Source organism: Vigna unguiculata, chromosome 2, assembly GCF_037176805.1.
Source record: "Vigna unguiculata cultivar grain cowpea cultivar isolate G323 ecotype 2 chromosome 2, ASM3717680v1, whole genome shotgun sequence".
NCBI classification, from domain to species: domain Eukaryota; kingdom Viridiplantae; phylum Streptophyta; class Magnoliopsida; order Fabales; family Fabaceae; genus Vigna; species Vigna unguiculata.
The window spans coordinates 37,136,587-37,202,946 of record NC_140793.1 but is presented as its reverse complement, the minus strand read 5'-3'; the positions used below and the strand labels follow the sequence as shown (position 1 = coordinate 37,202,946).

The window sequence follows — 66,360 nt, the reverse complement described above, 5'->3', positions numbered from 1 at the left end:
AGGAGTGTTGAAATGTAATGTTCTTTTATTATCATGTATGGGATCCCTTCTTTAGGGTTAGGGTTAGGACTGATGACTCTTTGTATTCTGCCTATTTTTTCTTATATAAACAATGGTAAAACAGTAACAGTGATAGTTTTTTTCACTGTTTCATTTTCTCTAAACCTCTCCAAGTCCCTCCATGTTAGCTTCAAACGGGAACAAAACATATTTGTCTAAACAAGACTGCCAAACGAAGCTCCTACCACGTGACAGTTCTAAAAGTGAATGGGTAAAATATAATTTTTTACATCCATTATTTTCGTTGTCTACAGTAAATAAAAGTCTAGCTGAGTAGCTCATACACTGCAGGCTACTGTTAAACTCTCCTTCTCCAACATCTGCTCCAAACGTGTATTCAAAGACGTTGCCTTGGATCTCCCATTCCTCACTAATCTTACAGAGTACTGAATACTTAGTACACAATGCTAAGCTAGAAATAAGCTTCCCAACACTGCTTCGACAGTCAAACCAAATATCGAGATGATTAAGGTACAAACTCAAGCTCTGAACGATGTGGTAATAAATAATTGAGACATTGGAAACAAGTTCTGGTAAAACTGAATCCTAATTAAATCCCTCAGTATAACTAAGTATTTTCAAAGGATGAAAATAGCTATATTTCTGTGTATAGTTGATGGCAATCCTAAATGTTAAATAAGATACAACACAAAGATTTCGTTATGCCAAGTTCAGCTATCCCCGATTTCTACCTCTGCTCTTTAACGTTCGTTTTTCACAGCTTATTGGAATTAATAAGCCCTGGCATAACAGAAAACCACGCTCCTGTTCTTGCTACCTCGGCAATGTCAAAGGCTGCGAGACACGTCATATGCTTAAGTTGCTGCCAAAAATCATGTGAAGAGAAGATCCTGCCATGTTGGTTTAGACTTTAGAATCACTTTGCACTAAACGCAACTCTTCTTCACCACTAGCAAATGGTGAGGCCACAAGAAGCTCAACACCCTTATTTTCTTGGTCGAGGTCAGTCAGTTCAGAAACAACTGAGTGACATTGCTGCCAGCCAGATGAATGCAAGCAAGGTGAGTCTTCTTCAAACAGAATCCAGTTCTTATTTTTGGCTTGAACTAAGATAGGGTACAGGATGAACCCCAGGAGAATTACAGCTCCACTCACTATGAAAGTTCTTGAAGAAGCCAAACACATTACAAGAATAAGCAATAAAGCAGGAGGCAAACATAGCATGGCCGCCCAAAATGTCGGTAACGGAACTCTGTAAGGTCTGTAAAGATTTGGCTTGTTCAACCTCAAAGTAATAAAAGCTGCAAACTCAAGAAGCATTCCAACGGCATATAAGAAATTGAGGAACTCTATTATTTCCTGAAAGCTCATCCACGACAGGAAGATAACTCCAGTGGCAGAGAACAAAATGCTAACCGTGGGCGTTCCATACTTAGACCTAGAAGGTAGATAGTACAACATCAATGTTATTTTTCCCAATTAATGTGAATGTTGAATGTTTTTGTCTTGCTTTCAATTGAGTGCACAATGGGGGTGAGGAAATTGGTGGGGAAGGTGTGAGAAGAAAAAAAAAATCTGACCTTGAAGCAAATACAGCTGGAAGCATTCCCATTTTGCTCATCCCTTGAAGTTGAAAAGCATCACTGCTCATTTCTGCTTCAAACAAGCCGAGGTTAGACATAGCAGCAGCCACTTGAATCCAGAGTTTGAGCCAAGAACCGCCAATGAACATCCCCACCTGTGCAAAATAACCATCTGCCCAGTCACTTGGCGAGGACTCCAAAGCACCTGTTCCCGCAAGGAGAGGGATCAAATATGAGGAGACCACCAAGACTAGTCCTCCAATAAGTGCTTTTGGGAACGTTTTACTTGGATTTTCAACCTCCCCCGCAAGGGTACTTGCCTTGTCCCAATAGTTTAAATTCCAGAACATACTATTGAAGTATCTTCGCCACTCCACCTTGCCAAAATCTACAGCAAGCCACCGCCTTGGTCTTATTAACGGAATGGAAAGAAGGGCCATTATAAGAAATGGGGAAAGTGAGAACAGGGCAAGCATAACAGCAGAAAAGCCAACAATGTGAAGGCCACGGTAATTCAAGTAAGTTAGTAAAAATGTGATCACTAAGAGAGCAGGGATTCGAGCAGTGAATTGGTCAAACAGAGGCAAGGACTGTTTGATGTAATCGAGGAACAAAACAGGGTAAAGAGCATTGTCCATGACACCGCTGAACCATTTCCAGAAGCCTTCCTGAAAGCCCCAGAAGGGTCCAAAGGCTGAGGAAATCCAGATAACATATCCACCGTTTTGAGGGAAGGTGGTGGCAAGTTCCGCCGTAACAAGAGCTTCTGGTATACTCCATATTAAAGGGAAAATGAAGAATCCGAGTAACGAGAAAAGAGGACCACCCCCTCCTCTCACCGAATCCTCTACTCCAAAAGGACCCCCTGATACTTCATAGAATATCAGAGCTATGAGAGGCAACAGGGTTAGCTTGGGATTGGATTTGGTGGCCTCTTCATCCATCACCAACATCAGAGATCCATGCCTGTTCACCTCTTCGCTCCCAAGCTTCATCCTCATCCCACGTTGACCCAATTTCTTTCCTTTTTTCTGTATTCTTTTCTTTTTTGTTCCAACTTACAACCACAATCTGTTACGTCACCTTCACTCACCACAATTAAGGAACCTATTTCATATCTTTCCAACTTGGACAACTACATTTAGTTATTATTTCTTACTCATGATATTTTTTTTATTTTAATTTTCTTTTTATGTAATTTCTTTTATTTGAAATTAATCAATCTAATTAACATTTTAGTCCGCAAAATATATTATAAATATTCAGTTTTATACGATTATACTTGTAGTAAATAAATATTTGTAAATATACAAATCATATTCTAATTAAAGTTTACACCTTAATACATAAATTTAATTTATCAATCATATTCGGTTTGTAATAAATAATTTAAATTATAATATTATTTTTAAGGTCGTGATTAAAAGTGATGTCAAATTTTTATATATAAATTGAGTTTATATTTACCTATCTTGATTATTGTTTTTTTAAATACTCATTAGTGATATTAAAGTTAAAAGTTCATCTTGTTGACCGATTAAGATGAGTTTTTGTATCAAAAGTTTTAGTGATAGAAGATCAATCAAGTTTTTTCTATTATAATGAATGACAATACAAATAAGGATCTATTATTAATGATAATACAAGTAAGGTCTATTTGATGGGTATTTATTATCCATGAGTAGTGCATAACAAGTACTTTAATATCTATTTATAAATAAATGAAGGACGAATATTATATTATTTGTATTTGTAGATATTAGCTACTAACAAAAAAAATAAAAATAAAAATAAAATATAATTTATATATCTTTCAATTTTATTTAATTTTAATTTAAAATATTTATAAAAAATATATATATTTTTAAATCCATATGTATTTTTTAAATGGATATTCAATGTAAACGAACAGATTTATTTGTTACAAATTGGGTTAGGAGAATCTGTTATCCTAAATTTTAACAATAATTAACTACTCTTAATTTGCAAAGATAAACATGTGATTATGAAGCCTCCAATGCCATCTTCGTTATTTTTTCATCAAAGCCATAAATCCCAATTAACTCATTAAAAATGGAAGACCTTTTTACTTTCTAGCTCAAAAGAAAACTCTAACCATAATTTAATTTGCACTACACTCCATTTATTTAACACCTAGTTTATGTATGTTTTATAAAAAAATTAATTAACTTAAAACGTCCTTTATGATGATTTGTTTCTTTATTTAATACATATATATATATATATATATATATATATAATTTTTTAAAACAAAAATTTTTATTTTCATCTCAAACTTCTAATTAGTAATACCTTCATGTTAGTTCTTTCTATTTTTTTTTTCAGAATCATTGTTTTTCTTCAAAATTTAATGAAACTTAAAAATAATTTTAATTTATATTTTCAAATATAAACTAAATTAAAAAAAATAAAATAAGTGGATGACAAACTCAATTATGTTTAGTTTGCATATTTAGCAAAAGTGTTTTTTCCTGTAATTGAATTTATTCGCATTGATTAAAATAAACTAATTCTTTAATAACTAATGTACTCATTTGAAAGTTTCAAACTTTAGTTCTTATGCAACAATTTCAAACTTTACATGTGGAATTTACATTTTTTTTGCCTAAGTTGTGTACCAAGTATTTTCATATTCAATTTGGTTGATGGTCTATATTATGCAGATCAAACTTCCAGTTCATCTACGAGTGGGCTTATGTTCAAGACCTCCACAACGTGTCTGTGTCCAAGAGGTTTTGGAGAGGGAAGTTCGCTTGTCATACTGGAACAAAGTTAAGCAGGTAATTTATCAAAGCTAGAACCACACTAAATTTTACTTCTGTTGCAAATTGTCCTATGATGAGACAATTAGATTGCATTGCCACTCATGATCTTTTCATGGTTATGATTGGATTAGATATTTTTGTTCCTCTGTTTTTGTTATGTAGAGGAATAGATGCTTTTTTAAATAGAATGCTTTTTTATTTTCCAGTTTCCTTGTGAGGTAACTCACTCCAGGATCATATTTCAGGTGAATTGTTGTAGAATCTTCTTAGAGAATTTGAACATAGAAAAGAGAGTGAAAATTGAATAAGAACAGAATGTTTTTATTTACTGCTTTCACACATTGAATCTTGTGTACAAGAGGGATTAATAGACACAAATGTCTAAGAAGCTGTACAGAGACAAAATATACAATGAAAGAAACATAGCTTTTAATTTTAAGACCATACTCTTCCATAGATTTAGATTTCAGTCTAACAACACACATTGTAATGCACAATTCTTGCTAGAGACTTAGTTTGAAGTCCAAAGTATGCATGAATCTTGTCCCAAACTTCATAGAAATGACTGGCTCCAAGCACATGAGAAAGAACAGACTTCGAAAGTGTAGATTGAAGTCAAACTGGTAACATCTGATCTTGGACCTTCCGAGTTTCATATTCAGGATTAATAATGACTAGTGGTGCGGCAAATGAACAATCAAACAAGAGAAATACCAGAGATTCAATTTTTGGAAAACTTGCACTGACAACATGCACATATCCATATTGTCATTTTTTGTTTACCATAAAAAAATGAATAATGCATTACATGTTTATTACCTTAGATGTTAAAAAAGAAACGAAGACTTATTTTTAAGCAGAATGATCAAATTGTTTGCAATGACTAAATTGGGCATAATTTAATCACCGGTAACAATTTGGTCATATTGCTTAAAAAATCATTGTTTTTTTAAACATCCGATGTAATGAATAAATTATATATAATTCTTGTTTATTTCTTATGGTCAACAAAAAAATGAGAATAGCTTTTGAAAACAAGAGTATAGTTAAACACTACAGAACTTTTTTTTCAAGTTCCTCGAACTGAATTTTTTTTATAGTATGAGCAAATGTTTACTTGATTTTTTGGTGATTTACCTTCGTTCAATTTTACAATTCCGAACTCGTGAACAAAAATAATGACATTGTTGAAGAACCTTTTGAGATTTGTCATCTTCTTGAAGTCTAAGATTTGAAAACTCAAATGATCTATCTTTTAAGAATGATATGTACAATCACATCATTTAGTTAATTGTATCTTTGGTTTTTAAAGCAAGCAATGGTGCTAGTCGACAATTTTTTTCCAAACTGGTTTTGGATAAAAGTATCTTGTTTCATTTATTTATTTTCATTTGAAAAAAAAAAACATATTTCTAAGATTTCTTTGACTAAGCTTTTGAGTGTAGTGGTAGTACACTAGTGCTGACTTTGATCGCTGATTATTTTTTCCATTTTAACCCAAAACCCATGTTTCATGACATGTATGATATTAAATGAAGTGGAGGTCTTGGAGGAACAAATCAGATATGGTTCTTCTCAAAGATATTGTGCCTGCAGCTCATAACAACATAGAGAGTAAGTTTATAGTTTTGGAGAAAGGCAGCACTGCACTAGAAGGGAAGAATAGGATATGCTTGACTCTTGTAGCTGATGAGACAGCTGCAGTTCATCTTCAGCTTTGGGGAGATGAATGCAATGCTTTTGATTCAGGCGATATAATTCATTTGAGGAAAGGAATATTTTCCTACCAGCATGGTAATCTTATACTGAGGGCAGGCAAGAGAGGAAAGCTGGAGAAGAGTGGAGAGTTTGTGATGTCCTATGTTGAGATACCAAACATGAGTGAGATTCATTGGATCCCTCACGCAACTAATTCTAAATATTATATCCAGGACTATGTAATATCTCCCCACTCACGCATCTTCCCTCCAATTCCATAGAGGGATGTGCTCTTTTATACTTCCACAATTTTTTTCAGATTAAGATTTTCAACATATTTTAGATAAAAAGAAATTTAGCTTTTATTTAAGTACTTCTGTTTATTATGGTTGGAGGATTATATACAGTAGTCTTGAATGATATAGTAATTTTTGAAGACACTAATCGTCGTTTATGACCACTTGAGATCTTGATATATGTTATTCCTCTCGCCACAAGAATTATGTATTTCAAGTATGTACCTACCAAGCACAGTCGACTAGATAGTAATTAATAGTAATTAATTTGATGTTATCTGTGAAAGTATATAGTTATCAGAATAATTTTTCAAATAAAGAAAAATTATAGTACTCGAAAAATAATCCATCAAAAATTAGTCCACAGTTCAAAAAAAAAATCCTAAAAGTTGTATTAATATTTGAGCTAAAATGATAGTTTTTAAATTTAGAGACTGGATGAAACAAATGAAATTTTAACTTTTTCTTTTTTACTTCTGGTTTTAAAAATCAAAATTTTCAACAACTAGTATTCAAAATTTGGTGCAAATTTACCCACATTGTTTTGCTTCACTAATTTTTGTTAACTAGGTAAATTTTCCCACCATGATGTTCCTTACTTACATGTAAAATTCTTAAGTCTTTACAATAAACTATAGAATGAAATAATGAATTCAGAATATATTTGAAACTGGTGAGTTTAAATGGTGCCCCGATTAATAATTGTTACAGTAGATCAATACACTATAATAAACTCTCCGGTGAAACTGTTATACAAAGGAAATAAACCAAATTATAATAATAATAAATAAAAAATACATTGGTGAGCTATATCCGACTATTAAGTGACCTTGCATTTAAGTGTGCCTCTTTGTACACAGATTAATATAACTACTCTAAATTCAAGCTGCTTGTTCTGAAAGCATTAAAGTAAAAGCTAAACTAAGATTACATCACTACATTCCTGGTTATCGTAAATTTTGGTTGATGATATTTACTGGAAGAAAATTGAAATACTTTTAGAGAGAAATTCAAAGTTGTAATACTCGGTTTGTAATAAATAATTTCAATTGTAATGTTGGTTGGTGTCAATTTTTTATATATGAATTGAGTTTAATAATTTTCTTTTGAAAAACTCATTGATGATATCAAATTTAAAATTTTTTCTTAGTGATCGATTAAGATGAATTCTTGTATCAAATGTTTTTTTAATGAGAAGTAAGTCAAGCATGTCTTATTACAGTAAGTGACAATACAAATAAGGATTTACTTATGATAAAGTTGAAGGAGACTTTTATTTTGAAGAGTGATGTAATAAAATATCATAGACAAAAACTCATAAATTTTTTATATTTCGGAGTTGAGAGTGATGTAAGTCGGATTAATAAGTTCTTGGTGTCATACACCCATCAAACCCTCTTTTGACAAATCAATTAAAAAGGATTACAAGAAAACAAACTTGGTCAAACGCTACTCTTGTTTATCATCGTGTACTGAATCAGGATGCATTCATCGATTCAGTTTTTACCAATAACTAACTACTCTTTGATTTGTGAGAGATAAACATGTGAGGAGATTGTAAAGCCTCTAATGCAATCTTTGTTCAATTTTCATCAAATTCAAAAAATCCCAATTAACTCATTAAAAATGGGAGATTTTATTTACTTTCAATCTCAAAAGACAAAACTTTAACCATAATTTAATTTGGACTACAACCCATTTATCATTACTTAACACCTAATTTATGTTTTATAAAATTATTAATTAACTTAAAACTTCCTTTATGATTATTTGTTTCTTCATTTAATATATATATATATATATATATATATATATATATATATATATATATATATATATATATATATATATATATATATATATATATATTTAAATTTTTACAACAAAAATTATCATTTTTATCTCAAACTTCTAATTCCTAATACCTTCATGTTAGTTCTTTCCATTTTTTTAAAGAATCATTGTTTCCTTCAAAATTTAAGTAGTTTAAAGTTGTCCAATTTATTTGGATTGATCATACATCTTCCTTGAAACTTAAATAATTTTAATTTATATGGTCAAATATAAATTAAATTAACATAAGTGGATGACAAATTCAATCATGTTGGTTTGCATATTCACCAAAAGTGTTTTTCCTGTAATTGAATTTATCAGCATTGATTAAAATAAACTAATTCTGTAATAACTAATGTACTCATTTGAAAGTTTCAAACTTTAGTTCTTATGCAACAATTTCAAGCTTATTTATCTCCAAGATTTTCATCGTCGCATGTTTTAATCCTCAACATAACATCAAGTATAATCCTAGTGTCGTTGGAGTCTAATCCAGTCCTGTAATCAGATGATGTACCTCAACTTATTATTAGTTACTTGCTTACTCCTTTCCAATCATATGATAAATAGTGTCATGCAGGTAAAACAAATTTATCTTTTGCATTTCACACAATGAAATGCATAGCCCTGTAATTACAAACAGCGATACCTCTGTATGTGTTTCGTTCGGGGAAAGCAAAAATTAAGAACAACATACTTACTTCACTAGAGTTAGGTAAATTCAATTTAGAGGGGAAAGAAGGGAAAACATTCCATCACATGTATACCAATACGAAAATTTTACCCTGGCTTGACACAAAGGATGCAGAACTGAATTAACTATGAGGCTAAATCGAGTAGAAGATGTGAAGTAAAACTCAAGAGGAAGCATGGGATTGATGAAGTAAAATCTTACAATTGTTTAGCCGGAATTTCAAATCCCTTAATTACCACATACTGTATTGGCAAAACGAAACTAGATAGAGAGTGCAGATGAAAATTGAGGGCAAAGAAAATATACATACTATCCAACAGCAACAGCAGTGATATAAGTTAACGGGCAGAGGAAGGTTGATGTTGTTGAATAAGTGGGAGTGGTGGAGACTCACCGAATTTCATTACATAAGCTAGTTGATGAATAGGGCGCAGTTGGGGGATGAGTTGGGCATCCAAGTAAGCGTCGCAGGAGAAACACCAGAAGGAGAGATCACTGATCGAGAAAGGGGAGGAATGGATGAGGGAATGAATGCATGAAGGAAAAAGAGGAATAGCATAATAATAGTTACCTGAAACTGAGGGCGAGAGAGTGATTGGTGTGGTGGAAGTGGTGGAGCATGTGCTTGTTCACGAAACGGCCACAGAGGACTTCCTTGCAGGAGAGGCAGAGCCAGTTTTCGGAGGGGTGTTGACAGGTGTGGCAGGGTGTGTCCGGAGGCGGAATGTGGCTGAGATCGGCGGATAAGGAGGAGAGATGATCGCAAGAAGATCGAGCCTCCACCCATCCGGATTCAGAGCCATAGATAAGGTCGTATTCTTCTTCCGATAACCCTAAACCTCTACCTCTACCTTCACCTTCACCTTCCTGATCGCAATCATCAAACTGAATTCAGATGAATGAATAAATACAAAGAGTCTATGAAATTCCGAAGTTCTAGGAAATTACCGGCGCAGAAGAAGAGGAAGCCATGATCCCTCAAATTTGAACCTTTCTCTCTGCTTCTGCTACTTACTTCACACAGGGAGAGTTTCCAAAATTAGGTGTTTATATATCCCAGCCCAGCCCAATCTGGCCCAGTAGGCAGAGTCTTCTTCCTTTCCGGGTGGAGGTTAAATATTTTCATATCTCATAGTAATTACGATTTTTAAAAATGACGATCAAAATTTTAAGTGTATTTAGAAGCTAATGAGATGTATTTATGTATTTATGTATTTTAAATTTTATTTTTATATGTAACTAGTTCGGATTATATTTTGTTTATTTTGTATATTAAAATAATAAAGGTGAAAATATTATATAATAAAATATTATGAAAATTATATTATATTATTGTAAATGTTATTATTAAAGTAATTAAGTAGAAAATCTAAATGATATAATAATAGTTTTAGTTTTAAATATAATAAATAAAATTGATATTATAATATCATACAATTAATTAATTTTACGAAATAATAATAATAGTTTTTAATATGAGAATGTATGCACAATTCTTTTTTTCAAAATTTTTAGAATAATAATATAATTTTTATTATATTAATTTAATCTTTAAAAATACTAATAATAATATTAATATGAATTAAAAAATTTTAAAACATCAAAAATCTTTTTAGCAAAAAGTATTTAATATAATAACGTAAAACTTATAATAATAATACACTATGAATCTTAATAATATTAATAAATTTATAATACCAATAATAACACACTAATGATAATAATAATATTTATGACAAAAATATTAATATTAAAGCTAATGTTAATCATAATAATCTATAATTATCAACAACAAAACAAATTAAAAGGACAAATAATTAAAATATGATTTTATAATAAATAAAATTAAGAAATGTCTGACTATTATAATAATAATAATAATATTTAATAAAATAATAATAATAATACAACAATTACATATATAAATATAAATAGATATACATCATTTGTGTTTTTCTTTATTTTTATAATTTTATCTTCTTAATTATTATTTGTTAATTTCATAATTTTTTTTTTTATTTTTCACAAAACACAAAGACTCACAAATGGGATATATATATATATATATATATATATATATATATATATATATATATATAAATTTTTCTGATGATATTTATGCATAAGTTTTTGAAGTTATAGTAAACATATGTATTAAATAAATTATACTCATGATAATCAAAATACTTTGAGAATGTTGTATAATAAATCATATTAAAATATAATAAAACATGATAATAAATTATAATATCATAAAATATTAATTGTAAATATTTTTAAAATATTTTTTAATATATTAAGAATATAAATATTATTATATGTTATTATATTGTGAGATATTAACCGTAAATAGTTTGAAAATATTTTATAATATATTGGAAATATGTACAAGTTTCATTTGAGAATAAAGAAGAAAGAGTGTTTTTTTTTTTTTAATTATATATGTTTTAAAAATTTATACAGGATTATTTTGACAGTTTTGGGTATTTGGAAGATATTAAGACAATCCAATTTTAACCAAATCACTCCCAGAATTTTAATACAAAATATTCAATTTAGCGCTTACAAGGAAATATTTATAAAAATGAAAAATAAACAGCTTTTCAATTAAATCAATTACTAAATCATATTAATTCATTTGATATATTTTAAAGCGATTTTGATTTATTTTTCATTTTTGGCTTTCCTTTTTAAACTATTATTTAATAACATTTCTTAAAAATTAAAATAAAGCAAACAGTAATTGATTAAGAGAGTGACCAAACACGTCCTAGGGTTTTCACTCTACTATATATTTCAGAATTTCGCTCTTGATTTTCATATTTCTGTGCGACTTGGAGGCTAGGGTTTTGGGATTCTTGCGTTTTCGTCTTTGCAAATCAGCAACATGGGGCACTCCAACGTGTGGAACTCCCATCCAAAAAACTATGGGCCTGGCTCTCGCACCTGGTACTAATTCATCTTCCCTTAGTGGTGGTCTTGGATGGCAAAGTTGATACTTTTCCCTGCGTGTTCTTAGTCCATTTGATTACTATTAATATTATGAATTTTCTCTTAGTTTGAAGGATTTATTTTGATCCCCATTTGAAAGCCGTGAGTGAGTCGTATCACCGTTTTTGTGATAACCAATGTTTTCCACATCGTTTGGGTTTGAATTGAGTTTTTAGTACCATTTCTATTTTATTTTGTTGAAGTTTTGGCGTGTCTGTAATATTGATTTTAAATATAATTAATTTGGATGAATTGATTTTCTTTAAAAATGAATTTTGAAAATATTTATTTAAAAACGCTTAGCAGGAAAACTCTGTTAACGTTAAAAGTTACCAATTTTACATATGATTGTTTATCTGAACTTATATTGTGCATCAGTGTGTAGATCGGGTTTTGTGATTGGATGTATATTCTTTGAGGATGTCCTTAGATTAGTGATTGAGCATCCTTTTTGGATATTTAACGATTGTGTGAAGATACTGCACTATAATGCCAGACATTTGCAAATTGGTATTTTGGTATTTAGTTGTCGATGGACCAATACATTTGTAAGCTGTCTCGAGTGTTGATCCTGACCATATGATTGGAGATCATCATAGTGATTTTGTATAATTGCTTGTGAAATAGGTTATTTCTTGCCTTGTAAAAATGTATGTCTTACTTTAAAACTTTGTTGGGCATACATATGCTGCCTCTAGTTTCACTATGTTTCATTGTTTTCCTCTGTTTTTAATTTTGGATTTTAGAACTTTAGGGGTCTTCTTGTTTGTCTAGTTTTTTGTCTGTCCAAGTTCAGATTATTATACTGTTTGTGAATTGGTGGTGCTTAATGTGGTTTCTCTTTATTCTGATGAGATTTGTTGATTGATTGGGATGCGTTCTTCTGTTCTGCAGCCGCGTGTGTGGGAACCCTCATGGATTGATTAGGAAGTATGGGCTTATGTGTTGCAGGCAGTGTTTCCGTAGTAATGCCAAGGAAATTGGCTTCATTAAGGTAAACATTTTTTATTTATCTGCATGGATTTCAAATTTTCCATATTATTCCTGCACAGGTTTTCATAACCACTTTTTTTTTGTTTGCGTTGCAGTATCGCTGAATGAGTGATCAGTGTCCATCTTCCCCTACCGTTTTTGGATTCTGGCATTAGTGATGATGTGGTGGGGATGATTTCATTGTTTGAAGAATTTAAGAATTTCTATGGCATTTATTCAAGTTATTTATCACGCTCAAGTTGTTGAACTGAGAATCTTTTTGTTTTATATAATTGTTTTGAGCTATATGTTTTTGTGGCCATTTATCATTATGCAATTTTCTATACCTACTTCTTTAGTAGTTCCATGTGTTTGGTTTTATATTGACCAGGATGGTACAAATGTCATCACCCTTCCAACGCCAATACTTGTACTTTTATATTGGGTCTTATCCTAACCCCGTTTGGAAAAAGCGGAAAAGTTCTACAGCTGTTGAAATTATTTTTAAGAATATTTTCGCATAATTGTAATTTGTTATAACGTTTTCATTGAAAAAGAATTCTTAAATTCTAGAAAATAATTGAAATTTAAAATTTATAATGTAGAAAATTGTTTCATGATTAATATTAAAATTCGTGGTCAGTATTTTAGTGGCATGGATTGACTTGATAGAGAGTGCCTCCTCAAAGAACTCAAGGGCCAGTGATAAAAGATGTATCTGGACCTGTGTGTGTTACGCCCTGAATCTGTATTCAGATAGTATTTTTATTTGCCGATGCTTTTCTATCAGTGTTTTGTATAGTATAGTGTAAATAACAATTCTTGTGGCCACGAGTTCAATGCATAACGATTATTTCAGGTTTAAAAACAACACAAATATTGCAGTTTTCACACGGCAGTCATCGTAACTGCAAACAGCCTGGATTCTAACTTGAATTCTTCTCACTCTAAAGCTATTAGCATTATTTTGCAGGACTTGCCTGGCTTGCCTTACCCCAAATAAAAGTGGAGTGAAAAAACCCAAATTCAAACTAATTTATACTATTCTTTGATGTACTTTGAGATTATTGATTCCATATGTTAAATTACACAGAACTGTTCCTAACATTTTGAATAGAACTTTTAAGTCCATTTTTACCATACAATCCTTACATGGATAGTTTTACACTATATATCTGTTGAAAGCTTATTTTCTCATGACTGTTAAGAGGAAACATGCTTGGGAGGAACTGTCTTTTGACAACTTAACATGCACAGCATAGCATTCACACTCTCCTTAGGTCACAGCTTACAAAAATAATTAGCCAAAAAATCTTACATGAACTGCACTCATTCACAGACTGATCTCCTGAGATGAATGTACCACCAGAGCAAATACTATACATGCATGTAAACTGTTATCAGCAACCATATGTGATTCAGACCCCCTCATATACTTTGTAGAAAATATAACACTAACTTTGTTCAGTTTTTATTTCTTTATTAAGGGATAAAAATGAACTATGTAATGAAGAGAAATGCGTACAAAAATTTGTTGTAGGAATAATACATTTCCTTCTGGACAGAAGGAAGAGTCTGGTATTTCATCTTTCCACGTAATGTGATATAGTGTCAACTCAAATCTACTCTGGAAACTTGAGTTGAAGTCCGTGGAAAATGTGATGGGTTTTTAACAACTGTGGAGGGGACAAAAATCCAGTTACAGATAATGCTGTCTGGTTAAATAACAGTTTAGAACTCAGACTCATCACCACGATCTCAAACTGCCAGCCGTTTTATGTTCCTTTTCAACGCATACATAACCCACGTCTCCCAATTACAGGTGTAATTCTCTTTCTTTATCTCCTTCAATCTCCCAATCTTTAATTTAATATAAGATAGAGTGGAATATTTTCATACCCATGTCTCAAAAGACGTACTTTGAGACTTAGTCAGATGCTATGCTATATAATTATTGCCAATTATATGTGATGATTCAGTTCAGATGTTTTCTTATGGATAGTGATACAGCCATTCCCTCTATTAGCATTACTATAAATAGAGTGTTTCTCCAACTTTTCCGTTCAAGCATTTAAACAAATAGTGGAGCTTCTTATTCTGCATTACACATACACACACTCTCTCTCTCTTTATAGTTACTGGCATCCAAAGAAAAAGCAAATGGAGCATATTGAGGAGATGTCTCAAGAATGGATGAGTTGTCTCAGTGAAGTGTACACAGAGGAGGAAGCTGACTTCATGAACCAGCTGCTTGGTAACTGCTCAATCCCAGAACAGTTTTATGAAAGTTTGAACATGGAAACAAAAGCTCCAAATGCAGATTCACAATCCCAGAACAGTGCTCATAGTACCATTGGTTTTTCCTTACAAGAGTTGGGTCTTGAGTCAGGGAGAGAGAATCTTGCTGACATGGATTTGCAGGATCACAATGTACGCCAAATACTAGTTTCTGAACCAGAAAAGGATAATAGCAGAAGCATGGAGAAATCAGAAAAAAGGTTTAGGAGCTCATTTGAGGTAGAATACCACCAAGTTTAATTCTACTAGTTATATTACTCTCTTTTCTCGCATTTCCTTCTCATGCAGAATTTATGATACGTGTTTGTCTTCATGAACCGTGATTTTCATATAGGGCCCAGAGAACAAGAGGAATGTGAAATCTAAGAAGAATCCAAAACCAGCTTCTTTAAGGAACACTGAAGAGGAAGCAAGTCCTGACCCTCAGAATCAGACCTTAAACAGTTGCTGTTCAGATGATGACTCCAAAGATTCTAGAGCGCCAAAGTTAAGTGGAAAATCAATATCTAATAGAGACCCTGCAACTGATACACAGAGCGCGTATGCAAGAGTAAGTCATTTTTCTGATTGCTGACACTTCATGATACTGTTTAATTCGAGGAATTGGGTCTTATATTTTGCATTTGTGCAGAAGAGAAGAGAAAGAATAAATGAAAGACTGAGAATTCTACAGAGTCTGGTCCCGAATGGAACTAAGGTGGATATCAGCACAATGCTTGATGAAGCTGTGCAATATGTGAAGTTTTTACAGCTTCAAATTAAGGTAACAACTTGGTTATCCTTCTTACTTTAGCTGCATCTAAAATTTGAAAAGAAACAACAACTGATACTATTTCCCACATTTGAATTTGAACAGCTTCTGAGTTCTGATGATCTGTGGATGTACGCTCCCATTGCTTTCAATGGAATGAACATTGGCCTCGAACTTAACATCAACATCACAAAACAACAAAAAAAATGCATATCATAGAAGTGAAAGAATATTGAGAGCAGGCAGAATCATTCTGTGATGTTTATATAAGCTCTGTTCACAACTAGTGTATATCAACGACAATGGAGACGCATGAAATTACTCAAAATTACTCAACCATGTGTCTTTCTGAACAACGATACATAAACTTCGGTTCATTTTTTATTCTTTGATTGAGCATTTGCGAACATTCTTCAATGGATAATTTTGCTTCACTTTGGGTCGTTAGCATTTCATGCAATAATTGTACTGGAAAAATAAAATATAAACAATCATATCTTTAACAATTACGTGATGTTTTTAAAGCTTGTTACCAGAATATATCATATGTAACTTTATCTGTTTTCTGAATTTTACCAACCGTTTATTAAATGCGTGCTGAGATTAATTTATTTTGTATTTGAAACAGTTTATAACTGAAATCTCATTGCTAAAGCCTTTTTTTTTTCTTCAGAAATGTTTTTCTAAAATTTAAATTAATCAGGGCGCGACACAATATAATATCATGAGTTAACGAAAAAAATTAAGTGACAAAAATTATTGAAAATTGTAATTTTATCAAGGATTTAAAATTTAATTAACCTATTTTGTTAATTTACTAATAAAAGAATGGCTTAAATACTTTTTTGGTTCTCATTTTCGTAGTGTTTGTTGCGAATGATCTTCATCTTCACAGAATATTTTAAATGGTCCTCATTTTTACCAAATGTTTAGAATGATCCTCATTTTCGCAATTCGTTTTATTTGGTCCTTTTCTATAATGCCGTTTAAATCATTAACGGAGCATTGTACATGTGACACGATTTGTATTAGGGTGTATTACGTGTACATAAATTAGGTATTTGTACAGATACTTTTGAGGTATAACAATAAGGTATCTGTAAGCATCAATATTTAACTCTTTAATTGTTAACATCACTCTTTTCCAAACTGGGTGTGTGCTCCAATTGGAATGGAGGAACAAGATTGTCAAAACTCACCAACTGTCCAAACATTCCCTACCAAAACCCTACCTCACTTATTTATCCTCTCGAATATCTAATTAAGTCACCTGTACAGTACACGTAATACACCATAATACAAATCGTGCCATATATACAATGCTCCGTTAATGATTTAACCGGCGTTACAGAAAAGGACCAAATAAAACACGAATTGCGAAAATGAGAACCATTCTAAACATTCGGTAAAAATGAGGACCATTTTAAACATTCTGTGAAAATGAGGACCATTCGCAACAACCACTACGAAAATGAAGACCAAAAAGGTATTTAGACAATTAGAAAAAAAAATATTGAGACAATTATGAATTCCATTGAGTTTTCCTTACTTGATCAAACAACCCAAAATTCAGTTATTTCAACGACATTAAATGATTTTTTAAATTGGTCAAGATTATCCAGTTTATGGCCGCTTCTTTATGGTACCAGTTGTTGTTTTATTGAATTTGCTTCATTAACAGGATCACGATTCGATTTTGATCGTTATAGACTAGTACCACGATCGAGTCCTAGGCAGGCGGACCTAATTTTAACAGCGGGCACTGTAACTAATTTTAAAAGAATTCATGCATTTCCATTAACTACAAGTAACTTATAATTATACATCAATGACATTTTATTGTGTCACAAATATTCACTTTCTCCTTTTATAACTTTTGGCATCAGATACATTTTTCATATCCGAAAATGGTAAATCTAGTAAATTATGATTCGTATATTAGAAATGATTACGTTTCATTTAGTTGGTAAAAAATACTGTTAGAAACATTTATATAGATTCTCTAGAAACCAAATATATTAATTTTTCTTTTATCCATAAACAGTAGTTTGATTAGTGAAGAAATCATCAATGAACTGTCGGTATTCAGAAACTGGTAATAGTATTGAAATCATTAATTCATAGAAACTCACGTGTTGAAGGCAATTTTGAGGCAGTCTCCGCAAGGGTGATAAAACTAAAAAAGAACATCATTAGTCGTAACTCAACGACATTTGGTGAGTGACAGGATTCAAGATAGATCATCCTACACACTACGGAACAAAGGAACAAGATAACCAAGTTAACTTGCATGTATTACAGCACGATAAGTTACAACCTTGTGCGTGGAAGAACGTGTCTGGTAAAGCAGAAATCCTAGAATCCAGAGAAATAGCACCTCACTCACCCTCTAAGTATACAGAATGCTACATTTCCATATCATACATACAGTCTGCTAAATTCAATGTGAAAATTCAAAATGGCTCAAACATGGTACAGGAAAAACCCACACCCATGCTACATTTTCCTTTCATTCATGCTCTTTCATCATTCACATGATTTGGAACTTCTCCTTGGCTGTCCAGGGGCATATATTGTGCCATGATTGCTCTGATTTCAGAATCCATGTATTGCTGCAAAACCACCAAAGAAAAAAAAAACACCATTAAATGTGTATCCTATAAAACTGAGTTCCACCATTATGCAAACACCAAAATGAAATAAAGCAGCAGAGCTCACCCTTATTCTATACTTGTACACTAGGAATGCCCCACCAGAAATCATAACTACGCCAAGTATAATCAGCCAGAAAGCAGCCCAAGTAGATCTTCCCTGACTTCCAATTTTACCTGTAGGTAATCCAGTAGAGGACATGAAACATGACTTATAACAAGCTCATGAAAATGAAGGATCGAGTAAAATGTCTTGTGTATTTTACTCACTTATGCAGGTATCGTGGTCCCTCATATATAAAAGATCTCCACTACAACTGCACTCATAGCTGCCCCAAGTATTCTTGCAGCTACATTCAGGGCACTGACAAGCCTTCTTCTCTCTGCATTCGTCAATATCTGTAAAGATGAAACATATATTCAATTTCAGGTATTCATTTTTCTCCAGTTATCTGGAAAACATTCACTAGGTGTACGCAGTGTCCCGTATTAAACAAACTCGGAGGACAGTACATCTCATCAAGAAAAGATGGAGGAAGATAATTTTGACCAAGGTGGTAAACCATTGAATGCACATAACATTTCTCCACGTATTTATAGAAAAACATAAGAGTATTAGAGACATGTTTGGATGAGCTTCTCCATAAGCTCCTTCTAAGAAATAAAAATAAGAAAAATTGAAATTAGCTAATATGTAGATGTTCTCCCGTATAACTTTTTCCTAAATTTTTATTTATACTTGTGCATAGGTTAATATTAGCTAATAGAGAAGATAATTTTAATTTCTCATTTATTTTTCTCTCTTAAAATGAGCTTATGGAGAGACGTCTGCAAACAGGCCCTAACAACCGAACTCAGGAATCTGTTTTCGATGTGTTATATATATAGTATTTACATGCTGATCCATATGACTCAAAAAGGTTTTGGGAAAAATGTTAATAGAAAAAATAATACAAGCAGCCCTCACCTTCACAATTTTTGACACCATCACCTTTAAATCCTGTGGGACACTGGCATTTGACCCCTCCGTTATCCTGCTCCAACAACAATTCATGAAATAATTCAGTTTCCAACACGAGGTATTAAATCCAGTAGAACTTCAAGCATTACAACAGAATTTAATGGAGATTAAATAAGTTCAGTGGAGTTGGGTCCAAAAACTTAATATTTACTAACCGAACAGGCAGAAAATGCATGTCCATTTCGGGCATCATGCCAACATCCTCCATTGTTTATCTTGCAACGTCCAAGTCCTCTTGCTGCAAATGCGGAAGACCATAGTTATAATTAAAATGCTCGACAGGAATAAAAGAATAGCAGATTCACAACAAAAGAATCAGCGCATCCTGCTCCACATAGCATAGAACTGAAGGAATAAACATGGAACGCTAACAGAGCACCCTTGAAGTAAATTATATTGACAGAAATCTGAAGTTTAAAGCCTTTTAACCTTCACAAGATGTGTAACCATCTCCCTTGAATTGAACACCGTCAACCAGGGGGCATTCACATACTCTCCCACGGAATGTATCCTGACCAGATACACACATATGTAAGAAAATAAAAAACTATAACCCCACATTGCTCTTTCTTTAGTTAGTAATTTTCATAGATAAATTACCTTGCACGCAGTGATGTTAGCTGCTGTATCCTGCCAACAACCACCATTGTTTGACAAGCACTCATTTGTCTCCACATCTGTCCCAAAAAGGTATACCAGTTGGAAAGAATCAGGTCTGCACCAAAACAAGTCCACTGTACATTTTCTGTGAAGCCAAAAAAAAGGTAAAAATTTACCAGTGCTCAGGCAAACAGCTGGTTCGGTAGTCTCCTCAAACCCAGAACATATAGCCTTTAGAACAGCTCCTTTCTCCAATTTTCCTGGAAAGATTCCGTTTAGCATTTGGAAATTCAAATCACTAACCATTACAGTAGCATACAGTACAAACCTCGATATTGTCGATTATTGACCACAAGAGTAGGCAAGATGGTAACATCACCTCGTGATCCCTTTCCAATCTAAAAAAAACACACCAGTTCTGTAAGATATCAATATATTACTGCACAGATATAATGAACTAATAGCAATTACAAAAGAAAATACTTGGGCATCTTGCTCTTCTTTCAAGACAGGATTATCAGCATCAGCATCTGGGTCGCCCATGCATTTTCCAATCTTTTCAATATTAAGACCTGCATATATTGAATAAATATTATTGTAAAGTCACGATCGACAAACGTAAGAAAAAATAACATGCCATGATGCTTTATTTACCCAGTGATTTAATAACAGCATCTGCACATTCCTTATTGTACTTTTTCTCCTTCATGGGGCATCTAATTTGAAAATCAGTGACATAGTCCCACCAGACCCAAGGCTTTCCAGTTTCATTTGCCACCTTGAAAACACATAGCTGCCTCAAATTTTCAACAACCACATCTTTCCCGTCATAACCAGTGCTGAAGTCCTGCTCAGGGTCTGGAGCACAATATCTTCCATGATTTATGCATTGAGACTTGCACTGTTTGCTCAATGTGAAAGCATGAGGACAGTACCAAGTTATATAATGGGGTGTAAACTGAGTGTAACCGCCTTTCTCTAGTATCTGCGCTGCACCCTTGAAATCCTTCACAAATTCCATCAACATGTCACACTTAACTCCACACTCATCATTGCTGTTGCTCCACAACTCATACTCCACACGATCATCTGGGTGAGGGACAGACTCTCTCCAATCAAGATTTACGTTGACCATGTCCCCGCCACTTATGGCATCCTTTAACTTTTCACCAAAACTTTTTCCAACAAGAGCAGATGGTATAGTTATGTTCTCCACATATTTGGCAGATGACCCATCCTCTTCAGGGGTGTCCATAGTTATTAAGGGCTCCTCAACATCATCTGCAACAAGAACCGCAGAAGCTCCAGCCTTCTGAGCATTCCAGACCTTCAATGCAAAGAAACAACCTGAAAAGGACACAAATAGTACTCCAACCCATGAGATAACTAAGCTTTTAGTGCTAGGTCATACATATAAGGGCACAAAAGCCAAACCAAGCATGCAAATTTCTAACCTTTTTCGGCTATAATATAAAAAGCAAGAGACATAAATATCATTATCCAACTTTCAAGTAAACAAATTGGGGCAACAGGAGCCCTCTTTTCCCCTTAAGATAGAGCTTCATCAAAGTACAATTAGAAATTGATTGTGAAGAAGACGGTGAATTAAGCAAGGAAGCAAAAGAAAAAGAAACTCACTTCCGCGATCGAGCAGAACAATGGTGGGAAGAGCACCGGGGCTTGATTTGAAGGAAATCCCAGACTCATCAAACTCTTTACAACCTTTCTTGTTATCCTTTGGGTAAACGACGTTCCCCGCCATGCTACCACCGTATTGAGGGATGCCGAAGTTCCCAATGGCACTGTCGTGAGTACCTCTTATTTTGTCCGGCGACGCCACTCTCAGGCTGTTCTTCTCCACCACGAATCGACCCATTATCGACACAGGCAACAATAACCCCACAAACAAACTCAGCAACCATCTACAAACCTTCATTTTTCCTTTTTCTTTTTCTCTTTTCAAGACCAACTACTCTCTCGCACAATCACACACTCTTTCTGCTCAACTTTTTCTTGCAACTACTCTTGTGCTCTTGATCATCTCTATCATCAACTGTGATGTGATTTTGTGTTCCTTAATTTTTTATTTTTTATTTTCTCACTGCTCAGCTCCGACAGCAGCCTATTCCACTCTTCATCTCAATTCTTGCTCAACAGATTATCCATATCTCTCTCTCCTCTCTACTTCACTGTTATTATCAATCCTGCAAATACTCATCATTAATTTATAAAATTTTACCCATGTTTTTCCCGTGTTCTGCAAAAATTAATATAAATATTCATTGATTTATAAAATTTTACCACCACAAGAAAGAATATAATTCTCTCCTGTTCACACTTGACACCAGAATATATGATCCATAAAAAAAAAAAACAAGTGATTATTTGAAAATTAATAATATTAATAAAGGTATATTTCTTTTTATTTGAAACAAGAGATTCCTAAAGTAATACCCAAGCATAAAAATATGTTCCGAAAGAAAAGTAATTGCATATGTACTTTTATTGGATAAACATATATATTTTTATTGGATAAACTATTTATACCATCACAACCATATTCTTCAACAAATACATTAAATGCTTATTTATTCAAAATAACATTAAATGTTTATTTATTTAAATCTTATAGTATATTTCTTAAACTATTTATCATTAAATCATTTTTTTTTAATTAGTAGCTGCATCACTAATGTCCAAAAGTTTAGTACCCACTCCCACTCTAGCGCTTGCACATGGTGATAACAAATCTTCAACTAGGATTGAAGATTTTGTCTCTTCTAAAATATTTATATTAAGACACGTTGGTTATTAATTTGAAAAATAGTAAATTTTTAATCACTCTTATGGAGTGTGTATATGATAGTGACAAAAAGAGGGAAAAAAATAAATAATAAAAAGAAGAGAAGAATACTACCACAGAAATGTATATTTTAATTAATCTACTTTTTAAAGTTAATAATGTAATTAAATTGATTAAATGGGTGGTTTTGGATTATATAATATTAGAACTTTTTCTGCAGAAAATATATATTTGGTTTGCTCAGTCATATTCCAGCAAACTAAAAATGTAATATCACAAAAATTAAATATATGCAATGGTTTAATTTTATGTACTCTTAATATAAAAGTGTTTATATTTTTCAATTACTTAGAAGTTACTTTAAATATATTTCTTAAGATATCCTAAACCCTAAAACTTAACAAATTAACTACATATACTGATTTACAATTAAAGGAGAAAGAGTCAATTTCTACTCTATTTATGTATTATAATTAATATTTAGTGTTTTACATTCCATTTGATTCAATTAATGTCAAACTATTCGTACTCTACATATCTAAATGATGTTAAAATGTTTTTATAAAAGCTTTGAAAGTATTTTTTTTAACGTAAAAATGAGAATATATTTTATATTCTTAAAGAATTAAAACTATTTAACATTTCTTTGAAATCTCAACTAATCATTATTAAAAATATAATTTGACAGTATTGGAAATAAAGAAAAAAAAAAAGAGTAAGGGAAAAAAATAAGGTCATTGGAGTGACAAGTAGTAACCAATAGGAATTTGACAAGTGCACTTAATGACTCACTCCCACCAATAGTAACCGGACACAAGTTTTCGTCGGTCGTTCTGTATATATAGGCATTAATCACGTGCTTCTAACTAAAAATCTATGGAGTGTCCCTGTGGTCCCAAATGAATTGGGTCTCTTCATATTTATTAACAAATATTTTTATAGGCATAGGAGAAAACAAACAAACAAACATGTAATTGATGGGGTGAAACAATTAATGGATAAAATATTTAATTTATATTTAAATTAAAAGTTTACCTTCTTATTTTCTTTTAATGCTGATCAAATTGATTTAATATAGAACTACTTAAATTGAAGCTTATTGAAACTATAAATGGAGGTACCACAATTTCCTTAAATAACTCGTGGATTGCAACTACATTATCTTTTGTCATTTTCTAGAATATAATGTAACTAACTAATATTTGTATTTAAGAAAAATAATTGTAATTAAAAAATGATATTCGTATAAATCATGTAAAAAATTGCATATCAATACTTTTTATTTTCCTTATTACCGTTCTTTACTATTGCATATTATAATAATAGAGGGATATGAAAAAGTACGAATGGTTATATTCATGATCTATACTCAGATTAACATGTATGGGAATATCAATATCTTTTATTATTGGGATATATATTATTAATATTTTAGTCCATTCAAACTTTAGTTAATTTAAGGATTAAATGTAATTTTTTTTCTTTAATTTTTGATTTGTGTATATATTTTATAACCAATTAACTTCATCTATGATAGAAATGAGGTTTCTTTATAAAAATGACTCATTTTGATCATTAATTACAAAAATAGTCAGTTTACTAATTAATATGTCGAGTTTATTAATTATTTGACTTTTTGTATTTTTTTGACTCTTCTATAGTACTTAAAGTTTAATATATCTTTTTAAAAGTAAATTTTTAATAATAAGAATAAAAATATTTAAATTTTTTTTTATTATTGTAAATATAATAATAAAATTACAATAATAAAATTTTATTTAATCAAAATTTTAATAAAATTTAATTTAAAATATTTTAATGAAATTTTATTATTGTAAATTTTATAATAAAATGTAATAATAAAATTTAAAATATCAAAATTTTAATAAAATTTTATTTGAAATATTTTTAATCAAATTTTATTATCGTAAACTTTATAATAAAATGCAATAATAAAATTTAAAATATTAAAATTTTAATAAAATTTAATTTTAAATGTTAATCAAATTATTAAAAATTTATTTTTAAAAAGGTATATAAAACTTTATAAATTATATAAAAGTTAGAAAAAAAAATACAGAAGTCAAATTATCACTAAAGTGTCTTGTGACCCATTTTTGTAATAAATAAGTTTGACTACTTTTGTAAAAAACTTTAAAATGAAGTAAATTTAGTATTTTATGTACTTTCATTACTGAAAAGATCTCAATCATTATTATTTTTATTCAAATGTTTGGAAACATATGATATAGTTCAGATGCAAAATGGTGTAAAATTATAAAGTTAAAAATAGAAAAAACTTCATAAAATTTAAAGCATTAAGATACAATAGTAGGGTTTGTTTCAACTACCAACATGACATTATGATCTTATCTGTATCTGCCTCTCACTTATAAAATCATTACCATGTCTAGCTAGGCTATTGAAAACTACTATGAATTTTTGTTTTATTTTTAATTTAAATACCAAATTGCTTTGTATATTTTCTTTCCTTCAAGATATCATGGTAATGAAGTATTTATAATTATCAGAATGAAGTAAAACATGTGGTTTCACCTGAATGAGTGATGCATCTCCCAGTACATTGATAATTCTGCTAAGTTGTAAGGTGGTGTATTCTGATCTGAGAGAGCATTTGACTGAGCATGTGATTGAGTGTAAAATTGAATGAAAATAGCATGAGTAACAGGGAGAAGTCAGAATGTGATATGCATTGGTGATGACTGTGAGAGTGATTCTGTGTGGAGATATAGAATGATGACAGTGTCACACATGTGGGGGCCATACATCTTGACCATTTCCTTTCACACATATGTTTCAACTGCCCCCCACCTGTTTGTATATATTCCCAGACTAACACTAGGAATGCTATAATATTCACATGTAACACAAATACCAACCAAAACCATTTCTTAAGAGACATGGAACTACCAGCAAAGCCTAGAGCACTCATTGCCTTCCTCATCCTCCTCCTAAACCATGCTTGCCTACTCCATTCCCGAAATCTCCCAACTTCTCCTTCACCTGCACCAGTGAGTTCATCCCTCATTTCTGTCTCTTTTTCTACCAATTTAATTTATCACTTTTTCACCACTGTGTCATTCTAAGTTTCAATGTCCTTTTTCAGGAAGGTATTGCCCCAGCAACATACGAGAGGAGCTTGAACCCACATGAAGGAAAGAAAGCAAATCCTAGGTTAGGTTCATTTCCAGCTACATGTCAAACAAAGTGTAACCAGTGCAAGCCTTGTGTGCCAGTTGAGGTCACAATCAAAACAATGGCAGAAGAAGAGAATCAGTACTATCCCATAGCCTGGAAGTGTATGTGCCAGAGCAACATATTTTCACCTTAGGCAACACTTGCTTTTTATTTTTGCATTTCTATGGTTGGCTAACTAGCTAGTTCACTTGTGATTATGTTACCAAAGCTATCTAATATCTAAACTAGTTCCCCTTTAAGAAACACATCTCAAATATCCTATACTTGATCTTAATCAAAAAGGGTTTTTATTGTATTAATAGCAAACATTTCCCGAAACAGAGGTGAAAGGAACTTGTGGGTGGCTCTGATGTGGAACCATCCTTGTGCCATTTACTTGGGTCAATCTACAGAGTGGTCACTATAAACATGCAAATTCATTGATCAATGTTACGGAATAGCCAACCTCCAAACCCAACACCAATGACACATTGGGACCATTTTATTTCAACTTAATAAAAACTCCTTATCTCTCAAACCTCACGGTTTTGTTGGCTGCTGTGCTGTGCATGCGTGATGGTCAAACATTTGCTTTTGGAAGGCTTAATTTTACCATGGAAAGCAGCCTGATGAAAATTGCATATTATATATACTCTTAAGCTTAAAATAACAAAGGTGCTTTTTAATTTGAAGATTTGAAAAGTCAAAGTCGTCATTCTCACCCAACATGATCATACAATAAACTTAGTTTTGACATAGTGATTGATTAAAATAGTAATACAGTGGGCAGTCATTATTTGAATTTTGGACATTGATGATGGTTAGTATTGGGGAAGATTGGAACATGTGTGATATAAATACACCCTTAGTTGAAACCTATGGTATTACAAAACCAAAGTTTTAGCTGAAGGGGTTTCCGATTTGTGAGAGAAAGAAGACAGTGAGTAATGGAAGGTCTGATTCCATACATTATCGATGCCATGAGGAAGCAAAAGCCCAACACTTTAACCCATTCACGTTCAGATACCTCACAACGCAGCTACCGTATGCTATTGGGATCCGATTCCTTCAATGGATCCCATCACAGTCACACAATGATGAATCCCACTGCTGCAACCACTTCCTCTTATGCTGCCACCAACCTTCGGAATCGCAAATCGTGATTCATGCATGCAATGCAACCACGGCGGAACAACAATTATTTCATATATTCTTTCTTCTTTGATGTTTAATCCGTTTGTGGATTTCTAATTTCTGTCACTCAATTCCCAACTTTCATGTCCTGTGCTTCAATAATTGCTTTGGACGCATCTACTGTATGTTACTTCTCAAAACTCTACACAACATAAAGTGTATATTAGTAATAACTGTCAATTTTCAAATTAATTTTTATCTTTTCCTAAATAGTAAATATAATCATTTCAAAATTACTGTTTCAAATACAAAATTTACGGTATAGTATAGAATTGTATTGTAAAATATTTTTTTATCAACATTAATAGGTAGGGTTTTAATTTAACCAACTTAAAATTAATTTTGCCCATTAATATTTGGATCGTACGAATATTAACAAATCGCATTGATTATGTCGTCGCTAAGATTTCATCACAGTTAAACACGAATAAATATATCATTTTAAATAAATTTGTCGAATAATATAGCAAATCTTAGTACCCATAAATAAGATAAAGCATCAGATAGGAAAATTGATTACAAAATATAAGATCAAAAATTAAGAATATGAATATTAATTATAGTATAAAAATTATAAGCATAGAAGAATACTCAACTATAAAAAGAAGCAATGATAATAATAAAAAAAATACTCAATTATGTGATAAATTTAAATAACGAAAAGCAAAAAAAAAAACGTATTTTGAGGTTTTTAAATAATTAGAGTGAAATTTGATAATAAAAAATAACGAAATATAAAATCAAGGAAAATCAAATTACAATAAAGATAATGTTTATGGGTAATATGTAATATGTAAGTACAAATGAAAAAAAATGGTTATAATCATGTTATTGATTTTATTTTCAGTTAAATTAACAAATTTTACGAAATTGAATTAGGTTTTAGTACCTAAGAATTAAAAATGAAAGGGCTTGGTTTAATAGTAAAATATTTGATATTTGAAGAGGATGATGGAATAAAATAGAAGGGAGGTGAGTGAAGATTGAGAAGGCGGAGGATGGGTATCCGATCGGTGTTTGACGGCGGCGAGCTGAGAAGGGAATTTGAGAAAAACGGAATTGACGGAAAATTCGTCGGAACAATATGGAAGCACGTTATCGGAAATAATGGGAAGGGAGAAAGTGGAGATTGGGATTGGGAGAAACAAGTGCCCTCGTTGCCATCTTCAGCGTACTCTGTCCTTCGTTCCAACTTCGGAGGAACAAAGCCTCTCTCTTCTTCTCTTCACTCCGTTTTCCACTCTTCCGACAACCTCACCTCCAAGCTCCTCATCAAGCTCCAAGTCCTCTATTCTCAACCACTTTTCAATCAATTGCAATTCATTCTGAATCGATTCGTTATCTAAATTCTTGTTTTTCAGAATGGGGCATTCGTGGAGGCCGTGATAATGAGGTATGATACTCGTTTGGGAAAATACGCTGGCAAACCCCGTCCCGGTGGGCTACGAGCAACTTTGTGTATTTCATCACAGGTTAGGTTACTTTTCAATTCGTTTATATTTCTTCCTCTTTGTTGATGCTAATGTTTCCTCCTCCTCCTTTTCTTTTTGTGCAGGTAGGATGCAAAATGGGTTGCAAATTCTGTGCCACTGGATCCATGGGATTCAAAAATAACCTATCCTCCGGGGAAATTGTGGAACAGCTTGTTCATGCTTCTGCTTTCTCACAAATCCGTAATGTTGTCTTCATGGTATTTATTTCTTACCTCTATTTCTGCACGAGCCATGTGTTTCTTTTTTGCAGATTAATCTATTATTTTCTTACAACAGGGAATGGGAGAGCCTCTCAACAACTATTCTGCTGTGGTGGAAGCGGTTCGCATCATGACTGGATTGCCATTTCAGTTGTCCTTGAAAAGGATTACCGTATCAACGGTAAAATATGCATTCTAGTTTTTCTGACATGACATGCCCGAAACTTTACAACTGTAAAATTAACACAATTTACACCATTTTCTGTGGGTATTAGTCTCTGTTCAGAATCTTGGATTGGGACGTTGCAGTTGCTATGTTTTTCTGTTCTGCTGTTAAGTAATTTGTTTTACAAACATTGTTGAATACTGGAAATTTGTGGCTTATGAAATGCGTGGTTGCATCCTTAATAGGTTGGTATCATCCATGCTATCAACAAGCTTCATAATGACCTGCCTGGTTTGAACTTGGCAGTCTCACTGCACGCACCAGCCCAAGACATCCGTTGTCAGATAATGCCTGCTGCTCGTGCTTTCCCTTTGGAAAAACTTATGAATTCACTGCAAGAATATCAAAGAAAAAGGTGATTACTGAGATCATTCATGATAATTGTGGGCATTATCATTTAAACTTTTGTTAACGATTTTCAGTGATTTTGGAGGCTTTAATATTTCGTTATTGACTACAGTCTGCAGAAAATACTAATTGAATACATAATGCTTGACGGGGTGAACGATGAAGAGCAGCATGCCCACCAATTGGGAAAACTATTAGAGACATTTCAAGTGGTAAGCACTCCATATTTACTTAGAAGCACACGGGAAATTTCTGAATTTTGAGTAATTACTCTGAATTGCATTTATATATTTAAAACCTCTCTATTGAAAGTCTATGACAAACATTTATGCTCTGTCACTATAATTCCCAAGCCACCCTTATGCTCTAAAAAAATGCAGCCACTGATGAATGGTGGTGTTTATTTCTCAGAATAAGAGTTTCTAAACATGATGTTCATTCTCTGCTCCATTAGGCAATGCTAAGTACTAACCTTTTTGCATATGGTCTCAATTATGAAACAGGTGGTGAACTTAATACCTTTTAACCCTATCGGTACCTTGAGTCAATTCAAACCTACCAGTGAGCAGAAAGTCTCAAATTTTCAGAAAATTCTAAGAGGTACATATAATATTCGAACAACAGTTAGGAAGCAGATGGGTCAAGACATAAGTGGTGCTTGTGGACAATTGGTGGTTAACATACCAGACAAGTCTCTTGCCCGTGCAGAACCCCTCACAGACATAGAAGATCTTGTTATTTGATATCATATAACTTCAATTTTAATTCTTGCCCTCAATTTTAAATGTCTCCCGGTTCATGTTTTTTTTTTGTTTAATCTTACAGAAATTAGAATTAGAAGTGTAGAACTATAGACGTCATGGTGCACTGGCTTAACTGCGACCAAGATGATATGAATGTGTAAGAATCTTTTAGGTTTGACAGAATTGGAGAAGGAAAATTGTTTGTGAGAATAATATTTCAAAACTAAGTTTAGAAGTATTGATTTTGTTTAATTTCTAGTACCTAAAAATTTATAAAATTATAATACTTATTTGTTTCTTCCAGTCTTATTCTAAAATTATGTTTTATTATTTTAATGTAATTTATCAGTTTATTCATTTTAAATTAATAAATTACGTGTCGTGCGTTTTTATTTAAAAAACTGTTTTTGTTGAAGGAAAAGGAAATGAATCCCTCACAGTTTATTCTTCTGTTGTCGAAATTTGAACATGATTCATTCTTTCCCTTGGTTAAGCTCACTATAAATTCATTTATTTTGGCTTTAATGCGGATTACAATTGGCATTTGCATAAACAAGATAAAAAAATGCCTTTGAAAACAATGCGCCTTGAACCATCTATACGTCAAGGCGCAGATCGTTCATGACCGCTGTGTTAATAATACAAGCTTCTTTCGCCCAATTCTCAAATAATATAAGACACAAACAGTTAGAGAAACAATAAATTACAATTAACAATGTTTTTTTTTATATTTAGATATTTGAATTTGCACGCTTATGGAGTGATTTTCTTCACCTGCAATCTAAGTGAAAATGCCAATATATAACATTATTCAGTTTTTCTTCGATTTCCTTAGCATTTAACAACGTTAAACAAAAGCAAATTAAACTAAATATGCATCGTAATTTTCTCGACTACTTTAAAATCAACTGAAAATGAAAGTGCAGATGTCCGTAACTTGTAGCTATTTGTTCCTAAAATGGTTAATTTGTTCCTAAATGTAGAGGCTTTTACCAGGTCCTGTTATGAAAACTGATATACTTCCCTCTCCAATTCAACCCAATCACGACATTGACATACTTGGAGGGTTACACATAAATAGACCAAAATACAAATCCTAGACATTGACATACCTGCAAACTAGGGATTGTCTAAAACACGCAAAAAGGTTGATAGTTTAGGAAAACTCGAGAATTTCAATTGCAATTTGCTCTGAGTAAAGCCAAGGTAATTTCATTTTCAAAGTCTGTCTGTCTCAAACAACGAGGATTGAATCCAGTTGGCTTCTATAAAACTGAAAGCTGTTCTGCTTAACATCCCTGGCATTTTGAAGATGGCAATAACTTGATACAGAGACAGACTCAGCAGCTTACAGCAACACATGCTTACAAATTACACAACTAAAGCGTCTGCGGAAGTTGTCCCAAAATCTACAAGTCGATAGGCACGATCTAAGATCTCAGAAATATTGCCTGCTGTTTGCTACTATGAAGCCAAGAGTGCTTCCAGCTTTGCAATCTTATCATCCTCATTCTGCGGAATAGGATCCTTACTTACATCTTGATACAAATCATGCTTCCACTTCTCAGTTTGAATTTTATCCAGAGAATAACCTTGTCTTCCATTAAATTTATCTCTTCCCCTGTAACTGTCATTGCCCCCATACCTTCTTCCTCTTGATGGAAACCCATCTCTCCTACCTCCAACCTTGTTAGGTGCTCTGTCATCTGCAAAAGGCTTCTCAGGTCTACCCAAATGCTGTGGATTGTTGCTTCTTTCCTCCTTCTTCCTGTCATTCCTTCCTACAACCAGATTAACATCTCCTGATTCCACTGGAATCCTCTTCTCCCTAAATGCAGGTCTTTTCCTTGAGGTAGGAAGTGGATCATCTTTCCTTTCAGAAAAATCATCTCTTCTCTGGAAAGTATTATCATCTGGTTTAGCTTGTGATTTATCATCTCTCTGTTCTCTACGGTGACTTGTCTCTGCTCTTTCATTAAATTGCTTTCTTGTGTCCTTCCACCATCCACGCTCTAAAATACAAGAAACCAATAAGATTGATTATATTTCGTGAACTAAGTCTTTTATAACTCATATTTCCACTTCATGCAAAGAAGGCACCAGTGGCTCAAAATTACAAAAAAACTTCTTCAATTCTCAACCACGTTTTACAACAAAATGAATAGAACACATTATAACTGAAAAAAACTTGTTTTCTAGCATAAAATGAAAGAAATATTTTACTTGCATGACCAGAGTCAATATACAAATCATCCATATACGGGACTCCCCATCACGACTCATGACTGAAAAGATAACACAAAATACGAAGATAATACAAATCCAAAAAAAAAAAAAAAGGAAACTCACCACCTGCTTTCCTTTGACCTGAGCTTTGGCCAACCTGCGCAATGCTACCTCGTTTCTCTTGCTGTTATAAAACATGCATAGGCAAGCCTAAGGTGGTTATATATATACAGAGGCACTTGAAGGTATGGTGCTGAACACGAACCCCACTACATCACCCTCAAAAAATATAGAATGCGTACACTGAATAAAAATCAAGCACACAAAATTTAAAATCTCTAGTTTAATAAAGACATTTTCTTTCATATGGAAACACAAGTAACTATAAATATTCTAAGCGCTTACAAATTTGAAGCCGTAAGAATGATTTCCAATAGTAAGAATTTTGATAGTAGTTCCGACAGTGTGAAAAACAAATTAAAAGCGAAAGAAAGTAATAATGAAAATAAGGGAGATGTGGGTACTTGAGTGGGATGAGGTGCACGCTGATGATTTGGTTCATTCAGCCGCCGGTGGTCTCCATTGTGTACGTTAGCGCTGTTTTCCACTCTCTCTTTCTCTTCTTTTCCATATGCATCTCTTCTGTATCTCTTTGGGCTACAATTCAATACAATACAATGCATCCATTACAACACTCGAAGATCTTTCCAAACTCAGGTTGCAAATTTAGAATTATTGATTGGCTTAAACGCATTAAAGAGTGATAGGCATTACTGTTAAATACCGCACGACGCAAAATTTGAGAAATAGAGCAAACAATTTAAGCATTAAAAGTGTGAAGAAGGAGAAAGAGAAAAGAGAGAGAGGAACCTGGGTTGCGGATCGAATCTGGAATGGCGTCGCTTGGAATCGGAGTGACGACGAGACATTCTCATAAGCAAGTGAGTGAATGAATAAATCCTATGTCTTAGGTTTCTTTCTCCCTTTTATCCACACAATCACGCACTTCTTTTCGATCTATTTTTTTTTTTATGAATATTAAATTTTATCAATATATTTGAAATTTCAATAAAAAACTTAATATAATTTTAAAATAATTGATTTTTGATTAATTGATTTATATTAACGTTGGTATGTTGTTAAAATATAAGAAGTTAATATAAGATTACACTAACATTTGTAAAGTTTAGATTTTTTTTTTCCCAAAAAGTTGAAATGGATACACGATATTTCTTATAAATTAGTTGTCATCCTCATTTTTATCACTTGATCGGAAACACAGTTGCGAACAGATACTTGAGACGTTGGAATAAGTTATTCTCATGAAAATCAATGAAGTCTTTGGTAGTATGAAGTGAGAAGGAGATTTTCTTTTATGTTAAATATATTTGTGTTATAAGAATATTTCTAATATAAGTGCTTAAGAGGGTTAATTAATGTTAAACATCATTGCTTATACAAGCATCATTGTTTTTTTTTAAAAAAAGTGGACAAAAAGAAAGGTATTGGATCAACAAAGAAGTAGAAACAAAACTAAAAAGGCTGTTAGTTCCTTTACTCCATCAAATTTCTTCATGAACTCCATAATTCTGAATTTTATTTTCCAGAATACATTAAATCAGTTTCGAAAAGTATTAAACTAAGCAATTTATGTGGGCATCGTAAAGACCATACGATTAAACTAAGCAATTATTACAAGACCCACAATAAACATGACATTTATATATGAATATTGACCTTTAAAAAAATAATTAAGTAAAAGAAATATCTACGACTATTTCTTAATTTTTTGTATAATAAAAAAATTATTCATTTTCACTTAATGTGTAACAAATTTATTCATTTTTGCTAATGATGGTAACAAGAATTTCCAAACATGACAATACCACAGATGTGTGAACTTCTTTGTTCTTGTGTGTCGTGAAGCGATTTTTTTGTTCATTATCAAAGAAAATCACCATCAAACATAGAGACTACTTTTTTGGGATTTATCAACACAAATTAGGTAGACTTAAAAATTTTACACTCAATGCAACTCTCATAAATTTTATTGGGTTTGAAAAACAAATAGAAAATCCATCACACTTTTTTTTTTTTAATGTATCCCTCATCTCTCTCCATGAACTGTATCAGAAAATGTGTTGCCAATAAACCAACTCCTGTTTGTCAGAGAGTACACCTTTGGAAAACAAATTTCCTATCAATTTAAGTCTCTTCAATTCAACTCACAATGTTTCATACTACGGCCTAAGTTACAAGCAGATGAATTTATTATTTTGTACACGTTACAAGGAAAAATAGCATGCATATTATACAATAGAAGGCAAAAAATTTGTTATTCTGTACATTATAATAAATTTGACAGCTATGATTGATTACTTTTTAACAAAAAAAGAATCAATGGGTGTATATTTGCCTTCTTTCTGCGACAACTTTTGCTTCTTAGATTTGCTTTGTCTACTGATTCCATCCTTTTGATTCCGACTGAAAGAACATTTGTCAATACGTTACAACTTACATTAAAGAATACCTTAGGCAAAAATATGAACACTCGCCTGCACTCTGTCAAATTGTCAATTCCTATCTATCAACTTGCAATTGTAAAAAAGGTAAAGTAAATTGTAAAAGATAAATATCGTACCTTCCACTCGGAACACATGGTTGGTGAATCCTAGATTCTTCCTTTTGAAGCTTTTCAGCAAGATGAAAATCGGAGTGCTCCAATCTTTCCTCAACAAAACTTGGAGGTAGTTCTATTCCACAAAGTGAACATTTGTAGTCATTTAGCCACAACATTGTCGTCTCCTGACAACAAGAATTAAGACTGGCACCCTCCAGGAGCTTAGATTCATTCATCACATTTATGCCTTCAAATTGCCCCTGGAAAGAAGTAGATCCCAGCGCTTCTGTAAATCCACTGTGGTGAGAACTTGTAGCATCATTACTAGGTGTTTGTACCTGGTAACACAACAGAAAACATAAATAGAAGTGACAGGAGAACGCTCCTCAAACAATTTCTGAATCCATTTAAATATCTGCTACAAGTCTAAACAAGTGGGGAGAAAGAGAGACACCTCTTCTATACCATCATTTTTCTGGAGAACACAGCTTTGGTAATCTCCATCTGACAAATAGTTACCAACAAAAGGATCTCTCCAATCAAGTTGACTTGTCTGCTGCTGATTGTCAACGGAAAGATTGGTTTCTGCATCACTGACAAAGTCACGATCTGCAACATCTGGAAAAGAACTACCATTTCTATTGACATCTCCAGAAGTAATGAAGTTGGTAATGGTCTTCTGTGTAGGATCAGGCGTAGCACTACATTTGTCTCCATTAAACTGAGATACTCTAAGGCCTAACAGAAGAAAAATCTTTGTTACGCTGACACAGTAAGTGCCTTTTTATCTATAGGCCTCGAGCACCGTCTTGATAAATACCAACAATAACAAACCCAACAGAAACATATACCTATCAATCTTACTGAAATAGGAAGTTCAGCTTTTAGCAACTTCTTAGCATGCTTCAAGATATCCTCAGTTGAGCTGATGTATTTTTGTAAAGTCACAGCTCTGGTCCGAACCTGTAGTAGGGCAGTAAAATGTAACGGGACTAGAACAAAATTCAAGAAGACAACAAATCATCCTTGATGTTAAGTTAATTTCTCTTCAACAACTGGTGACTTCTTTTTTCCAATCAATTTTCATAATCTGAGGTGACAAACCTACTAAATTTCTCTCGTCTACTAGGAAAATGTCAAGGCATTAATAACTAGTAATACCTCAAAAGAAGCAGTTTTCAGTTTAAGAGTCAATGTTCGCCCACACAGACCCTCTTTCTGCATGTCCGCCGATAGCATTTCAGCAAGCTCCACTGCAAAAGTAAGCTTTGCATCGTTCATATGCTGATGAGTCAATATACCCAATCTCCTATCTAATTCAAAAACTCAGCATGACATAGCTAAACTTTTTGAAAAGTCAAGTATGCGTAGTGAATTTAGGTCTGCAATCCAAATCAATTGAAACCCAGATATGAGTTTCAATAAAGAGGTACTACAAAGTCCAACTAATTCACTAGAGTTTACGTTGACTACATTAACAATTAAACAATTTTCCTTTAAAGGTAAAACGGTAATAGGCAAGATGGATACCCAATTTTTTATGCAATAGCACCTCATCTTCAGTGGCAGAAAACGTTCTTTCATTACTAATACTTTTCCGAAATCTTACTTGGGGAGAATCTGTTTGCCCAAGACCTAAACCTACAGAGCAAAAAAATTCTGCAGCAAATTGACAAAAAGAAACATGTTATTAAATAATCCTATAATTAATTTGGAATTGGACATATGATCAACACAAAAAACAATGGCCAGAAAACCTAAATTACAAACATGCCAAAAATAGTAGCAGTAGAAAGCAGAAGATATATAATTTTCAGAATGGACATCAAAATACAAAATAAATAACTTGTTTTAAGTTCAGCTGAATTTCCACGAAAATATAGGAAATCTACAGGGAGTAAACATAACTTGCACAGTAATAACGAAAGTAACAACACCTGAAAAGGTAGCTAACCTGCTGTTGGCTGAGAGAAAAGTGCATAAAGGTAGCAACTCTTCTCCAGCATCTGCTCACATGTGTTAATTTCAAAAACTCCCTTTAAAATATGTTCTGTGACCTTACCAATGCCCCCAATCTGTCAATACCATTCATGACTATTAATCACAAAGTAAGTGCATATAAAACAGTCCTGCCCAAGTCTAGGGTTTAGGGTTTAAGGTCCTGCCCAAGTCTAGAAAAAAACCAGTAATTTGGAATCAGTAAACCCCAATAATTGATGAAATCAGAATAGAATACACTCAAGCATACCTTTCTGATAGGAAGGGAGGATACAAAGGTCATAACAGCCATCCGGTCATTTGGCAAAACATACTGTCCATTTGGCTTGTTTATGTCAGAACAAACCTACATGAGACTAAATGTCAATATTATAATGTAATAGCAAGAAACTTCCCAAGCAGATAAAATAATCATTTCATCTATACTACTTTACAGTTTATCAAGAAAATACGAGTTAGAAAGAAGTGCTATTCCAAAGCCTCTACATAGCAATATTTGAAATGGAATACATTGGCCGTGCAAAACACTGAAACAAAAAAATCAGATGCATAAACTCAATTATGCTAAAAAAAAAAACTAACACCCCTTTAGGAGTTACCAAAAATTTTAATTTATGACTTTTAAAATGGGGTAATGATTGGTGAGTGGGAATGTGGAACTACGCAAGAAAAATTCAACCAAAAAACTAATAAAAGACAACTCTCACTAACAATTATGAGAGAATTGAGAAGGACACAGAAAGAAATAAAAGAAAATGGAAAATGAAAGGGAAAAAAACGTGTAGATTGTGCATTCTTAATTAATGGGAAAGTGCAGCGCTAATGAATTTAATTTGAAAACAGAGTACAACCCCAGGCAATCACAAAAGTGCATGCACATGGGTTAATATCTCAAATGTAACAAGATAAGGTGCTTTTGAGAACAAATGGGCCGATAACATGGCAATGAGAAACATGTTTGGCAGATAATATCCAGAACCTTAGCAAGTAAGCGATTTGGTGCCACTCCAGCACTACAAGTGAGACCGGTCTCTTCATAAACACCAGCTCTGAGTTCTTGGGCAATCTACGTATCCAAATTCACAAAATCAAGAGATTTAATAAATTAAAGGTCTTCATTGTTAATTTAATTCTGCCAACTTACTTCTTCACTTTTGACATTCCTTTCTTTGCAAACTTCAGTTATATCAAGGTATGCTTCGTCCAGGCTACCAGCAATGAAATTGGGGTCGTATATCCGGAAAACTAACAATAATAAATTTATATCAAGCTAGCATCAATAATTAAAAGAAATAGTTACAAAATTAATCACAAAAAGAATAATACCTTTTCTAGTCAAATCACTATAGTAAGTATACTTCTTGAAATCTGTTGGGACAAAGATTAATTCTGGACATAGCTTACGTGCAATGAACCCAGGCATGGCAGCACGAACCCCAAATTTTCGGGCCTGGGTAAAGACCATATAAGAATCAGGAATTTCATAATTCAGTGGAGTTCATGCAGATTAACTTTTCAAACATCCACTAGATCATTTCAGATACTAAAATAGTGAAAAAAATATATATATCAAGATTATTATGCATTGAGAAAGTAAACCTCATAGTTGGCAGTGGATATCATGGACATGCTCCCAACAGCCATTGGCTTGCCCTGTAATGTAGGGTTACTTAAAGTCTCCACTGCAGCATAGAAAGCATCCATATCTACATGTAACCAAATCCTCGAAAGGTCACGCGAAGCTTCCAGCTCAACAATTCTTCTATCAGCCACCTGTCATAATAAAAACTGATACATTAAACTAATAAGTGTTAAAAGAATCAAAATTTAATGACCTCTCCTTTAAAGAAAGGGAACCAGCAAAATGGGAATTTGATGGAAAAAAGAGAATCGGGTAACAAGCGTGAGATGATTTCATTATATTACCTTGCGATAGTGGGCCAGGTCTGCTTGTGTGAGCTTAGCACACTGAATTCGCAAGTTTTGAATTTTCTGGTTAATAAAAGCCTCCTTGCGTTCCTCGTTTTGAAAATATTTGGATCCTTTACTCATTTCGTAAACTACTCTCTGAACTTTCTCCTTGTCAACCCCTTCCATTCCTTCACAATAGGCAATAGCAGAGCAATAGTATCCATTTAATTCAAATGTGAAATTCAGAGAAAAAGGAGCGAAATAAGTGTTTGTGAGAGTGAATTAAAGAGAAGAAAAGAAAAGGGGTGCATGACACCTGCTTTAGCGGTTGTGTAAACAGTGTGGTAAGATTGCCATGGACGATCGCCGCCATCGCCATCGCCATCAACATTCGCTGCGCCTTCGGTTCCCTCCATCGCCTTCCACTTCGCGCTCACTTCTCGCCAAACTTCTATCCCACTAAAAACACAACATGAATATCAACTGGTTAAAACATTTTAAAATTTATTAATTAATTTCAAATATTTTAATATTGACTTAACAATCCTTTGAAAATATATGCGATAAATAAAATTTATTTAATGAAGTATCAAATAGTTGAAAAAGTTTTTATAAAACAATACGATTTGGACTCTAAAAAATTGAAACGTTGGCCAATTGGTCACTAAGGAATTATGTCAAGCGAATCGGAGCTGTGAAATTTTTTCCGTCCTCCATTTGAGTTATTTCATTAGTATAATTCTTAACAAAAGTTTACATCAAGATTTAAATAATTTAAATGTTACAGAGACACATTTTTCACTCCTATATATGTGGTTTTAGGCTGGTTGATACAAAGTGAGACTTGAATGCATGTAAATGTATTTTTGAATAATTTAGGGTTTGAATTTATGAAATCATAAAAAAAATTATTTATTTTGGTTGGTGGACGTATTATGGTGCCTGATGATAGTATAGTGAGAATTAAGGCCATTCAAGTTTATATTTATGGTAATGGTAGAGTAAAAGTAACGAGGTAACTTTGTGATGGTGTATTGAGATCTAAGATTTATTTCATGACTTTAGATTTCATTTAAGAACATTGTTGGTTCATTCACTGTGTTTATTTCTCCTAGCATAAAATGATTTATATTTATATTAAAAAAATCTCATTAACAAAAGTACTTATATCCATGACAAAATAATTTTCAAAAGTTCATCGGTATGAAATTATTGTTGATGAAGCTATCAAACCAACAACACTTCAAACTTTAAGTAATTAAATTGGTAATCTTAAAGTGATATGTATTGATCCAAACTCAACTTCTCCATAATGGAAAGTTATACTAGAATAAAATGGTAGAATATAATAAGCAAGAAAAAATAATACTTATCTATCTTCTCGAGTTCTCTGCAGAAGGATAATGCAACCACGTCTCATAACAACTAACTAAAACATGATAAAAGTGTTAGTTCATATTGATTTGAATTCAACTTCTCAATAATTTTAATCCACCTTCAAATATATATTTTGATTATTCTATTTTTGAGAATCTTCTGTATGAATTGACGGAATCCAGGCTCATCCTTGCCTCTCTTGAAGTTGTTCTTACCCTTAATATGTGGTTTAAATTTACGTCGAGGTATAATTGAAAAATAATAGAATTTTTCTCTTGCTGAAGGGATCAGGTTAAACTCAACACATGATACGTTAATGAAGTACAACAATCTTCAAAAGCACAATATAATGGAATGAATGCAGTCATAGAAACCATGAGTAGTGAAATAGTCGCAAAACAATTGGCATGCGACTAATCTTAGGCTTAGAGGCAAGGAAAAGTGCAGGTGCATGAGTTATAAACACAACAGGATTCATGACCCTGCAGGATCAAAGCAGGACAGGTTTCAACTACCAGCCGAATATACAAAGCACCTAAGATGACTTATATTATCACAGACAGAGCTGTTCATAGAACTTTTGTACCAGGAACCAATACTATCTTGGTTTGCAAGTCCCTCAAAATCTGAGCCGAAAAAATCAAAAGCTCAACCATTTCAAGCCCTGCAGCAGAAACAGTATCCATCTTTTCATCACTGCCTTCGTGATCTCCCCTGTCAGTGCCCACGCTGTATCCAATGTAACTAATATCTGCCTCAACAGGCCAGCTGGTTGGCAAGGAGCTGCCAAGAGCAGTCCTCAAAAGTTCTGCTTCATGAATTACGTCACTAAGGATTTCTGAAACACCAGAAATTGTACCTTCCGAAGTCACACAATCCTTCGCCTAGAAACCATGTCAATACATTTTAGCTTTCAAGTTTCAAAAAGTAAACAGGGTATGGTTTCTGGTTAATCCATGTTAAAAGAGAGCTTAAGTTGAACAATTTCCCTTTGTGACCCAAAAAAATGCAATCTCAACGTGAAGTCCCCACTTTCCCTGATCTCACTCAAATATCAAAATTTTAACAGTTGTGAAACAAAACAGTATGATACCTTTGAAAGAGAGAGACGAAGCCTATGAATTGATGAAGTTAAATGTTCCATGCTTTCCATGCTTTCCTTAAGAGTTGCATTTTCAATCTTCATTCTGCTACACACAAGTAAACTATGTAAGTAAACAGAAGGCTGAAAAGTAACAACATACGTAATGCTATCTCAAAATAGATGAGATTGACATGGTTTAAAGTTTACACTATCCAGAACCCGAAGGGATTAATTTTAGTGGAGTAAGGCAAAATCTTGTGTTTGACAAACCAAAGTCTAAGACGCTACTTATCTCGTTGGCGTGAATTAAATGTAAGTTCTCTGAAGTAATGAAAGGCTATTTGTAATTGTACCTTGGACTGAGGGTATCATCCCTCTACCATAAAATTTTAATTACCCAAAAAACTTAAGTCTAGCCACAATCATCCATTAATGGAATAAAATCAGAAAACACAAATTTCGAAATTTAACACATGCCTTGCGAAATCTATACTGCCGCTAGATCGATGATTCAAAGTTTTCCCTTCATTATTTGAACTACAGTCAACTTCATTTCCACTAACATCCAGGGGTGCAATCCATCGTCTCAAATAGGATTTCTTCAGTAAGTTCTTTAAAGTTCCATCTCTTTCACGAGTACCAAGCTTTCTGTCTCCAGTGTTGACCACACCTTTCTCTTGATTAGGTTCATTACCCAATTTTCTGCACATGCGTTAGAAACAAAAAAATGACATTCCACATTAAAGGAGAATCTTTTAAAGTAGCAGGAGAAGGAAACACAACTAGAGTGGGATAAAATTCAACTGATAGCTGATGAATGATGAAGAATCCAATTGCTTGTAAAAAAAAATAGTAAGACATAAAAATAAGATTAAAGGAAGCGACATGGCTGAACTCTTATTGTTGCATAAATATATTCTATTACTTTGTTTGCGTGCAATACAATAAATCTAACTTTTATAAAATTATCAAGACTGAAAAGAAACACCAACAGCGTACCAGAAGAGAAAAGTAGGGTATATGAAGGGCAATCAAAGCCAATTAGACTCATGAAGAGTTTGTAATTTCTATAGCAATAAGGTGGTGGTTGCTACTGTAGTTTAAAACAATAGGTTTCAGGGAAATAAAAAAGAAAGCACGCCTTTGAGCTTCATACTTCAGTATCATAAAGATAACTAGTGTTACTTTTAAACCTGAAAAATGAAAATAGTATACTGGTGTTGCATATAAGTTATTCGCATGATGTCCAGCTGCTAAGCTTGAAGAGTTGAAGACAATCAAATTCATTTACTTGTGTAGTATTTTGCCCAACTCTTTTGTTAGTCTCCTTTCATTAAATGGAGAAGCCGAGACATAACTTTTACCAACGAACAAAAGGCCCAATAATAGAACCTTCACAGAAATTAATCAGAGGACTTAATTTTAAAGGATTGGGAAAGTACAAAAAATGTAAGTCAAATACTACCTTATAAGATACATGTACGAAAAATAGTATAGACAGCAAAGCATGTTAGTGCAACTTTATCCTTTAAAATAGTAAAATTACACAAGAACCAGAAGTATAAAAATACTATTTTCTTTTCAATGGACATTTTTTTTGAAGAAGACAGATATGCTTTGGAAAAAATTCACTACAAAATAACAGGGAAACTGCGTAAAAATATACAGTGATGCAAAAATGATTGAATAAGCAACTGTCATCATTAAAGTAATCTTACTCCAAAAGTAATTGATACTCCTGCTTCAATTGAGCCAATTCCATGAGAGCTTTCACCTTTTCATTAGTAACCTGAAGTTTAAAAAAAAAAAAAAAAAACTTCCAAGTAAAAAGCTATTTGTGAACAGTAAATAATACCAACGATCTTTGTACACGTGATTCTAAAATTTTATTGCTTCAACACTATAGTTAGAGGCACAAAAGTTATTTCTACCATACTATTTACATATCTTGAAGAGGAACATAACATAGCTTCATTCATGAAAACTATGAATAAAAAATTACAAAAAAAAAAAGAAAAGAATATAGTAACCAGTTATCCCTGGATGAGTTTAAGTTGGCTTTGGAAACCGATTTTATGAAGTTGAGTTAAATATAAACTCAGATAGTGCAAACAAACAACTAACATTCTTCTCAGACCAGCCAGATAGCCTATATGGTACACTAAACACAACCATAAAGCATTTTCTAGACTCTATTAGAACCAAGCTACTGGAATGTCAGTAATTCAAGTCTTCCAAGTGTTACAGACAAGTACCTGCAACAAGTTCCTCTGAAGTTCTTCAATTTTTCCTTGTAGGGCTGAATTCACATTGCTCTCCAGTAGATGTCTCTCTTCCTGCTGTGATAAAAGCAATAATGCATCAACCTGAAATATAAAATATGGTAAATATCAGGGAGCAAGATCGGAAGAAGTTGGAAGCACAAATATCTTGATTAGCGATCAGAAAAAGAGAAAGTAAATACACAATATGTTTAATAAACGTGAAGATGACAAAAATACCTTCTGTTGTAATGCCATTGCTAAAACATTTGATGCATCACCTTCTAAACTAGCACCCACTGACAGTGCCCAAGGACTGTTCCTCTGTGAAAGAGTAATAAAAAAATTAATGAATACCTATTGCATCCTTGTAACTATCAACAAATATCAATAAAATGAAGACAGACTGTAAACTCGACCAAGTTAAGATATATTTGTTGCTACTTTTATAAGAGCACTGCCATTATTATACCATCATAATTAACGCATTTCAATTTAAAAATAAAAACTAATGAACTTCTTTATTGTATTAAAAAACAGAATATTTTGTAAAAGCTGTAGGAAAACCCACTGCATTCTTTGTTATAAGGCTGGCTTGATTTCAGCTTGGAAGTAATCAGGTGAGCATGAGAGTATTACATCTGCCATAAAACTTAAACATGATTGGGCTGGTCACATTGCCATTGAAAGTGACTAGCCCAATTTCAGCTTGACAACTACTGAACTGATTGAAAAACTCATTTTCTTAGGTTTTTATGTCATTCTTTTCTATCTACATCTCTTCTTTTTAGTCCACTGTTTTAATTTGTAATTGCAAGTGTAATACTATAATATTTTTAATTCTCAACCATGAAAATATTCAAGAAAAGCATGTGTATGTCCGTATATAAAATAAATCATATTCCTTTACTACACTATGCACTATCTATAGATCTACAAGTATCGTATTTCTACAAGTGCACTATTTGCTATAAACAAAAGTGAGCTATCCCTTTTGTAAAAGGGATTCAGTATTAGCATGGAGTTCCAAACCTTGTACTCAGAGATAGGTTTAGCTTGAGGACTTATATGTATATCAACACCTTCAGATTCTTCTAGTTCTGCATCTCTTTGAAGGGTCAAATTTGGTACGGTACTCAGATCAAAACTCTGGATTTTTTCATCAATCACATTGGTTATGGATTTAATAATGGATTCTCCATCACCAAGTAAGTTCTTAATTTCATCCCTACACTTAGAATGATAATGTTTCAAGTCTGCTATGCCGTTCTGAACCACTTTGTCCATAGAAATCTGCAAATAAGTCATCAGAATCCCAGAATAAACAGATGTATTAAAATGACATTTTGATTCCAAATTTTAAAAGTACTCACTTGGTTCTTTTCCAGTACGTTGACTCTCTTCTTCAAGTGATTTTCAATTTCCAAGCCCTAAAGCATCCAAAACAGAGTAAGAAATAACTGATAATTGAAAATTAGGGTTGCCTAGACAGCAATAAGCTGATAACAAAGATAATTAGATCATACCACCCTCAGTTTATTTTGAAGATATTCCATGGAATTCCTAAGTCTCTCCAGCTGTTCTTCTAATGCACTCTGTCTGAGAAAGTGTTATTCACAAAATGTACAGAGTATATAATCTCAATACAGTAATCACCTATGTAACAACAGTCAACTGTTATTACATAAGTAAATAGCATGCCAAAAATCAAACTACGTTCCAAAGGATGTGGTGAGTTATAGCAAGTCATGCTGGATAGCATACTGAACAACCAGCATAACATAACGAACACATCATCTGATAATCAAGGAAAGAGAATATAACAATGGTTTTTGAAATCTTACAACGTATTTAGAGGTGGAAGCATCATTGAAACTCCAAGCCTCCTCAGGGTCACCCAAAAGACATGCACATTTCTCATCCCAACTTGTATCTTCAAATTCCTTCACAGAATGTTGCCTGATCTGAAAGAACTTATTAATTACCTGAAATTCATAAAAACATACAGAGAGAGAACCAAAGTTGAGTCATGTATTTAAGATCCATTAAATGCCAAAACAAATATGTTATTATAAATTGTATATTGAAGAACTTGATAGGATATATGCAGGATAACTCTTTTTCAAGTATTAGTTTTGTATCCTAAGAAACCATTGGATAAGCTTTGTACTGACTAACAAAGGAAATAAAAAATGAAAGATAGAGTCACAGAGGAGGGAGGTGGGAGAGCGAGAACACTACTTTCTTGAAGTTTTCATTTTGCTTCATATGTACTGCTTGATCAATCTGCAGAGCATCATTAAATTCCTTTAGTTTAAGACAATCTGCGGTGAGCTCCTCTACCCTGTGTTAAACATAGGTTGCAAGTAAAATAAAAATTGTTTTCCCACGTAACATATCCTACATGTCATAGAAAACAAGATCATACAGAACAGAGGTATAGGTAGGTAATCATATAATAGGCACATAAGTTTTAACCTTTCAATCTTGTTTAGCAAAATACCTTACAGAAAATAAGGCCCTCCATATAAAGAGAACAGACACACTAGCAACATGCAACAACAGTTTCAACTGAAATAAATGTAGAATATATGAAAATACAACATACCAAATTTGCCATGTAGGATGAATAAATCATTTAAAATGGAAAACCATAGGTGAGAAAAAGTAAAAAAAGTTTCTTCTATTAAGAATGGTTGTTATAATTCTTGGGTGGACCACAAAATGTTAATATAAAATAAAAACAGGATCTTTTCTCAGACATCCTAAGCCACCTATCTTTATTGATGTGTAAGCACTAAAATGACACAAAGATTGAGATACCTCTGGTGGATGCCATGTATTTGTTGCAACACTGTCTCCTCCTTTTCTTTGGCCTTTTCAGCCTGTTAATATAAAGGAATTTTGAGATTATCAACCACAAAAAAACTACGAAGTACTGAAAACGATATTCTTTAAGGAAAACAGACAATATTGTAACCTCAATTATTGCTTGATCCCTTTCAGCGAAAGCAGTAGCCATACAACCTTGGAAAAATTTTACCTGCTTCTCAGCTTCCATGTTCTGAACATTAAATTTGAAGTCACTAGTAACACTATTCCTCATGGACAACTCAGTCAAAGTACAAACCAAAACCATAAACCTCCCAAGTCACATCAGTAAAAACATGTTAACTCTTTCAAGAAACTATAGCATGATCACAATCAATTTATAAATTGGATTAAGAATGTTCGCCATCATGTTCTCACCATAATCCCTCATAAGACTTTCAACTAAGTGTAAAAAAAATTCAGACAAATAAATGTAATCAGTTTGTAATTTTGCATCCAGCAACTCTCCACAGGTTGCTAAAGCTGGACAGCAATTCCTCATGCAATCTCAATGCTAGAGTGTAAAACAAAATGAAGAACAACCGGTGAGGAGAAAGAGAGAGACCTTCGAAACCTCAGCGTTGTGCAGATCTGCAAGTTGACCCTGAATATAGTAAAGTAAATATGTAAACAAAATATAAGGAATTTTACGCCACAAAGTCAAAATATTCAGTAACTCACTTTAATTCTGTATGCCTCAGAAAGCTCCTCTTGCAGATTTAGATTGTCTCTTGAGCAAGCGGCCAACTTCTTTTTCAAACTCTCAATCTCCTGCTCCAATCCAGCTGTCCTAATTGGGCATAGAATTGAATATAATAGATACTCTTTGTTGGCATTAAGACAACATGTAATCATTGGATGTAGATTGCCTTAAGAATAGGAAAATAAACAGATACCGTTGAAAATGCATTCGGGTAGCTACAGCAAGATATCCAGGCCCAGCTTGCTGCATGCATAACTGTTCGATATCCTTGTGTAATTCATCACGCTCTACAAAATTATATACTTTGTAAGTTCAATGACTTCAATGCCAGATAAAATTTTACAGGAGACAACAGTTTAATCAAATCAACATCAGTCTAGTGTTCTTACTAAACCTAAAACGACCCGTTGTAAGAGAGTTGAAGTAACATGTACAATAAATAATGCACATACCCCGTTCCAGTTGTTCTATGCGAGCCAACAATGATTCGTCATCTGAACTCTCTGCCATTCTGGGGGAAAAAACCATTAAATCAACAAAAGTTGAAAGCTCAATTACTGTCGAACCCAGAGCTCGAAGATCATACCATCGAATGAAGCGCAAAAGATTCACAAAGAGAATAAGACAAATTCGAAGCACTAAGATTGCAGTTCAAAAGCTAACTCCACTAAGCCTTTTATACTCAAATGAAGAACTGATGAGTTTGTATAATGCTTCCTATTACGTGTCGTTTAAGTCGAAAAGTATATCAGAATGAACAAAAACAGCAAAATTTCACCACGCAATTATATGACGGGTGACGGATCCTATACTACAAAAAATGCACCAAAAGAAGAGTTCTATTTCTTGAAAATTCTGCAAATTACTCCATAAGAGGGGTAAAAAGAGGCCAAAATACCAGGTGTGAGTGTCAATAACATGAATTGGGTTAATTTCCTCCGAAAACAGAAATCTAATGAAGAAGCACAATCCTTGTACTCCCAATCCCAAAAAACAAAACCAACCTTATTGTACAAAATCAATTCCAAATAGTAACAAAATAATATGTACAAGGATAACAATAAACTAAAAAGTATGAGTGATCAGAGCATGGAGATGACCTGGAATTGAAAAAGCGAGATAAAAATTGAAACGAAGGGTCTTCAAATCGCCGATAAAGCTCAGCGAATTCGAATGGTTTCTGAAATTCTACCAACTTCGGTGAAAGGATTTCGTAACAAATGGGAAAGGGAAGGCGATACCAAAAGAATTAGTAACCAAGGCGATTAAAATAATCTTAATCTATTTTATTTTATTTACGAACTTGTTTACTGGAAACTCAAGAAAAGAGCAACGACGGTGACTCTTTTCCGTTTCCACAGTAAACTTTCTCTTCTTTTCTTTGGGTAAAAACCGAAAGGAAGACAATTTATACAAGATTTTGTAACATGTAATGGGATGCTTTAAAGAACTTGCAAAATCTTTATAATTTTATATGTAAGATAAAGATTCATATTTCAATGTATATTAAAGAATATGTCTGGTGCCAACATAATTTTCATGAGATAAACTTAAGCTCTCGTTTTCTGTAATGTTTATTTAAAATAATAATAATAATAATAATAATAATACTTTTTCTTATAATTTTTCCTCTTATGGCTTACAATGTTATCCTATCTAATCTGTTGAGTTATAATTCAAATATAACATATGTTTCACTTAAATTCTCCATTCATATATTACACAAATCTTGAAAATAAAAAGTCAACGTGTTATTTAACACATCCTTTTAATAATATTTTTAACCATTAATTAAAATGCATAAGAGATTATTTACTTTTTAGTTGCATGACTTTTTTAATAAGTTTTGTGCATATAGATTTATAGTTTACAATAAAAAAATCAACCAATAGTAAAAGATTGTATATTAAAAAAATATGTTTTAATTGTATTGCTAACACTTTTCTTAAGTGAACTATCAATTAATTAATATATAATCAACTTAAATAGTACTTGGAGTTAACAAAAAGTCACATTTGAAAGAAGTATTAGTATCGGTTGCTACACTAATTAGTCACGCATGTTTTACTATAAAATGTATAGAGTTCTACTAAGACAAGAATCCAGTTTTCTTTTAATATACCATATTGAGTTTAAATTATGTTAGTTGTTGTTGAATCATGAAGATATACTTAGGTATTGATTTGAGAAACTATAATTAAATTTTCTCAACAGTAGAATGAAATATTTGTTTTCGCTTGCATTATAGTTTTTCTTTATAATTAATTGATGTAAGATTTTTAATATACTTTCTCTCATTAAAAACGTCATAAAAGTCTCATAATAATATACTAAGTTTAAATTACAACTAGGTTACTCTGAATGACTCTAATATTATAGACAATATATTAAATTTATCTCAATTCTCAAAATTGACCTATTAAAAAAGATTTATCGTCACTTATACGTTACGTTGCAATTTAGTCTTATCTCTGATAAATTTGATATCTCTAATTAGTATTTATAAACCTATAAAAATAATTAGTGGTTCTCAGTGAACGTGTTTACCATAGAGTGCATATAATGTGGTAGCGGTCATATTTGTTTTATCATTTATTTTTTCATTTAAAATATTTCAATCAATGGAAAATTATACTACGATGGAAATAAAAAAAAAAAATAGAATTATAGTAACATTGTCCTACAAGAATTTAATATCCAAATAAAGAAAACGTAATTTTCTTCGTTTGTAATGAATGGTTTTGAAATTTTCTATTGTATTTTGTTTCATTTTTATTCAACAGTAAATGCATATTAATCATTTATATGTAAATTAGTAAAACAATAATAAGGATACACTTGTAAAAAAAATATTAAAATTTAGAACAAATAAAAAAATCTAATAAATGTCATTAAAAATAAACAGACTAATTACATCACTTCATTCACACACTTGAACTATTTGACAAACCCAATACAGTTTCACTATAACCATTTTATAAAGTAGGAGAGGAACCTATAGTTGTGGGAATAGACTTATTACCCACCAAGAGTTTAAACCTGTCGAAATTGAATAAAATCCAAGACAACAATTCACCATTAATATGTCTTGGAAAGTAAAATCTATTTAAAACATACATACCCGAACATAAATTAGAAAAACCTGTCTTGTTGCATTTGCAACAACATAAAGAATCAAACAATTTTACTTTTGACATGACTTCAGACAATATATCCTATGGGGTGTATGTATATTAATGAAAAATTCCAATTGAAGTGATTACAGTGCATTCGTTGTTTATGTTTTGATGGTTTGGGGGAGAAGGTGCATGAAGGTATAACTTTCTTAGCAATAAAACCATGTGAATGAAGCAGTTTGAGGTTTGGAAGAAAATAGAAGATCATATTATTTAACAAAAAGTAAAAAAAGTGAACAAGGGACAAGGTAAAGCAAAGAAAAGAGAGAAAAAAGAGAGAAATTTAATCGAGTTCAATGCTGAAACAAACTTCATCGAGTTCAGTTTGTGCAAAACAAATGTCATCTCAGAAGCACGCATCCAATAGGCAGCAGCAGCAGAGAGCAGCCAAACTGCACAATTCACAAATTCCACAAAATCAATATCAGCACACAACAATGCAGTGCCATGGCATGTGCCATTTCTCACTGCTAAATATGAAAAACAAACACTAATAAAAAAACATGTCAAATTCAAATCCCGTAATTCAAAATTTGTTATGTGAATAACAGTATTTTATTCAAACAGTGGGTCCACGCAAAGAACAGGTCCAGTAATACGGAGTCTCCAAGAAAATAATGTAAAGAAGCAGTTACGAATAGAGCGCACAATAGCTAATTATGTCTAACGTTGCGCCGGCAACGGTCACCGAGTCAACTCGGAAAGAGCCGGATCGGATCTGACTCAGCGATCGAAATTAGAGAGATTGAGAGAGAGAGAGAGAGACGCACCAGCCTTCCAAACAACCAGAGCTCTGTGAATTTTGTTGCCGCGGGGGCGGAGGCGGAGCGTATTGAGGAGCGTAGGGCGGCGGAGGGTAGCCCTGGGCGGGGTAGGGCGGCGGAGGATAGCCTTGTGGGGGATAGGCTTGCTGTGGGGGATATCCTTGCTGCGGGGGATATCCTTGCTGCGGGGGATATCCGGGAGGCGGGTATCCCGGCGGCGGGTATCCCGGCGGTGGATATCCTTCCTTTCCGTAACCCTCCGGCGGATAACCTGAGAAAGAAAAGAACAAGAATGTGAACAAGAACAAGAACAATAATGAAAATGAATCGGAATGGAGGAGGAACCTTGCGGCGGTGGAACTCCGACGGGTGGTTGCTGATTCGGATTGTAATAACTCATTGGGTTGCGGTGTAATGAAGATCGGAATGAGATGATTGGATGAACGAATGAAAGAATGAATCAGAGAGAACAAGGATTGGGGTATATCTCCGTACACCCAATAAATTATTTTTTGCATTTTCTCACTTTATATACACTCTGTAAAACACCTCTGCACACACCAAATCACTACTTTCTTTTATTAATTCTTAATTTACAATTCCTAATCTTACTTTTTTTATCACTCTACACTCATATTGTTACTGTTTAAATGCGGTAAATACGTGTGAATTTATTATCTATCATAATCGTAACAACCCAACTTTCCATGTACTATAATATATAATATATAATATATAATATATAATATATAATATATAATATATAATATATAATATATAATATATAATATATAATATATAATATATAATATATAACCGAGCTTATACATATTTGGTATTAAAACGTAACATAAAATTTATAGACTTGTATAAAACATATAGAAACTGTATTATACATAGTCTCTCGTAATAAAAGATTTATCATATAATTATAAATATATTATCTTTCATTTAACAATTAGTAGTTTATTCCGCCATTAACCATATCAAATCACATATTTAACTTTTCAGACATCATAACTTAACAAAACCTTCGAAAGACTCGGTGTACATTGACTATGTTTTAGGACTATGTCCCTGCTATACTATGCTCCTATTTTTAAGATCTTTCTTTTTCATCTATCTCATGTACATATCTCGAACCCATAATATAATATGTAAGTTTAACCTTGAAGTTAAACTCACGTGATGATCTCTTTTAACTCTTGCTCTAAATATTTTTGTTTATGTAAATCAAATCCTCAGCAGAGTTAGAATAATCAGAATATAAGTCATTTTATTAAAATGGGTTGAAATCAATGAGTTAATCTAGTTCATCACGGATTAGGTTAAATTTCTTTTACAAATTTCAATACGGATTAATTTTTGACCCGGCTCATCTAGAATCTGATTCATCCGAGTTGAACCCGTAGTGAGCCAGGTTTAGTAAACCAACCCGCAGATAAAGGGGTCACACAAGTATTTTTTATTTTTTGTATTAAGTTGAGTTTTATATTTGGGTCATGTTAGTTTTTTTTTATCTAACACATAAATAATTTGTATTTTTTTATTTTGGTTTGTATTTAGATTGTATTAAAGTTTATTTTAGATTTTAATTAGAATTACAATTTAGTTTTGACCGAAAAAAAATTATATTTTTTTAATTAAGTGAACCCGTGAGTCAATCCGTTTAACCCATCAACCTGTGCTGGGCCAGACCAGGTTCAAAATTTGTTGGCTCGCTAAAAAGTGAACCAAATTGAGTTAGCTCATTAAATCATCAACCCGTGGTGGGTCGTACCGAATCGAGCTAGGTTACTCGTTTTAACAGCTTTACATTTTATAAATAAACAAACTCTTTATAATAAAAATCTATTTATAATTTAGTTTGTTTTTATTAATAAGATATACTTATATAATTTTATTATAAATACCCGTATACTAGGTCTTCACAATAATTATTAACTTTTATAAATTAAAACTCAAACCAAAAGTAATTTGTAATTAATTGATGATAAAACGAATGTACATTACATTATCGTTAAACTAATTTAAAAGTTTTTGATACCAAAAGACATGAAATTAACTCCGGTATATTCATACTTTGCTGGAGAAGTGGAATGCAAAGACATGGTTATGAATGAAGAAATGGAAACATATTGGCAGAATAATGATTGGAAGTGGAATAGTGTTTTTGTAGGCTGTCACAGCGAGATTGTTAGCTTGGCCATGTGCACCAAATTGAAACTTCCATTATTGAATTTGAAATGCCAAAATAATTCTTCTCTTCACTTATCTATCTTTTTCCGATCACAAAACAATTAGATGGCAAAGCAGATTAGTTCGGTCCATTTTGGTCCGTTCACGTTTTGGTCTGCAAAGTGCAGATCGGGTTGGTCCGTCCCATAGTTTAATTTCGGGTTCACTTTTCTGACCTGTTCCATCTTGTGGATTGGTCTGTGGGCTGGCCCGCATTTGTGATGAGTAAAATATTTTTTTTTTGTTGAGCAAATTTTATTTTTTTTAGTTTTTCATAATAATAATTGATATTCATTTTCTATCAAAATAATTCCAATTAGTTTACCTAATCAAAGACAATAAAAATAACAACGAAGATTATAACTAAAATACAATAGCAACATGTCACCTTACAAAACATCTACTTAAAAATGCATAAAAAGATATTCCATATACAAAAATTAAAATCATTGTCTTATATACAATGATTATACACAAACAAAATAACAATAATAAAAATAAAAGGAACTTAAAGAAACAACATGATGAATGATGTGAAAACTAAAAAAATGAGAACATGTAATTTTATAAACGGGCCCGCGTGGATTGCGAGCTCATGGGACGGGCCATTGCGGGTCAGTGAGTTCAACATCCCAACCTATCCCGTATTTTTTTTTCAGGCCTATGAACTAGCCCGACCCGAATTGCTATCCCTAAAAGCAAATAACCAAACCTTATTCTTACTCGTGGAAGAAACCCCAAAAAATTCTTATGTTTTGCATATCACAAATGCCAAATAGAGTCCATTTTCAATTTCATACCCAACAAGGTGTATACTTCATTATTGTTGGAAAGAAAAAAGAAACACAACTAACAAGTTCAAAAACAATCAAGCAAGGAAAAAAAAAAAGTTTTGCATAATTCTCCATCTTGGGCTGGGTGGATATAGGATTGGGCTTAATGGCCCATATCAGATAACACACAATTTGTAAGACTTTCAGATTAAGTTTTTTGGAACACGTGTGATGTCTTTCAGAATAAGTTTTCAAAACAAACTATCTAACACATGACATGCATGATGAATGAGTTTTTTTTGGAACAAACATTTTTCTACAACGGTAACGGTGTACTGTTGTGGAAAGAGTATTTTAGTCTTTTTCTATTATTTTACGGGTGCAATCAGTAATAATGGAAATAATGGGAGTTCAGGAAGAAAAAAAAATTGTTTGTAAAAACATTTGCATGAAAGGGTTTGTTAGTGTAACTGTGTTTATGAAGTGATTAAACATTTTAAACAAATATTAGGCCTTAGGAGTACTCTAATTTGACCGTCAACACGTGCACAACACCTTTTAAGATTACAAAGAATCATGCCTCATTCCATCCAAACTATTTTCACACAATATTTCTTTATTGCCCAGTCACTTCTCCATAAATATTCTAACCCAAAATCAGAGCTTATTTTTTTAAAAAAATTGTTCTTTTTTATGATAATTAATACAAAAAAAAATCAATTTTTACAATACTTACCTTATGAATCATAATAATAATTTTTTTGTTAAATTACTCTTTTGATTCTTTTATTTGTCATGAAATTTCAGTTTGGTCTTCAAGTTTTTCGTTGTCTAAATTTGGTCATCATTTTCTTAAAAATGACTCAATTTAGTCCTCACCGTTAATTTTGACCAGACGATATTAAAGTAATGTGACATGTCAATTTCTAGTTTTTTTTTAAAATTTTTGAATTTTTTTTTGAATTTTTTACACGTGTCACTTCACAATTGTGTCACGTGTCAAAATTTTTTGACACGTGACACAACTATGAAGTGACATGTGTAAAAAATAAAAAAAAAAGTAAAAAAAAAAACAGAAATTGACACGTGGCGTTGACTTTAACATTGTCTGGTCAAACTAACGGTGAGAACCAAAATTGAGTCATTTTTAAGAAAATGAGGACCAGATTGAAATAACGAAAACTTGAGAACCAAACTAAAATTTCATGATAAATAGAGGGAAAAAAAATAATTTAACCTAATTTTTTTAGTTAGTTGATAGCTAAAAGTTTGCACTCGTGGTCATCAAACTCAAAATTTTAATTTGGTGTTCAACTAGTGTAATCTTTACTAAGACATGATTTTGTTATTTAAAAAAAAAACAAGATTGAAATATTCTTAATAGAGTTTATTTATTAACCCAATTAGCCAACCAAAATATTCTCTCACGAGGGTTGGAGTTCGTAAAATATTGTTTATGTTTTTCTGATCAAAGGAAATAAATCTAATGAGTTTTATTTAAATTTTTAAAGAAGTGTTGGTGACTTTATCCTTGCAGTTTGCTGCAAAAAAGAATTTTAGAGATTAAAATTGAAAAGAAAAAGCAAGGAAGAGGGATTTAGATAAAAGTGCGTGTGCACGTGGAGACATGTGTTTGAATATGTGGAAGCCCGCATATGAATATTATGCACACGTGCCCACATGGTTGAGTGAATCCTAGTAGAGTAAATTCTTGAAAAGAAGAGAAGAGGATGGTGAATGTGATCGCATGTGGATTCATAAAATCCCAGTCAACTGCACTGTGCCCCAAAAATTTTACAGTCTCCATTGTCTTACTTCTGCCAAACCCATCTTTATTTTTCTCTCTTTGCATGCACAGTGACAGAATCTCTTCGCAGTAGAACAAAAAAAAAGAGTTTTTTTTTCTCATTTGAGAATGAGACTGACATGAAAAAACAACCCGCACATTTTGCTCTGCAGAAATCTAAACAAATGACAGTACAAACTATAAAAGAGGGTGATGTTTCCGTTGAGTGATTCTTTAGTCGTCGTCACACATGATGGGCACAGAAAAGGAAAAAAGGGGCACAATGATCATAAATAATGTGTGCTGTTTATGTCCAGAACAGCGTTATTTCCTTTCCAAATTTGAACACTAAATCAAACTCATTTTTAAGGCTGGACCACCTGCTCCAATTAATGGTAATTTTGTTCTGAAATGCAAACACCACCACCCTTTACTACCATGTGTGTTGTAGCAGTAATCTTCTCCGAAATTGGAACAATGATGCGTGTCCATACAGTGTGGAAGGGGAAATGGACGTGTACCTGGTTTTGTTAAGAGGGTACACAGTGCATCGCTGTCTAGCATGTGAAGGGTGTGGTTCTCTCTCTATATCCCACCCAACTGGCACTTAGCACATATGGGTGGAGAGTGAGGACAAAACTAGTCTAGGATTTCAGTCTGATTCTCTTGGTTTTCTCCAACACTTTATCCAACTTGTTGCTCACCCCAAACCAAAACTACACAGCCACGTTGCCACGCAGTTAATAATAGGCCACACCATGTAGTGCCATGTTTCATCAAACTTTGTTTAACCCTCTTTGTTTTTTTTTATCCTTTTTACCACTCTTCTCTTCATCATAAATTGGAGCCTCCTTTGTAGTAGTAGAAACGGGACTAAGTGAGTGAATAACCAACCTACTACCCCTTTTAGATTTCATTCCTTTGGGAAGAACCTGCAGCAGCCAAGGAAAGGGAGATGAATGCATTGGCATCATCACAATGCAGCAGCGGGTGTGAGTCTGGTTGGACTCTATACCTGGAGCAGTCTTTCCAGCTGAATCACAATGCCTTTTCACATGCAAGTTCGCAGTTTAATGGTGAAGATAACGAGGAATACAAAGACAAGAGAACCAAGAAGGAGGAGGAGGCTGAGGAAGAGGACCTGTCCATGGTCTCTGATGCTTCTTCTGGGCCTCCACACCTGCCAGATGCACAAGATAATGGCAGCTTTTACTCTGCATCTAAGGCACCAAAACTTGGCAAGAGAAGTAAAAAGAGGCAGAAGGTTAAGGAATACCAACACCTTCCTTCTTTTCTTGATGACACTGCTAGCTCTCCTGTCTTTGATTTCTCCATGGTGAGTTTCATCTTGCTTGCAGCTAGTTACATCATGTTTCGTGTACTAAAAATAATCTTGTAGTTGTAGTTGTATGCTGTATAGATGATACTTTCTTGGCTCTTGATAAATTTTCAGAACAATGTCACAGTGACCAACCAACAAACTTCCACAGAGAGCATGCTCGATTACTCACAGGGTTTCTCTGCTACTTATTATGAGGTACTTCGCTGGCTCCATTCATTCTTTCAAGGTTACATTTTATTCCAACTCCTCAGAAAAATACTCGTGTTCTTGTAGGAGAGATCCTCGTTGCAACACCATTTCGGATTTTTAGAACCATCCCTGTCAGAAAATGGAGTTGAAAACAACAAGCAAATGCTTCTTCTGTACACTGGCCAATCTTCATGACTGTATCCCCCAGAAGTATTTTAATTTATCATGTGACCACTCCACTGCATTCTGTTCTGAACAAATATGGTACGGAGGGAATGATATAAAGATCAGTTCTGTTTCTACTAATAGATATCTCTGCAATTCAACTTGGTGCGGTGGAAGATACTGAAGATCCATGAAGGGCACAGAATCATTGATGATGTAGAAGGAAGCTGACCTCAAAAGGGATTCTGTTCCTCTGTTTTCTTTTATCGTATATTTCAATGCAGTGATAAACAACCCGAAAGGAAAATTTGGAAATAAACCTTTCTTTTCCTTTTTCTTTGATGATTTAGTTTTCTTGTCAAAGAATAGTGCACACAAGGTAGATAAGTTAGGCAGGTTCTGTGTAATGAAAGCATGCTCAATTTTTGTTTTTGACGAAGTCCCATGCTCAATTTATATAAGCAAAGAAGCACCAGCAACTTTTGCCAAACAAATATTTAATTCTTCAACAGCATATTGTCCAAAAACAAAATGACCAAACTTTTGTTTTTGTCGTCCGAGTATAACATAACATAACATACCAACGCGAACAACTTTTTCACATCAAAGACTATAGTTGCAGATGCCTGGTAAAGGTTTAAGTGGAGTGGAACTTGTGTCCATGTTCAAAATTCAGAGGGGCAGAGTTACCTTGGAAATGCAAAATTTGTTTATGCAGTGAAATCTCGGGTTTGACAACGTGGTCCTCAATCTTTGTGTGTAGTTTACATCTCACTTACGCACATAATACTCATCTTAAGTGATACTTTTGGAGATGACTGATATGCTCCAATCTCAGAAAAATCTGTGAAAAAACTCATACATGCACTTTTCAAAATGCTAAAGAAGAACCCAAATCAACAAATTAATACAAAGAAGGGTGTAACGATGAGAGGAATCCGGCGTGTATCACGAATGGAATTAATTATGGATTCAGCAAACCCATTGCAAGTTTTCTTTATAAAGTCCAATTTGTTAGTGAAGGAGACAAAGTGTAGTGCTGTCCACTAAATCTCTTAAAACGGCAAACTTTGATGAATGCCGTGAGATCCTAGTTGATTAGGTAGGATGTCTCCAATCTTCATTTGGATCTTTACGTTATGTCTGTGAATATAAGTGGAGAGGAAAAGGGTTTAATCATTTGAAAGAGTGTAGACAGGGCTGTATTTATTGTGGAAGTTCTAGTGTTTTCGGAAAGGATAAAAGATGATAAAGGTGAGTTATGAGGTATGGGTAATGAGGAGAGTGTAGAGGGATGAGGGGAAAATGGTGAAGTTTATGTTGGAATATTTGATATGCATATCTTTAAATCTTTTCCAAGCACAGGAGATCCTGCCTGAGATCTTCCTGACCCAGAGGAACATGCCCCATTTGGTTTAGTATGTCAACTTTATCTCGTTTGGAAGGATCCCTAATTTTAAAATATCATATATCATGTTTTTATATGTACCTTTGCTCCCTTCAACTCTGTCTGCTTGGAAGCTGTCATAGGACTTGATGTCATGCACAATTATGTGTTCCTTCCCAGTCAGTGATTAAAAAATCTAGGGAGGGTGAGAATTTATGATGTCAGGAATAAAAAAATTGGTAAAAAGAGAAGAGAAAGCTAAGCTAAAGACAAATAAAACTGATAAACTTGTAGACAGAGAAATTTAATTTAAAGGTGAAGATAGTCTCTGCGTAGCTGCATTCCATGAAATTGGATAAGAGTCCAAAAGAGTATGGGAAAAAAATTTCTGCCTTTCCAACCACCGCCAAACCAAACCAAATCCCTCCCTCTATACACAGAGAAGAGATATAGATATAGGAGGGGCTTTATAGCTTTCAAACACGTGGTTCATGCTTCATATTCTATTTCCCTCTCCATTGCCAATCTAGTTTGGCTGTTCCCATTTCTCAGGACAAACACTCTGCATGACAAATGATGAATAACAGTGAGTGATTAAAGTGGTAAAAACTAAAATCTACAAAATCATGGCTAATATCTGCACTTCACACTGTTATATTTCCCATCTACTTTCTAATCCACTGTAAACCTTATCCAAGTAAGCACAAGGTTGTGTTGTGGACTCAGAAAATAAGCGACACATGAAACATGTCAAAGTCAGGATCAATCACCTGGTCCAAAGTCTCTGCGAAGAAGTCTGTTGAAAGCAGCACTTTTTGGAACCTCGTAACAAAATTTTACTGTTCAACATTGGACTTCACATGACGGTGCAGCAATGTTCCCCTCTAAGAGTGATCTTGTATTTGTTTACTTAATCAAATAAGAGTTCGAATGTTATTTATGTATGTATTTATTATGCAGATAGAAGAAGCAATCTCCGTGTGGACTCTGGATAAAGGAAATTCAACTCTCGAAGCACATTTCCACCTACAACAAGGCACGAAGAAACTCTGGAGTAGAAAGCAGTGACCAAAGAGGCAAAGACAAAACTTAGGTGGTGTTACCACATGTGCAGAAGTTGATTATGAACTGTGAAAAACATGAGTAGCTACTGTCATGAAACAGTACCTAGGTCTTGTTTGGGAAGTAACTATTGTGGAACATTGTCAAGCTGACTTAGGCCCACTTAGGAAAATAAAACAAACAAGTTGATCTAATATTACCTCACCAAGCTCAATTATCCATTTTTTCTAGTTCAGTGTCCCTTATGGCTTCAAAACCTTCCAAAGCTCATGGAGACACACTGCACTGGATCATGACATCGCTGTAATTACTTCACTGTTCGCCTGCTGCTACAAACAAAACCATAATTTCACTTCAACTCATTCACGTCAATACAAGTAAGACAAAACTTATGATAAATGTTGCTTCTACTATCGTAAAATTTAAACACTTGTATTTTATTTTAATAAGTTATAAGAAAAAATTGGACACCAGAAACGTAATTAAAAGAGAAAAAAAAAAACTTGTAAGTCTTAATTAGGTATTTAAAAACGTGAAGTACCAAAAACTGGTAATTTTTTTTGTCATTCTTATGTTAATTTTTATCACATTTATTAGTTCCTCCCTTCCATTTTTTCTTCTTCTTTTTATCTCTCTGTTTTTCAACCATGCACCTAAAAAAAAAGGAGAATATGCAAATCTTTTTCTTTCACACTAGAAAATTTCTGGTCGCGTTTAAACTAGAAGTAATGTTTTGCGGCACTGCCAAACTATGCAGTTGTGTAGTTGACGAGTGATTTGAGGATGGAAGCTGCCAAAACATTTCTTGCTCCTTGAATTAGTCATACATCTGAATCCAATTTAACGAAATTGTTTTATATAATTGTTAGTGTGACATGTTCCTGTAGAAAACAAATCACAAGGAAAGGCCAGCTAGTAGAACCTGCATGTCTGACCCCTAGTATCATTGAAAGAGAAATGTTGTTTTCACAAATAAAAGAAATAAAATAGATTTAGGGACATATATTAAAATGGAAGGGAAATAATGTAAATTATAATTAATGTAAGAAAAAGAATCTGGATACTTCAGAAATTTTGGTGCTAATAGCAAAACTGTTACTGTAAAGACAACAAGTGTACGTAAAGCTACCCACGGAATAATGTACAAGATGACTAACACCGTTGAAACTGAAGTATCAAACGAGTACAAGAAGCAGCCAGATACTGCAATGGTCTGCTATTAAAATTTATAGCATATGAATGAAGAGTGATTTTCAAATTACATTACATTTCTTCATGAAACACTATTAGATGCCTAGTTAGTTACTCCAGTAAGCGTTTCTGCTTACACCAGGCAATGGCAACTACATACAAGAATATGGTCCCTGCAGTGCTACCACCAACAGTCCAGAGGAACTCTGTCATCCCGGCTTTATCTGGATCAAATAGCTCAATGTGAATATTCATGCCGAAAATTCCGGCCACAACAACAAAGGCACTCACTACCAGAGTTGCTGTGGTCAACATGACTCCCATTTGGAGGAGATGGTTCTGTTTGTCATCCAGCATGATGTTGATGTAATCCTCCGTGTCATCAACATATTCCCTCAGCTTCATCAGGCAGGACAAAGAACCAATAAGAGTCCGTAACAGAGAAATCAATTTTCACTTAATTTTACAGGTAACTGGTAAACTATAATATCATGTGAAATTGTTACAGAAGATAACCATATTGGATTAGAAATGTTCAAAGATCATAACCTAAACCCTAAAGTTGCCAACCACGTGATTTGACAAACTCCCATACATATAATTCATCTGTCTTAGATAACATATTGACCAAGTCCCCAACATTTAAAACAATAGGAGAGTTTGCTACCAAGGTTTGAAATAACATGCATCTTTAATCACGTATGTAACAGCATTTTAGACCCTAAAAGATAAGGGGCCCATCATCAAGGTGATCGCCGAAAGCTGGAACTTTTCAAATACAGCCTTGAAAGACTAGTTTGTCAGTCAAATTGGTCCCCAACCCTATTAAACTTTAGTTCCCAAAGTGTTCACTGTCAAGGTTGGATCGGAAGTCGGAAGCAAATGTTGATTTTGGGTGATGTGTTTGTTGCCAGTTTCGAGTATCAGTAGATAATGACGGATAAAGCGTCACCACCACTGATCACCAGTGATGGCTATCAGGGGAGCAGTGTATTGGGGAGTTTGTCCATTGGTGCTTTGGTAGCAAATGCCAACTGGCATTCATAATCTTTTCCCCCCTTTTTTTTTTCTGTTTCGGGAATGATAGCAGAGAAGCATGGCAGTAAATAATGGGTTTAGTTTGCCTGCAAAAAAGGGTTATTGTGACTGGTTTTGGGGGAGGTTTGACAAGGTTCTAAGCACAATAGTGTCTCTTTGGGTCTAATGGTTTAATTTAACTGCAAGTTGAAGTTACTTATATAAAAAGCACATGGATAAGGAGGTGAGAGGTTGAGAGTTTCTCGATAGGTTTTTTAGTGTGATGAGTTTCCTGTGGGTTTGATCTGTGCTAAGTTTACTTCTGGATCCTGATTTTAGTGCGTGATGTTAGAGGCTATTATAAACAGTACGTTTCAGGTTGTTTGATGTCATTGATGGCGAAGGGGTACAAAAGTTGGTCAATAAAAGATGCAAATCTGTTACCTGTTCCACAACTAACAAAAGTCTCTTCTCCGTCCACTAATAGGGCCAAGCTTCAATCAACCAAACCTTTTATCTCAACCATTGTGCCTTTCCTCTCTGCTCTGGTTTCATTTTAATCTCTAGTCCGTATTAGGGATTACTAATTTGAAATGCACAAAAAAGGTTGTCAAGAAAGATTCGTCCATGACAATTAACATATATGTGAGATTTCTGTAAATGTTAACTCAAGCCTCTCAATCAATCCATGTACTAAATTTTCCGCTATGAATTTAACATTTTTCATCATTAAGGGAGACCAACTTAACCGACTTCCTGTTTTTGAAGGACAAAAATGATGAATGGCACCCCATTACATGTTTTCCTATGAAACAAAGTTAGATAAACTCCTGCCAATCCATGGCCTCGAATACAAAACCGATAGAGCAGAAGGAATACAAGATTAAGGGGGCGTGCATACCGTTGAGAGCTTGTTCAAGGTGCCATCGATCTGCACAAAGTAAGCCTCCAAAAGCATTTCAAGCTCCTCGACATCAAGCTGCTTGGTGACGGCACTGTAGGTGCTACCACGGGTTCCATGGCTGTCCCTACCAAGAACATTGTAGGCATTGTGTTGATCCTCGAAGCCCGCAGGGGGTTCCCCACCCTCAAAGGATATTTCTGCAGTGGTCCTAAAAATAGGCAGAAAATTTACACTCAGAGGGGTGAAAGAGAGTTAAAAAAGAGTAAAAGCAAAAAAAGGTGGATGCCTGTCATCTATATCCTGCTCGTCGTGGCCATTTATGGAGGACGCGGAAGAGCTCTCTTCCATCTGCTGCTCGGCTAACTTTTCCGTCAGATACATCTCAGCCATATCATCGTCGTCATCCAGCAAGTGCTCCAATTCATCCCTCACCTGAACACATGATCAAACAATCAAACAATCAAATAATGAAACCCCAGGAAACCCATGCCATGCATCAATCACACCAACCAACCTTCTGAACTCGCCCAGTGATGGCGACTAATCGGCTCTTAATTTGCCGAACGCGTTCCAAATTGAGGGTACTGATCTTAGATGTGAGCTTATCCAAAGCGGGATGAGCCTCCTGCTCCAGCGTCTTTGCCTGTGAGTGATCAGAGGGACACAGAGAGAGAGAGGTTTAGGGTAAAAACAGTGAAATTGTCGGCAAGAATTGAAAAGAAGAGAAGAGCGAAGCAGGAACCTCGTTCTCCAATACGCTACAGGCGGCTTCAAGGCAGGCCTCGAGGGCTACGAATTCGAAAGGGAGAATCTTGATGGCATCCGGGTCGTGGTCGCGGTCGGGGTCGGAGTCGGTGTGGTGGTCGAGGTGTTTGGAAGAGGAGGAGGCCTGGTGGTGGCGGAGGATCCTGGCCTGGAGCTCCTGGACAAAGGGGGTGACGGAGGGGTCACGTGAGTTGAGGAGGAGGACCTCTTGGGCGGTGATGATGGCCTTGATGTGCTCCAAGTTGATGACGATGGCCCTCTCACGGCCGAGAAGGGTGGAAGGGTATGAGAGGAGAGGGTCCAATATGCGGAGGTCACGGGCGGGGAGGCCGGTGCGTCGCATGATGGCGTGTTTTCCGGCCTCCACCACCTCCGTCTCCCCTTTCCCGTCGAGCAGCAGCCATTGCCTCACTCCGGTTCCCTTCTTCCGAATCCCGGTCGCCGTCTGTCTCTCTTCTCCGCCCCTCATCTCATCATACTTCTCTCTCTCTTCTCCATATTCAACATCTTTACTCCCACAATTTCTTACACTTTAACCAAACCCCTCTGTTACTTTTTCCATTCACTGTTTTACTATCAATTCTTTCTGTTCAACAAAGTAACTTTTATTTGGAAACTTTACCCTATCAAAATATTAGCTTTTTATTTCAACTCTTGTTTCATAATTTTTTTTTCTATTATATTCTAATTTAATTTATAAAGCTGTTAGCCTTTTTTATCGCCGGTATTTCTTATATTATTGTTTCAAACCTTTCTTTAATTATTTTTTCCAACTTTTATTTATCATTTTCCTCTAAGATAAATTTCTTTCTTTTTCCTTTGAATTTTTTATTTATTTTAATATTTCAAGTTTGTTTGTTAAGATTATTATGTAAATTTTACCTTTTCAAGTATTAAGAAGGAAAATAAGCCTTAACAACATTTCAAATAAATAACAAGCTAGTTACAAGTATAATTATTCAATTTTATTTACTTTTAGTTCAATTATTTGTATTTGTTTTGACATTTTGATCATCACATATTGATATTTAAAAAAATGCATGATACTTAGTTTTGATGCAACTTAAATATATTTGAACCTTTGTAAAATAAACTTATAAACTTAATTAGAATATATTTTAAAAGAGCGAATGTAATAATATAGTTATAGTTATATAATTACAAATGTTTAATTTATTAAAAATATATTGAATGCAATGTTTGATTCAATTTTAAAATATTTACTCAATGAAATAATAATGTTTAATACAAAACGCAGTCCAGAATCATGTACGAATAGGTCACAGATTCATAATAGTGCAGACAGTATAATGCATTTTCCAGATTTATTTTTCTTCCAAAATTTAGTTAAAATTACCTGATAGCATGCTAAATAACAATGATTTATAGTTTTTAAATCATTCAATAATTTTAAAAGTGTATGTATATCACAATAAAACATTAACATCTTGAAAAAAAGTACCATTAAATATTAAATTTAATGGTAATTGCATTTTATTTGACACATTAAATATTTAATTTTCTAGGACTTATTTTTGTTTATCCTGTCTCAGGTCCTCTACTATTTGTGGAAACTAATCTTATTCAATATATTGAAATTAATCTTACTGTTTCTGTTAAGTACATGAAACAAACCTTTTCTGTTCTAAACCCACCCCAAGCTGATTCTGATAAATTGATTTTAGAGTAAGAATTTGTTACCAATCGGCATTCAAATTAAAGAAAACTTTTAAACAGCAACAAACATAATTATCCTACAAAACACATTTAGCAATAGTTACCTAATTGCTTTGAAATTAAAGTACAAATCATTACCCTGTGTGCACTTTTCTTTTCACTGTTCATGACCCTAACGCTAACACTAGTTCATAAAATTCAGCGTAAATCTCTATTTTAAAAGTTTCATATACTACCAACCATGTGGACAAGGGATCTAGTTATGATCATGGCTAATACAATTTTAGCTCGTTCTTACAATCTTCTACTCTTTCCTTCACTTCAAACGTAATTTATCACACCAGATTTTATCTGAAGCAAAGATATTTAACAGAGAATATTTCGGAACGTAAAGATAATCGATCAAATCAATTCCCCCTCCACAATCCAACTTCAAAAATTTGATCGCCAAAAATGCATTAACCCAAATGAAT

General features: G+C 33.4%; 15 protein-coding genes, 1 long non-coding RNA gene and 1 pseudogene across 22 annotated transcripts in view; 8 read left to right on the top strand and 9 right to left on the bottom strand.

Moving 5' to 3' along the window:
• Positions 1-164, top strand: part of LOC146888542 (secreted RxLR effector protein 161 pseudogene) — a 1,628-nt pseudogene extending 1,464 nt beyond the window's left edge.
• LOC146888541 (somatic embryogenesis receptor kinase 4-like) overlaps positions 1-507 on the top strand; it is a 7,083-nt gene extending 6,576 nt beyond the window's left edge. The window contains exon 8 of the transcript XR_014986561.1: positions 352-507. The gene's annotated coding sequence lies outside the window, so the exon portion shown is untranslated. The remainder of the gene's footprint in view (positions 1-351) is intronic.
• A 40-nt stretch (positions 508-547) lies between these two features.
• PUT5 (Amino acid permease family protein) lies at positions 548-2,713 on the bottom strand. Its single transcript, XM_028057126.2, has 2 exons — positions 1,602-2,713; positions 548-1,459 (listed from the first exon to the last, which is right to left on the bottom strand). Exons 1-2 carry the CDS (start codon positions 2,603-2,605, stop codon positions 925-927), a joined length of 1,539 nt encoding a protein of 512 aa, XP_027912927.1. The 5' UTR covers positions 2,606-2,713; the 3' UTR covers positions 548-924.
• A 1,520-nt stretch (positions 2,714-4,233) lies between these two features.
• On the top strand, positions 4,234-6,548 carry LOC114172886 (uncharacterized). The gene is made up of 2 exons (XM_085669065.1): positions 4,234-4,405; positions 5,929-6,548. The coding sequence occupies exons 1-2, from the start codon at positions 4,271-4,273 to the stop codon at positions 6,367-6,369; spliced, it is 576 nt and encodes a 191-aa protein (XP_085525191.1). The 5' UTR covers positions 4,234-4,270; the 3' UTR covers positions 6,370-6,548.
• Positions 6,549-9,063: 2,515 nt separating this feature from the next.
• On the bottom strand, positions 9,064-10,003 carry LOC114174051 (histone deacetylase-like protein). Its single transcript, XM_028058793.2, has 3 exons — positions 9,860-10,003; positions 9,483-9,778; positions 9,064-9,406 (listed from the first exon to the last, which is right to left on the bottom strand). Exons 1-3 carry the CDS (start codon positions 9,881-9,883, stop codon positions 9,250-9,252), a joined length of 477 nt encoding a protein of 158 aa, XP_027914594.1. The 5' UTR covers positions 9,884-10,003; the 3' UTR covers positions 9,064-9,249.
• Positions 10,004-11,654: 1,651 nt separating this feature from the next.
• Positions 11,655-13,180, top strand: LOC114173646 (small ribosomal subunit protein uS14z/uS14y/uS14x). Its single transcript, XM_028058147.2, has 3 exons — positions 11,655-11,860; positions 12,797-12,896; positions 12,991-13,180. Exons 1-3 carry the CDS (start codon positions 11,799-11,801, stop codon positions 12,997-12,999), a joined length of 171 nt encoding a protein of 56 aa, XP_027913948.1. The 5' UTR covers positions 11,655-11,798; the 3' UTR covers positions 13,000-13,180.
• Positions 13,181-13,356: 176 nt separating this feature from the next.
• LOC114173645 (uncharacterized) lies at positions 13,357-16,429 on the top strand. The gene is made up of 4 exons (XM_085669063.1): positions 13,357-15,391; positions 15,507-15,722; positions 15,804-15,935; positions 16,029-16,429. The coding sequence occupies exons 1-4, from the start codon at positions 15,035-15,037 to the stop codon at positions 16,140-16,142; spliced, it is 819 nt and encodes a 272-aa protein (XP_085525189.1). The 5' UTR covers positions 13,357-15,034; the 3' UTR covers positions 16,143-16,429.
• Positions 16,430-18,196: 1,767 nt separating this feature from the next.
• Positions 18,197-22,396, bottom strand: LOC114173642 (vacuolar-sorting receptor 1). The gene is made up of 12 exons (XM_028058144.2): positions 21,834-22,396; positions 20,850-21,542; positions 20,679-20,767; positions 20,524-20,593; positions 20,372-20,455; positions 20,196-20,272; positions 20,025-20,106; positions 19,751-19,833; positions 19,542-19,608; positions 18,845-18,973; positions 18,642-18,751; positions 18,197-18,535 (listed from the first exon to the last, which is right to left on the bottom strand). The coding sequence occupies exons 1-12, from the start codon at positions 22,129-22,131 to the stop codon at positions 18,437-18,439; spliced, it is 1,881 nt and encodes a 626-aa protein (XP_027913945.2). The 5' UTR covers positions 22,132-22,396; the 3' UTR covers positions 18,197-18,436.
• Positions 22,397-25,444: 3,048 nt separating this feature from the next.
• Positions 25,445-26,460, top strand: LOC146888540 (uncharacterized). Its single transcript, XR_014992923.1, has 2 exons — positions 25,445-26,030; positions 26,126-26,460. It is a non-coding gene; the product is annotated as an uncharacterized LOC146888540 (long non-coding RNA).
• A 1,865-nt stretch (positions 26,461-28,325) lies between these two features.
• Positions 28,326-30,652, top strand: LOC114173643 (Radical SAM superfamily protein). The gene is made up of 7 exons (XM_028058145.2): positions 28,326-28,673; positions 28,752-28,862; positions 28,946-29,080; positions 29,160-29,264; positions 29,495-29,664; positions 29,770-29,869; positions 30,161-30,652. Exons 1-7 carry the CDS (start codon positions 28,389-28,391, stop codon positions 30,398-30,400), a joined length of 1,146 nt encoding a protein of 381 aa, XP_027913946.1. The 5' UTR covers positions 28,326-28,388; the 3' UTR covers positions 30,401-30,652.
• A 610-nt stretch (positions 30,653-31,262) lies between these two features.
• Positions 31,263-33,637, bottom strand: LOC114167262 (uncharacterized). 2 transcript variants are annotated; one of them, XM_028052298.2, is made up of 4 exons: positions 33,497-33,637; positions 33,151-33,283; positions 32,750-32,810; positions 31,263-32,412 (listed from the first exon to the last, which is right to left on the bottom strand). In XM_028052298.2, the coding sequence occupies exons 1-4, from the start codon at positions 33,559-33,561 to the stop codon at positions 31,865-31,867; spliced, it is 807 nt and encodes a 268-aa protein (XP_027908099.2). In that variant the 5' UTR covers positions 33,562-33,637; the 3' UTR covers positions 31,263-31,864. The 2 variants fall into 2 exon arrangements, with proteins under 2 accessions (XP_027908099.2, XP_027908105.2); XM_028052304.2 differs by having other exon boundaries at positions 32,753-32,810.
• Positions 33,638-34,806: 1,169 nt separating this feature from the next.
• On the bottom strand, positions 34,807-39,732 carry LOC114173172 (DNA/RNA polymerases superfamily protein). Of its 2 annotated transcripts, XM_028057422.2 has the most exons (14): positions 39,472-39,732; positions 39,171-39,343; positions 38,844-39,017; positions 38,571-38,694; positions 38,389-38,489; positions 38,224-38,310; positions 37,495-37,590; positions 37,201-37,321; positions 36,777-36,905; positions 36,408-36,499; positions 36,098-36,209; positions 35,701-35,984; positions 35,268-35,584; positions 34,807-35,110 (listed from the first exon to the last, which is right to left on the bottom strand). In XM_028057422.2, exons 1-14 carry the CDS (start codon positions 39,569-39,571, stop codon positions 35,002-35,004), a joined length of 2,019 nt encoding a protein of 672 aa, XP_027913223.2. In that variant the 5' UTR covers positions 39,572-39,732; the 3' UTR covers positions 34,807-35,001. The 2 variants fall into 2 exon arrangements, with proteins under 2 accessions (XP_027913223.2, XP_027913222.2); XM_028057421.2 differs by lacking the exon at positions 39,472-39,732 and having other exon boundaries at positions 38,844-39,032; positions 39,171-39,317.
• A 1,180-nt stretch (positions 39,733-40,912) lies between these two features.
• Positions 40,913-48,832, bottom strand: MEE13 (myosin heavy chain-like protein). 5 transcript variants are annotated; one of them, XM_028057418.2, is made up of 18 exons: positions 48,552-48,832; positions 47,904-47,962; positions 47,645-47,738; positions 47,430-47,538; positions 47,314-47,352; positions 46,858-46,941; positions 46,701-46,762; positions 46,119-46,221; positions 45,722-45,862; positions 45,404-45,472; positions 45,251-45,307; positions 44,910-45,170; positions 44,118-44,201; positions 43,872-43,982; positions 43,335-43,405; positions 42,094-42,318; positions 41,626-41,719; positions 40,913-41,416 (listed from the first exon to the last, which is right to left on the bottom strand). In XM_028057418.2, exons 2-18 carry the CDS (start codon positions 47,959-47,961, stop codon positions 41,102-41,104), a joined length of 1,977 nt encoding a protein of 658 aa, XP_027913219.2. In that variant the 5' UTR covers position 47,962; positions 48,552-48,832; the 3' UTR covers positions 40,913-41,101. The 5 variants fall into 5 exon arrangements, with proteins under 5 accessions (XP_027913219.2, XP_027913220.2, XP_027913221.2 ...); XM_028057419.2 differs by lacking the exon at positions 48,552-48,832 and having other exon boundaries at positions 47,430-47,533; XM_028057420.2 differs by lacking the exon at positions 48,552-48,832 and having other exon boundaries at positions 47,314-47,339; positions 47,430-47,533.
• Positions 48,833-50,812: 1,980 nt separating this feature from the next.
• On the bottom strand, positions 50,813-51,904 carry LOC114173142 (uncharacterized). The gene is made up of 3 exons (XM_028057380.2): positions 51,737-51,904; positions 51,398-51,662; positions 50,813-51,019 (listed from the first exon to the last, which is right to left on the bottom strand). Exons 1-3 carry the CDS (start codon positions 51,789-51,791, stop codon positions 50,974-50,976), a joined length of 366 nt encoding a protein of 121 aa, XP_027913181.2. The 5' UTR covers positions 51,792-51,904; the 3' UTR covers positions 50,813-50,973.
• A 4,875-nt stretch (positions 51,905-56,779) lies between these two features.
• Positions 56,780-58,323, top strand: LOC114173135 (protein SOB FIVE-LIKE 5). The gene is made up of 3 exons (XM_028057373.2): positions 56,780-57,524; positions 57,642-57,725; positions 57,804-58,323. Exons 1-3 carry the CDS (start codon positions 57,144-57,146, stop codon positions 57,912-57,914), a joined length of 576 nt encoding a protein of 191 aa, XP_027913174.1. The 5' UTR covers positions 56,780-57,143; the 3' UTR covers positions 57,915-58,323.
• Positions 58,324-61,376: 3,053 nt separating this feature from the next.
• MGT4 (magnesium transporter 4) lies at positions 61,377-64,724 on the bottom strand. Its single transcript, XM_028058508.2, has 5 exons — positions 64,188-64,724; positions 63,960-64,088; positions 63,732-63,877; positions 63,443-63,653; positions 61,377-61,923 (listed from the first exon to the last, which is right to left on the bottom strand). The coding sequence occupies exons 1-5, from the start codon at positions 64,677-64,679 to the stop codon at positions 61,636-61,638; spliced, it is 1,266 nt and encodes a 421-aa protein (XP_027914309.1). The 5' UTR covers positions 64,680-64,724; the 3' UTR covers positions 61,377-61,635.
• Positions 64,725-66,232: 1,508 nt separating this feature from the next.
• The window catches only part of LOC114172976 (small ribosomal subunit protein uS10y-like), a 1,602-nt gene continuing 1,474 nt past the window's right edge, over positions 66,233-66,360 (bottom strand). Inside the window, exon 4 of the mRNA XM_028057151.2 lies at positions 66,233-66,360. This exon is cut by the window's right edge and continues 216 nt beyond it. The gene's annotated coding sequence lies outside the window, so the exon portion shown is untranslated.

Coding starts and splice junctions, on each gene's coding strand:
- LOC114172886 (XM_085669065.1), top strand. CDS start 4,271: ATGGTCTATATTATGCAGATCAAACTTCCAGTTCATCTACGAGTGGGC. Junction 4,406..5,928: donor ACTGGAACAAAGTTAAGCAG/GTAATTTATCAA, acceptor TATTAAATGAAG/TGGAGGTCTTGGAGGAACAA.
- LOC114167262 (XM_028052298.2), bottom strand. CDS start 33,561: ATGAGAATGTCTCGTCGTCACTCCGATTCCAAGCGACGCCATTCCAGA. Junction 33,284..33,496: donor AGATTCGATCCGCAACCCAG/GTTCCTCTCTCT, acceptor ATTGAATTGTAG/CCCAAAGAGATACAGAAGAG. Junction 32,811..33,150: donor GTGCACCTCATCCCACTCAA/GTACCCACATCT, acceptor GTTTTATAACAG/CAAGAGAAACGAGGTAGCAT.
- LOC114173645 (XM_085669063.1), top strand. CDS start 15,035: ATGGAGCATATTGAGGAGATGTCTCAAGAATGGATGAGTTGTCTCAGT. Junction 15,392..15,506: donor GGTTTAGGAGCTCATTTGAG/GTAGAATACCAC, acceptor ATTTTCATATAG/GGCCCAGAGAACAAGAGGAA. Junction 15,723..15,803: donor CACAGAGCGCGTATGCAAGA/GTAAGTCATTTT, acceptor GCATTTGTGCAG/AAGAGAAGAGAAAGAATAAA.
- LOC114173142 (XM_028057380.2), bottom strand. CDS start 51,791: ATGAGTTATTACAATCCGAATCAGCAACCACCCGTCGGAGTTCCACCG. Junction 51,663..51,736: donor CGGAGTTCCACCGCCGCAAG/GTTCCTCCTCCA, acceptor TTTCTTTCTCAG/GTTATCCGCCGGAGGGTTAC. Junction 51,020..51,397: donor TCTGGTTGTTTGGAAGGCTG/GTGCGTCTCTCT, acceptor TGAATTGTGCAG/TTTGGCTGCTCTCTGCTGCT.
- LOC114173643 (XM_028058145.2), top strand. CDS start 28,389: ATGGGTATCCGATCGGTGTTTGACGGCGGCGAGCTGAGAAGGGAATTT. Junction 29,081..29,159: donor TCCGTAATGTTGTCTTCATG/GTATTTATTTCT, acceptor TTCTTACAACAG/GGAATGGGAGAGCCTCTCAA. Junction 29,870..30,160: donor TATTAGAGACATTTCAAGTG/GTAAGCACTCCA, acceptor ATTATGAAACAG/GTGGTGAACTTAATACCTTT.
- PUT5 (XM_028057126.2), bottom strand. CDS start 2,605: ATGAGGATGAAGCTTGGGAGCGAAGAGGTGAACAGGCATGGATCTCTG. Junction 1,460..1,601: donor CCAGCTGTATTTGCTTCAAG/GTCAGATTTTTT, acceptor TCTACCTTCTAG/GTCTAAGTATGGAACGCCCA.
- LOC114173642 (XM_028058144.2), bottom strand. CDS start 22,131: ATGAAGGTTTGTAGATGGTTGCTGAGTTTGTTTGTGGGGTTATTGTTG. Junction 20,594..20,678: donor AAGAAGAGCAAGATGCCCAA/GTATTTTCTTTT, acceptor TGTTTTTTTTAG/ATTGGAAAGGGATCACGAGG. Junction 18,536..18,641: donor TGTACAAGTATAGAATAAGG/GTGAGCTCTGCT, acceptor GTGGTTTTGCAG/CAATACATGGATTCTGAAAT.
- MGT4 (XM_028058508.2), bottom strand. CDS start 64,679: ATGAGGGGCGGAGAAGAGAGACAGACGGCGACCGGGATTCGGAAGAAG. Junction 63,878..63,959: donor TCACTGGGCGAGTTCAGAAG/GTTGGTTGGTGT, acceptor TCATGTGTTCAG/GTGAGGGATGAATTGGAGCA. Junction 63,654..63,731: donor GAGCAGGATATAGATGACAG/GCATCCACCTTT, acceptor GCCTATTTTTAG/GACCACTGCAGAAATATCCT.
- LOC114173172 (XM_028057422.2), bottom strand. CDS start 39,571: ATGGAGGGAACCGAAGGCGCAGCGAATGTTGATGGCGATGGCGATGGC. Junction 38,695..38,843: donor TATCCACTGCCAACTATGAG/GTTTACTTTCTC, acceptor GTCTTTACCCAG/GCCCGAAAATTTGGGGTTCG. Junction 36,500..36,776: donor GCTATTGCATAAAAAATTGG/GTATCCATCTTG, acceptor TTACTTTTGCAG/TGGAGCTTGCTGAAATGCTA.
- MEE13 (XM_028057418.2), bottom strand. CDS start 47,961: ATGGCAGAGAGTTCAGATGACGAATCATTGTTGGCTCGCATAGAACAA. Junction 46,763..46,857: donor GGGATCAAGCAATAATTGAG/GTTACAATATTG, acceptor TTATATTAACAG/GCTGAAAAGGCCAAAGAAAA. Junction 43,406..43,871: donor TTCAGAGGAACTTGTTGCAG/GTACTTGTCTGT, acceptor TTTAAACTTCAG/GTTACTAATGAAAAGGTGAA.
- LOC114174051 (XM_028058793.2), bottom strand. CDS start 9,883: ATGGCTTCCTCTTCTTCTGCGCCG. Junction 9,779..9,859: donor CTTCCTCTTCTTCTGCGCCG/GTAATTTCCTAG, acceptor GATTGCGATCAG/GAAGGTGAAGGTGAAGGTAG. Junction 9,407..9,482: donor TCTCTCGCCCTCAGTTTCAG/GTAACTATTATT, acceptor TTTCTCGATCAG/TGATCTCTCCTTCTGGTGTT.
- LOC114173646 (XM_028058147.2), top strand. CDS start 11,799: ATGGGGCACTCCAACGTGTGGAACTCCCATCCAAAAAACTATGGGCCT. Junction 11,861..12,796: donor GGGCCTGGCTCTCGCACCTG/GTACTAATTCAT, acceptor TCTGTTCTGCAG/CCGCGTGTGTGGGAACCCTC.
- LOC114173135 (XM_028057373.2), top strand. CDS start 57,144: ATGAATGCATTGGCATCATCACAATGCAGCAGCGGGTGTGAGTCTGGT. Junction 57,525..57,641: donor CTGTCTTTGATTTCTCCATG/GTGAGTTTCATC, acceptor ATAAATTTTCAG/AACAATGTCACAGTGACCAA. Junction 57,726..57,803: donor TCTCTGCTACTTATTATGAG/GTACTTCGCTGG, acceptor GTGTTCTTGTAG/GAGAGATCCTCGTTGCAACA.